Genomic DNA, 70,546 nt, shown 5'->3' on the forward strand with positions numbered 1-70,546 from the left:
ATTTTACACCTGACCATCCTTCCTGCAAATGTATTATCTGCAGACCTTCACAAACCTCTTGATGTCAAAGTCTGTGGTGGAGACTGAGCCAGGCCACTTCACAGGGGCACTGCAGTCCTAATCTTTGGAATTCCTCCTAAGCTCCAAAGTTCTGGTGAAGTTAATATCAAGAAATCTATTTCTATTCTTCTCACAACACAAAGACCCAGCTCCTGATTGTCCACATGCCACACACATGGAACCATGGCTGCAGCTCTTAGAGTTGACCACAAGTTGATCCAGAGGGTCTGGAGGACACTGTGCAGTGAATTCCCTCTGCAGAAACTTGAAGGATATAAAAAAATAGCTGCAGCCACGATCCCACAGGTCCATGGCAGCTCCTACTGAGCCAACAGGAGAAGACAGGACAGTGATGATGATGATGATGGTGCCTCAGATCCTTCCCACAGCCAGCCATACCCCCACAGAGAAGCAGCATTTCTGAGATACATCCCAGCATTTACAAATACATTCAGTCACTTTTGTGCTCTTTTCTTCAGGGCCAGGATGGACAGGGCTTGGAGCAACCTGGTCTAGTGGACCCCCACAGCAAAGGGTAGGAACCAGATGGTCTTTAAGGTCCCTTCCAACCTAAACTATTCCGGGATTCTGTGATTCAGTGCAAAAATCAAATCCAAAAGCCTCCTTTGTACATCATAAGGTGCCACCCCCACCCAGCTCTGCAGGATCAGTAGCAGCCAGACCAGACCAGGGACCCACCTGAGGCTCTTCCCACTGGTTTGACACCATGAGCCTCCAGCCTGCTCTGTCCAGCCAGGCTGTAAATCAGACTCAGGTTGTTGGGACTCCAGAGGAGCCCATTCTGGAGAGCAGAGTTTAAAAGACCCCTCACCCAAACAATGATCCTTTTGTGACACTGAAAATGGGCAACACCAGAATTTTATAGTTAATCATAGAATTACAGTTTCTGTGAGAACAGGAACACACATGGACAACTTTAAATCCAAACCAAAGGCTTCTGAGCTTCAAGGCATTGATAGTCAAAGGTCCAAATTTCTCTGACTGCATCCAAAAAAGCACCACCAAAGCCAGGCCCTTCCAAAGGGAGCAGACAGACACACAGGAGTATTGTCACACAGAGAACACAGCTCCTCTTTATTAACCAGATCATAAAGCACACACTACATTCTGTCCAGGCTGTTCCCAGTTTTTAGATGTAATTATCAGTTCACTCACAATCAGCAGCTGTGTTGTATCCCTGCCACTGCACTGGGCTTTATTTCTCTCATTTCCTTTACCTCTCCATGATGAGAACTCAAGACAAAGCTCTGTTGCTGAAAGCCTTGATCAATAAACATCTCCCTCATGCTCTACAACTCTCCACTGAAAGTGCACAAGGGAGGAAGTAACAGGGCAATAGCAAGGGAACAGCCACTGCTTATTTTGTTTTGATTTTCTCCAACTACAAGTTGACATATTCTGTGTAATAAAAGGAAAAATTCTCCCCAGAGTAAGAAGGGAGGGTTGATTTTTATGGGAGGCATTGAATGCATAAAGCACACAGCACTTTGCTTCATGCTACAGCTCATGGAGTTTGAATTCGAGGAGAGTTGTTGGCAGAGGGACAGTTTTCACACTCTTATATTTAGAGAGACTCGCCTGAAAAACAGCCAAAGCTGTTGCTTATAAATCAGGTTGTTCTGACAGTGCCCAGAGCAAGTAGTAAAAGCAAATGGAGGGAAATGAAATTACATGTTGCAGAGAGAACTCTGTGAAATAATAAGCTTTTATTTTCTGTTTTTATATAACAATAACTAGAACTCTCTTGCCCCCCCCCCCCACCATTCTGTTCTTTCTCTTGTTTCCAAGCCAGCCCCTGCTGCCAGGCCCTGGGCCCCAACCTCTGCTTCCCATTCATTTGCCTTTGGACATGTGGCTCCCATATCCTTGGCTGGGCTACACAGGCCTGCAAGAACTGACTTCTCCACAGGCTGGGGTGGAGGAGAGTCCACACGTGGCCCACTGTGGACATGGGAACCAAGGAACACAACCCTCCCAGCAGCTGGTGGGCACACACACATTCCTGCAGCACAGTCACTCCACAGCACACCCAGTTCAGTGGAGACAGTCTGGAGATGGAGATCCTGGCACTGGGGACATGGTTTAAGTGGTGAACAGGGTGGTGATGGGTTCATGGTTGGACTTGATGATCTTTGAAGGTTTTTTCCCCAACCTTAATGATTCTATGATCTTCCACTGACATGGGATTTCTCATTTGAACTGAAGCATTTATTTTTCCTACAACCAAGCAGAAGTATGACACAGAAAACTCCTGAACTACATTGGGAAGACATCAGCAGCTGATGCCCCTTCTTCCCCACATCCTGGGGCAGCCAAGAAGCCCAACAGGCACTATTAGGCACATCTCAACACTGTGTTTTACAACCTTAGCTTAGCCTACATTTCTGCAGAATGCTCAGGATAGGAATTTCCTGCCTCCAAGGCTCCTGTCCAAGGGCTTTTCAACCTCTCAGCTTAAACAACGTGAAGAGAACAGAGAGCTACTCTGCCAGAAAGAAACTTCAGACCTTCCTTGTCCTCTGCAGCTCAACAGCAGTTTGCTGTCAGCTTCAGCAGGATTTTAATCTGACCCTCAGCAAGAAGCCAGAGAGAACAGCAATTGCAAAATCAACTGCTGGGAATGAAATAAAGCTGATGAAAGGATAAGAGCAACAAAAATCCCCTTTATTCATTCATCTGATTTTACTGTTTGAAGTTCTCCACGAGCTGCTTCCAACCCAAACTCCTCCCCATCCATGTGAATTGGAGGCTGTGATAAAGATGGAAAGAGATGGTCACAGGCTCTGAAAGGGCAGGAGGAGGAACAGATCAACAGAGGAGGCAGCAAGGCACGTTTGGGAAGTCAGAATCCCATGACAGATTCCAGGGAAGGTGAAAAACCTTGTCTAGGTGCTGGGGCCACAGTGAAAAGCCAGTAGGAGAAACAAGTAACTTGACAAGTGATTTATTTCTGTTTATTCCTGGATGGACTTGATCCAACATCAGGTGGAGTTGACAAGTGCCCATTCATTACCTTCACGGGGCTTTGGATCCACTGGAAATTGGACCACGGGGTAAACTATGATGGCCAATTAGCCAAGATCCTGTCCCAGGCCAAATACTTCCAAATGAGTGCTGAGGTAAGGAATGAATCCATGTGGATCCCCTCCTGAGAGATCAGGTTTTGTGGCAGAGAAAGGACACAGCCCAGTGAACAACCACAGGAACGCTGCTGGCACTTCTTAGTCCAACTGTGTTATTTGTAGACACAACATTAGCCCTTTTCTCACTTCTATTTTTTCTTGTTATAAAGGGGAAGAGAACACAGTTAAAAAAAAAAGAGAGAGAGAAGAGAGGAGGTGGACTCCAGGATAGGAATCTTTGGTGCTACACCCAAGACACTCCAGTGTGCACATGCAAACAGCAACCAAAATAGAAGGGGTGGTTTCTCAGCTGCTGCTGTTAATTTGACAGTCACTTAAACCAGGGGAACATCTGACCACAGAGCAGGATGGGTGATGCCCCAGCAAGAGCAGGAGATACTGGGCCAGGCTGGTGTAAACAGGGATGAAACACCACATCTGTGAGCAAGAGCTTGCCCCTGCTATCAGACAAACAGCACTGCCTTGAATTAAAAGCAGCTCAAGCTGCTCATTTCTCTCCAAGCCTGGCTTTAGTCTCTTTTCCTGGCAATCTCTGGCCTGTATCCCCCAGCTATGCCAGCATCTCTACACGTGCACCATCCTGATCAGGAGGTGGATGGCAGGGACAGCTTGTCCCTCCCATGGGTGTCACAGAGCAGGGGGAACACCAAACTGGGGGAGCAGCCAGAGCACAAAAATTCAGCAAAAAGTGCTTGTTTGTGTGAAAATACAAGGAGGCAAATAGTTGACATTAAGCTTTTGGGGAGGCTGTGGGACTGGGCAGCTCCTTTCAGCCCTCACACAAAGGCACCCTTTTTGTCTTGCTGTAAAATAGAAACGACATTGAAGGATCTGAGGAATTTCTGGGCATTTTTCCCCCCTGGGAGATGCAGTGCCCTGCAGTCCAATGCAGACAAAGTAGGATGCAAAGGACAAGATGTCCATATGTCCACATTCACCTCCTGCCCCACTGCTGCCACAGCCCCCCCAAACCCTTTACACCCCCAGAATCCCATCTCTGCTGGGAACAGATGGAGGGGCAGAGCCTGGAGTGCCCCCCTCAGGACCAGGACCCACAGCTGTGCCCACACCCAGAGACAGTGGAGGGAGCCATTGCTAAATCCATCCCTTTTTGGAGAGGGAACAGCAGCTCCACATCCCACCTGCTGAGCATCTCCAGTCTGGCAGCTCAGTCCAGTTGATACACCAGCTTTCAGGCCTCATCCTGGGAGCCAGGATAGGTTACCTCGGAATCCTCGGTCCACACAAGTCTCCAGACACCCCCAATGAAGAGCATCAAGCTCACACCACCTTCCAGACCTTCCCATCCATGCACAAGGATCTCAGCAAGGACCAGGATATGTCTGCAGCTCCATCAGTGCTGTTTCCAACAGGGCTGAGGATTCCTCTCTGTTTTCTTCACACAAGTGTTACATGACAGTCTTTCCCCCCAAAGTTTTCTGTCCCAGAGTGCCCACAGAGGGTTTGGACCAGCCCCGAAACAACCAGCTGTGGACAGGGCATCTATGGAACACAGTGGTGTTCTCACTCCACCTCAGCTTGGCAAAAGCACAGGGATTTCTCGGAGTTCATAAAGGCACATGGATGTACCTGCTACCTGACCTTCTGTGAACATCTGCCACCTCAAAGACTAAGAATGTGCCACACCCCCCACCACGCTGCTCATCCTGAACTCCTCACATCCCTGAGGCTCTTTCTGCCCATGTGTGACATCCCTGGCAGGCTCTGCCATGGGTGCTGCTGGAACAGAGATGAGAGCTGAGATCCATCAACAGCAAGACAGCAACACCTCTATGAAAGTGAAATGTTGGATAAACCCAACTCTGACACAGCAGCCACCATTTCATAGAATCACAGACTGGTTTGGGTTAGAAAGGACCTTAAAGATTCTCTCATTCCACCCCCTGCCGTGGGCAGGGACACCTTCCACCAGCCCAGGGTGCTCCAAGCCCCATCTAACCTGGCCTTGGACACTTCCAGGGATGGGGCAGCCACAGCTTCTCTGGGCACCCTGTGCCAGGGCCTGCCCACCCTCACAGGAAAGAATTTCTTCCTAAAGAAGTTTATAGGATGAAAGTCTCATTAACACCAGGGCACTGTACAACTCCTGCTGTTTACAGACATTCCCCACCTTACCCCCTGAGCAGCAGGGGGAGAAACAGTGTCCCAAGTTCATTTGGAGATCTGGCACATTTGCCCCTTCCTGCCCATGCCCAGCACACAGCCAAGGGCAATAAGGTCATTTCAGGACGGCTCCAGCACAAAGGCTGGTGACACAGAAAATAAAACTCCCATTCTCCTGCAGATTGACCTCTCCAGTGCCAGAAGAAGTGTGTCATCCCACTGAGCACGGGGAGGGAACAGCAGGGCATTGTGCCCACAGAACAGCCTGGCACGTGCTGGCCGGAGGGAGAATCGGCACCTCCTGTCAGGGGAGTGGCAGAGGAGTTGGCAGAGTAACAGTTTCCCAGTTCACTGTGAGACTCCAAGTGAGGAAAGGAGAAATACAGAGTGCACAACCACTTCTGATGGAGGCATTTTGGAGAATACCCAGTCCCAGCCATTCTGGGGCTGAGCATCAGCTCCCATTTCCCCGAGGAACTGGGAACAGCCTCTCCGTGCCCCCACCCACCCCCTGCACAGCATGTGCTTTACTTAAAATCATACAAAATCCAAGCTGGAAGTGTCTGAAAAAGGACCATCCCTGTCCAGGATATCCCAACAATCCCACCCTGTCCCTGAGAGTGTTGTCCAAACACTCCTGCAGCTCTGGCAGCCTTGGGGCTGTGCCCACTGCCCTGGGCAGCCTGCTCAGTGCCCACCACCCTCTGGGGGAAGAACCTTTTCCTGATATCCAAACCAAACCTCCCCTGACACAACTCCAGCCATTCCCTGGGTCCTGTCCCTGGTCACAGGGAGCAGAGATTGGTGCTGCCCGCCCTGAGGAGGTCACACACAGCTGTGAGGTCTCCCCTCAGTTTCCTCTTGTTCAGGCTCCTGGAACTTCTCCCAACTCACAAATATCCATTCACTTTTAACTCCTGATCCCCTCTGGAAAGGATCCCAGAAGTCAAGAACAGCCATCTCCTCTGAGAAGCAAGAGCAGCCCTTGCTGCTCCCCACATCTGGCCAGGGGCCATGTCCCCAGCTGGTTTCATGCCTCTGATCCCTCTGGAGCACCGTGAATACTCAGGGAGAACTTAACCTCCTTGTTGTCCACCAGGAACAAGCTCAAGATCGGGGTGGGGAGGAGGAAGCAGCACTGGGGTGGACAATGGGCACTTTGTGTGCCCGGGAAGGGAGACACAACAGCAGCAGCAAAAACAGGCTGGGCTGGTGGGACAGCAGGAGCAGATCTGCCTGTTCTTCCCTCGCTTCCTGGAGGCCCCTGCAAGAAATCCTGGCACTGCCACTGCAGGGCAGGGCTTTGCTTGAGGAAAACTTGTTTCAAAGCTCCGAGAGAGCTTTCTGCTGGTTGGAGCATTCTTAACTCCCAGTTTGAGTTTCCCTAATAAATCCCAGATTGCTCAACTTCCATAACACTGGGCTGGGAGCTCAGGCAGCAGTTAACCCTTTGCAGCCCCAAACAAGGGGGGAATAACCTCCTTCTCCTCTTTTATTTGCCTTCAGTGACTTTTTCAGGATAAGCTGCACATTAGGGAAGGGGCCAAACACTCATCCCCAACCCAAAATCCAGCACCCCTGCAATACAGCACACCCAGATTTCCTGCAAACTGGACAAAGCACAGAGCTAAAGGGGCTCCAAAAGGTCAGGAGAGGGACTTTGGACAAGAGCCTGGAGTGACAGGACAAAGGGGAATGGCTTCACACTGAAGAGGTTGTTTAGCCTGGAGAAGAGGAGGCTCAGAGGTGACCTCAGCAACAAGCCTGGGACACCCAATGCTGGTCCCAGGGGTCCTTCCTGCCTCCTTCCCTGGGAGCTGCCCACCCAGAGCATCCCTGTCCTGTGTAAAAATCCAGGACATTTTGGATATGAAGACAAACACTTTCTCCCATCTTTAATATGAATTTATCAACAGAGAGATGCTCATAAACTCAAATCCAGGCACAAATACAACTCATTTGAAGTCAGGTCTATCTATAACACAATAAAAATTAAACCCACTGACCAAGAGAAAGCCAAAGAGTGTTCTCTCCTTCCTCACAGCCTCCTTCCTATTGGGTTGTCCTCAAACACCCCAGTGAATGCCTGAACAATACAGGTTCCAGCACAACATGACTGGGCCCAGATCCTCACCCACCATAAATCAGCACCGTGTTAGCAGAGCCAGAGCTTCCTGACAGCAGCAGAGCTGGCTCCCACTCAGCCCACAAAACCAGCTGCCACCAGGCTAATGCAGCACAAATTAAGCATAAGATTTTCCAATCAAGCCTGACATCAAAATTAGAGCTATCTGATTTAAGTTACAGGCACAGCTTCGAGCTAATATTTGTTTTACCTTAATTAGTGGGCTATTAGCCTCTGCAGCAAACTGAGCTTGATGGCAAGATCCTGCTGGCAGCCAACATGAACTGCTGAAGAATCATTTCCACTGATGCTCCCTCAGTTATCCAATGCCACAACCACAGTTGGCTCCATCTGCCCAGTTGAATTCAGACCACTTTTCCTGTGAAAAGCTCCTGGCTGGGATCACATCTGTGGAGCCCAGCACAGAAGGACCCAGCACTGTCAAGGGGTTCACCCAGCTGTCAGATGGTGCCTGTTTGACATGTAAAACAGACACAGTGTCAGTTTGAGGATTGCTGGACTTGTGACTGTTCCTGCACCACACAGAAACAAGAAGGAAGCTCTGGGTTCCCACTTTTCCTCGCTCCCTATTTTGGGGTCTGTAATCCCCACAGAGTTTCACAGAGAGGAAGTTGGTTAGTCAGGGAAGCCACATATTTCTCCTTTATACTATAACATGACTCAGAAAACACAAGAGACAGAACACATGCAACAATCCAGAAAGGATGATGAAGACTCCCAAGGGTGGCTCAGACCCAGACTCCAAATTCAGTTTGATAACCCCAGCGGAGCTCCCTGTGCTCCTGGAGCACTCAGAACTTGCTGAGGAAAGCCCAGGTCATTCCCACTGTGTGGTTCATCAGCAACTCAAACATTGCTCTGGCAAGTCCCCACTCACTGGTCTTGAACAACTGGTGGAGAAACCCTCTCCAACATCCATTTCAAAGTAAATCCCATTTCTGACTGGGAATGGCTTCTCACTTGTAAGCTGAGCAGAGATCAGATCAAAAGTTCACACAGAAAGCACGTCCCTTCTCACCCAGCAGCCTGGCCTGAGAGCCAGGGTGGGACCTGCCCACTCCCAGAGGGGGCACCTTTCCCTCAAGGGAACACTCCTACCCATGTCAGTCAGTCCCAGCCCCTGGTCAGTGGTGGCTCTGCTGTCACAGTCAGGCACTGAAGGGGTCTGTGGTCCCACCACAGCTTGGAACCCCCCCAGCAGCTGAGCTGCAGCAAGTGACCTGCCTGCTGGTCAAGGCATTGGGATGCAAATACATCTCAAAGTAGAAGGAATCTCCTGTACCTGTGCAGTTTCCAGCAGGTGACAACTAAGGGATGCAGGCTACTTTTCCAAGGATTTCATGGAGGACTGAGACAGCCCTGAAAATCAGCTTCTCCACACCTCTGTGACTGGGATTAAGAGGCAAAGCTTTCAGCCAGGCTCTCTCCTCTCTTCCCTTCCAACCCAGCCTGGAAGGAATTTGGACAAGACCTTGCACTGAGCTGACAAACCCACCCCTGCAGCATGACACTCCACTTTTTCCAGACTGCTTTGGAAGGACCATGAAGGACCTGTGCTTGCAAACCACTCTCTCGAGCAGCAGCCAGAATGAATTTCACTGAGCAAGAGGTCAAGCCTCTGTGGTTTCCAACACTTCCCTTCCACAGGGCAGCCCCTAATCATAAACCTCATTGCCTCATGTGCAGTGGTTCACTCTGGAGATCATCTACTCCAACCTGCCTCCTCCCAGCAGGGCCAGCAACTGGTACCTCAGGACTGTCTGGGCAGATTTTTAATAATTAAGGATGAAGACTCTTCTGCTTTATGTTTTTTCTGCTTTAACTAAAATCCCAGTCTCTAATCATGGAAAAAAAGATTTTTGTGTGAAGGCATTCAGATCAGGAGACATCCAACCTCAGCAGAAATAATGAGTTGAGCTGCCTGAAAATGACTCGGGAGGAAAAAAGCTTCAGCCTGAAACTATTTTGCTGGAATAAATCTGCTTTTCAGAGCTGCTGACTTTTTGACAAGATGAAAAACTCCAACTGGAAAACATCCACTTCACATCAAAAACCTGCTCAGGCAAGAGAACAGAAGATTTTTGCCTTTCAGTGAAAATGCTCTCTCCAAATGGAAAATTTGCACTCTTGGTTTTCATTTTGTCATTAAATCCTCCTTAGCACAGGAAAACATTCCCAGACAGCTCCACTGATTAGCAACTGGGCTGCTCTGCCATCCTGAGAGGTGACACTGTGCTCCAAGCATGGCATTCCTGTCACAGGGCACTGCTGGCCCGATGTCCCTCTGCTGCTGGCTCAGGTTTCTCACAGGCCCAGAGTGCCTCCCACTGAGCAGTGCTCCCCTCCAGCTGGAGACCCACAGGACATGTCACTGCCCAAATATCTCCACAGCTCCAAGCCAGCAGCACCATTCTGTGTGCAAAAAATCCCTGCTCCAGGCATCTCCAAACCCTGCTTTTGGCTTTGCTGGACCCAGGGTTTCAAACCCCAGTCCTGCAGGATCAACCTGGCCCTATGGATTCATGGATTCATTTAGGTTGGAGGAGCCTTCTAAGATCACAGAGCCCAACCACTCCCCCAGCACCACTAAGCCATGAACCAAAGTGCCACAACTTTTAAATCCTGAGGGATGGTTATGGGGGTTAACTCAGCAGGTCTGTGGACCCCCTGATGGCAAAGGAAATTGTTGAAGAGATTGATAACAACAACCCTCTGCAGCGCTCCAGGCTGGGCACAGAGTGGCTGGAGAGCAGCCAGGCAGAGGGACCTGGGGGGACTGAGGGGCAGGAAGCTCAACAGGAGCCACCAGTGTGCCCAGGTGGCCAAGAAGGCCAATGGGATCCTGGCCTGGATCCAAACTAGCGTGGCCAGCAGGCCCAGGGCAGTGACCCTTCCCCTGGACTCTGCCTTGGGGAGGCCACACCTTGAGTGTTGTGTTCAGTTCTGGGCCCCTCAGTTGAGGCAAGAGATTGAGGGGCTGGAGTGGGGCCAGAGAAGAGCAACGAGGCTGGAGAAGGGACTGGAGCACAAGTGCTGTGGGGAGAGGCTGAGGGAGCTGGGGGTGTTCAGCCTGGAGAAGAGGAGGCTCAGAGGTGACCTCAGCACTGTCTGGAACTCCCTGAAGGGAAGTTCTGGCCAGGTGGGGGTTGGTCTCTTCTCCCAGGCACTCAGCAATAGGACAAGGGGGCACGATGGGCTCAAGCTCTGCCAGGGGAAATTGAAGTTGGAGATGAGAAAAAACTTCTTTGCAGAGAGAGTGCTCAGGGATTGGAATGGGCTGCCCAGAGAGGGGGTGGATTCCCCATCCCTGGAGGTTTTTCAGCTGAGCTTGGCCGTGGCACTGAGTGCCATGATCTGGTAAAGGGACTGGAGTTGGCCCAAGGGTTGGACTTGATGATCCCAATCAATGAACCCAATCAATTCTATGATTCTATATGGAGCAGTTCAAAGTGTATTCTTGAATGAAAGCAGTTTGCAGTGCACTCTTAAGAGGGAAAGAACCACTTGCAGAATGCAAGAGACCTTTTAGCAGGTAAGGTGTTTCCATGTATGCTTGGCTGATCTGACTGACCAATTATGAGATGACACAGTGCAGAAGAAAGTAGATAAAAGTGAAGCTGTAACTCAAAATAAACTCCTTTGTCTTCGGTGTAACCTTCTGATCATACTGAGCCTGAGCTTGTCTCTGCCTCCTCTGATGGCCATAAATGTAGCTTACCCTGACAGATGGTGACTCCACCACTGCCCTGGGCAGCCCCTTCATGCAGCAGGAGGGGATGGACAAGGTCACCTCCCCACCCAGCCAGTGACAACGTGCGTGTTCCGAGAGCCCAGCGCACATCCCGCCCCGCATTCCCGGGAGCTGCCGCCTCGCCGGGAGGAGCAGGGCGTGTGCCTTTCTGACACCACGAGCTGTTCTGGACAGCGCCTGCAACGTGAGCCAGGGCTGGAACAGCAGCTGTTTTTAGCAGGAAGATGCTGCAGGGCTGGGACACTCCCAGAAACGCGAGGCGGGAATGTTGGGTGTCCAGCCAAGGCAGACTCGAGCAGTGACATACCAGTTCGTACAATTAATCTTCCATGGGAAGGGAACATCCCCAGCCTGCCCTCATGAAACCCGGGATGACCCAAACGGGGCTCCCCAGTCCCTCACTCCTGAACAACAAGTGAGATAACAAAGGCATAAAAGGAAACCCACCACCAAATATAACCCAGGAAGGGGCAGGACTGTACGAGCAGCAAGACCTCTCCTTTATATGTTGCTTAGTTTATCCATGTGGATTGTCACATTTATTTACTCAAATGACTTTCAGAAGTGGTTTAACTACAGCAGATCCTCCCTTGTGGTTTTTTTACCCTCCTACACCCCAGCACAGCTTCCCCTCACCCCAAGGTCTCCAATGCTTCTGCTGGAGCAGCAGTAACTGCACATGAGATGAAGGTCTTACAGGTCCAGGAAAGAAATTCCTTCAAGTAGTTGTGGTTGCTGAGTTATGGTGGGGTTTGTGTGGGTTTGGGGACCCTCCTGGAATGACCTGAGTGATTGGGGTCTCCTGAAGCAGCTTCTTGATGACTTCATCTTCCTACTTGTTACCAAGTCCCTGATGGATGCTGCACACCACAGAACAATTTATCTTAAAAAGGGAAATTCAGGCCTGTATTCCATCAGGAATGTCACAGGAGCACAGCAGAAGGACCCTCCCAAGTGAATAGGGGTTTGAGCCTGAGCAGCCCTTCCTAACCAAACCTTTCCCCTACGATTCAGAGCTGAGAAATCTATTTTAAAAAGTGAAGCTGTGAACAGCTTTGTCAACAAGGAAATAGTCAAAGCACTCATGTCACCACTTGTGTGACCCTTCTGTATCTGCCATCTGCAGCAACACTCTGTCAACTACCAGTTTCACTCAGCACAGGAAATTCTCTCCATTTTCAGACCACAGCTCATCAGAGGGGAAAGCAGCTCTCCCAGAGTCCTGCAAACCAGCCACGGAAAGCCAAAACAAATGCTTTCTTAGGACACAGGGTGCTCCTGCTTCTTGCCTTTGGCTTGGTAAGTGCACACACAGCTACAGAATCTGATGAATTCCCACAGCAGACATTGCTGTTACCAGTGGGTGTCCTGCTCTCCTACAGGGACCAGTTCTGGCTTTGACCAAGACCCACTTGAAGCCCAGCTCTGAGCACCATCTGATCCTGGTGACCAAACCCAAAACACACTTAAAACTTTTTTTACAGCTAAAAGAGGGTCAATTTAGATGAGATATAAGGAAGAAGTGTTTTAAAGTGAGGGTGGGCAGGCCCTGGCACAGGTGCCCAGAGAAGCTGTGGCTGCCCCATCCCTAGAAGTGTCCAAGGCCAGGTTGGACAGGGCTTGGAGCAACCTGGACTGGTGGGAGGTGTCCCTGCCCATGGCAGGGGGTTAAAACTGGATGATCTTTAATGTCCCTTCCAACCCAAACCATGCTGTGATTTTATGATAGCACTGCCACATTTGAACTACCCCCAGATCAGCACAATCCCAGTCCCCTTTCCTTAGGATTAATGCAGGAATGTGAACCAGGACACACTGACTCAGTTCATGCCACCTCCACAGTTCTGTAGCTTCAGATCATCCTTTCTACGCCCTTTAGGGGGCAGCAACTTTCTGAAAGCTGTGGGGGGAACACTTGGATAAGGGAAAAAAAGATTTAAGCCTGGAGGTCAGACTTCAGTCTGGAGGCTCATCTGGGTGAGCAGGAGGTCAAGGATAGAGCCAAGTGTGCTCACACTCCCCAGGCACACACAGGATGCAGTGCTAGAGCTGGTCAGCAGTGCCAGATAAATGCAAGGAAAACATCCAAAATTATCTAAAGAGCTTTCTGGTGATTTCTACAGGAACTGTTAATCCTTTTGTACGTGAGTTGCTGTGTACAGGGCTGCTCTACCAGCAGGACTTTGCTCTGGAACCACCTGGGGCCACCAGGCAGCTGCCCAGCAGAGACAGAAGTCCCAGCAGGACACGTGAGCTCACATTGAAACCTTCAGAGCAGCCACCCACAGTTAAAAATGTGCACTGCTTTGCTATCAGGATCCCCAAGAGATTTGCTTGCAAGTTTCCTGCATCTCTCACACATTCCTACAAGGAAGCTTTTGATATCATTTCCAAGGGAAACCAATGCCAAAAAAGTCTGGACACCAATAACACAAGTTTCATAAGAAATACGAGTGTCCACCACTGAATTAATCACTTACAGCATTCTTCTTCCTCAGCTGTGCTCAGGGAAACATTTCTTTGAATTTCTGCTTAGCTGTCCCTGGAGAACAGCTCAGCCTTCCACCACCCTCTGCTTGCTCCTGCCCTTGTCTTCTTTGCATAGAACATGAAAGTGAAAATCAGAACACAATCTTCCCAAGGGTGCAAAGAGGGAGGGTAAAAGCCAAAAGCAGTAGAACAAGTGCCCCCCACAAACCTCCCTTTTCCCTGAGCTGGTTGGAAAGGGATGTCTCAGATTAACACTTCATAAAGCTGGTTGATTAAAAAAAAATTAATGAATAAAAAGAGACACCCTCAAATGAAAATACAGACCACTATGTCCAAAAGCATCCAGAGGTTTGTGTTGCCAACTGTGACACACCCTTGGCTGGAGTTACCTCGGGGAAATGTTAAGCCTCTCTGAGGTGCTGGACTTCCAGAGGCAAGTTCCTTCCAAACCATCAGCCACCTCCAGTCCATCACCTGTGAGATTCAACCCTACACAAGAGACACTGAACATCCCAAATCACCCACTGGATCTCAGATACTCCTTTTTCAGAGAAGCCAAATCAGGGCATTTGGATCCAATTAATTTTCCTAATCTGCTCTGAAAGTCAGCCAGGGTTGAAGCTGCTCCAGCTGCACACATGGCTTAGAGCAGGAAAGGCACAAGTCCCTCAAAACATCCTCTTCAGGATGTATTTCCCAATAGTGCTGTTCCTCACTCCAAAAGCAAGAAATCACTCCATGAAGTTTTCCTTCTTGGCAAAACTGCTCATGTAGCAAACCTTTGTCTCCTCTCTCCTACCATGAATTAACAAACCCCATGGCAAATTTGTGAGCAGAGCCTATGGGTGAGACAGAATAAAAATCCTTAATTGTTTGCTGGGGGGTTGGTGTTTGGTTTTTTGGGGAGTTTGGTTTGGCTTGGCTTGTTTTTTGGGGTTTTTTTTTTGTTTTGTTGTTAGTAGCAAAGAAACTCCATGCTGCAGAAAATCATCCAGCTCACACAGACACCTCCCTGTGCTGCAGCAAAGTGTTCCTTTGGCACATCCAAGCAGCATCCAGGGGCCAGAGCTGGGAGGAGTGTCACACCCACAGGGACAGACACAGGCAGCAGTGTTTGGGGCCAGCCTGGGACCATTGGTGCTCCACACCAGCACCAACCCAGATGAACTGTGCACACACCCAAGGTCCCTGAGCACTTGGAATCACAAGATCTCACATTTTGGGGAGGAAATGCTGCTCCTTGCCCTGAGGTCAGCAATGAAGGCAGCCCAGACCAGCTGCTCTCCCATTCTGGCACCTCACTGCTCACACCAGACCTGGCACAGCACACTTGGGATGCTCAGGGCACCAGCAAGAGCTGGCACTGCTGTCCTGTGGGCAAAGCAGCTCTTGCACACCATGGCAGCACTGCCAGCACACCCCAGAGGCTGCAAGGCCCTGTAAAGACTTTAATTAGGAGCCTCTTTCATGGTCCAGATACATCCCCTACTGTCAGTCCTGATGGTCTAGTGAGGAGGCATTAGGTGACACAGCAGAGGACAACACAAAGGAGAAGTGAGATAATTCCTGCTCCTTGGCTTGTGGAAGTCAGGAAAGTGTGTGGAGCCCAGCCGAGGATCTCACCCATTTGGGTCTTTCTTTGGGCTGAAGTTCAAAGGACTCTGAAGATTAAAGCCTCAGCTTTGGTCCAGCTCTGGGTAGATTAAGTAGGACCCAGGTAACCAAAGCTGGCCCCAAGTGGTGTCTAAGGAATGAGTAGGGATGGATCTGGATGGACAGAGGAGCACCCAACCCTCAGCTACCTCCAGCTGGCCTGTGGGTACCTCAGAGCAACCTCGAAGCTTCCTTAAAACTAAGGAAAACAGTCAGAGCATCTCAATTTCCTGGCCATGCTTAATTCCTATTTAACCTGACTTCTGGATCCATTTTTCCACTACAAACTCCAAGATGAGCAGACATTCTTTTCAGCAGAACCAGCCAGGGCTGCACTGAGCTCGCCTGAGCCCCTGCAGAGTCACTGACTCCAGCTCTGGCCAGCCCAGACCACAGAGGCACGGGAGGAAACGAAGGGCCAGGGCTTAGCCAGCAGGTCCCAATCCAACATCTGCTTCCCATGTTCCCCTGGGCAGGGCTCCAAGTGCATATAACACATACATCTGCCTGTCTGTCTGCGTGCAGCACATACCACTTGTCTTCTCCAACACTCCTGACCACTGATCCCAGCAAAACTTGGTGGAGCAGAGTACAAACACCTCCCCAAAAAAGACACCTCATCCCCTGGGACAAAGTGAGGCTACAGAATCAGAGCTGTGAGTGGAACAGCAGCAATCCCTGCCCAAGAAACGGGGCTGTAAAGCAGCTCAACTTCAACAAACAAAAGCCAGAACCACACAGGGCATCCATCCCCCCAGCAGGAAGGATTGGCACAACCCTTCCACCTGGCTGGCAAAAGAAACACCCACAGCTGGTGTATGGACAGGGCTGGAGGATCCAGAGGAAGTAAGGAGCCCACAGGGAGCCAGTCCCACCCACCTTGAGATGTCTGGAGCAGCCCTTACCTGTGCACAGGCTACTGAAGGTATCACTAGAAGGTTGTTCCATCCATGTCCAGTGGTCAGATTCATCCTGCTCTGACAGCTCCGGGACTTTCTTTAAAAAGCTACTCATTTGTCTCACTGAATCTATAGCAGGGGTACAAAATAAATAAATTAGAGTTTGGTGAAGTGGCCAGTTTTTCGTGCCCTTTTCTCCACCCAGGGACACGGGGGCAGGAGCAGACTGCAGGCTCTGCTGCCAACACAGCTCCTGTAGAGGTGTTTTGGTGCATCCAGCTTGGGAGTGCAGCTCCTGCTTGAAAGGCTTGGAATGTGGCTTTGGGGGTTGGAAAGTGCACAAATTGCTCACGGCTTCTGAATAGCACTGGGCAGGTGGCAGAGTCATGCATTTTAAAGAAAAAAAGAACACCTCAATGAGAGAAATTTCAGCCTCCTCCTCCAGTGCTGTGTGTTCCTTTACTTCACCACTCCCACAACCCCAAACTGTCAGTGCTGGGACAGAAGTCCTTTCAGAGCAGGAGGCTCCAGTGACCCAATGGGTGTCCCCCCCTTGACTCCCTGCACACCCCACACTCATCCAGTCAGTTCCCTAATCAACCCAGTCCCAGTTTTCCCACAGAAGAGTCATAGAATCTCACAATGGTTTGGGTTGGAAGGGACCTTATAAAGACCTTCTTCCATCCCCTGCCATGGGCAGGGACACCTTCCACCAGCCCAGGTTGCTCCAAGCCCTGTCCAATCTGACCTTGGACACTTCCAGGAATGAAGTAGCCACAGCCTCACTGGGCAGCCTGAGGTCCAGACATCTGGTTTCTTTAAGTCACTTAGTTGTGGTACAGCAATACAGTAATAGCTCGAGCTGTTGCCCCCAGGGAGGGACCCCAACCAATGGAATCCCCTGGCTCTTGTTCCCTCACGATCAATATACCCATTCCAGTGGTTATTTTTGTGTCTGGGGTCTTGCTGTTCCTCCCTGTCTTCTGCAGAATCTCAGGGTGACAGACCATGCCCCAGCTGGCACCACAGGTGCCTTGGTTAGGCAAAGGGTTGGTGCCAATCCCCAGTTCCTTGCCTGGGATTCCAGCCATTCCCCCACCCCAGGCACAACCTGCAGCACACACAAGTTGCTTGCTCTGGGTGTACTCCCCACCTCTAGTTACCCCATTACACACACTTTTCCACCTCTTCCCTGCCCAGGGCACTTGGCTTTGCACCACCAAAATCACAAGCATGTAAAGCATGGGACTGCTCTGCAAATGCCAGTCTCACCCCCTGCCAACACTGGGAACTGGGCAGAGGGTACAGGCAGGAGCTGCAGACAGTCCTTTGTTTCCCTTTTCAATACCCTCTCTCTGGGCTGCTGATCACCCAGACTCAGCTCACCATTCCCTTGTCTAAGTCACCTTCCCTTACTTTCTCCTTCCAGTCCCAACCTCACCCATTCCAATTTTTGTACTCTCAGCCCCCTGTACCTGGATGTAGGAGGCAAGCACAGAGCAGGGCAGCTTCTGCTGGAATTAGGCCCCAGAACACACAAAGGAACCCAACCATTGTTGGGTGTCTATGACTACATAAAGCTGCTTCGACAGCAGCACCTGCTGAAGTGAGAGGTAAAACTCAGCCCCGCTGCTGGAGGTGCTTTTATCCCCCAAAGCCAAGTCCTCAGTCAGTGCCATCAGCTGAGCCCTGCTCCAGCCACCACTGCACACCTTTAAAAGGGAATTTGAAACTTCACAGAGAGTTTCTCTGTCTGTGCTGGGTTTGAGCTGGATCAACCAGCTGGTATAAAGGCTACCAGGGCAGGGGCAGACACTCAGTGCATTGCTACAGAGCTCATTTCCTTAGGAAGTAACCCTAAAATCAGCCTGGAAGTCTCCAGTAGTTCCTGTTGTTCTGTGCCTGGAGCCTCAACTATCTCTCCAAATGTTTCTTTATCCCCTGGGTACCTCCCCACAAGGACATGCACTTTTCTGGGCAGCTGACAGAATCCTCTGTGCCCTCCTGTGGCAGTGTAGGTATCCCCATCCTCCTCCCACACTGACTATCCAGAAACTACATATCTTGGCTAGAAAATGTTCTTCTGGTCATTTCAGTGCTGCTCCCCCTGTGACTCTGCTCCTGCAGCCCACACTGCACACACAGCTCAACTGATACTGAAAGAGGGCAGGGTTAGGTGGAATATTGGGAAGAAACTCTCCCCTGTGAGGGTGGGCAGGCCCTGGCACAGGTTGCCCAGAGAAATTGTGGCTGGCCCATCCCTGGAAGTGTCCAAGGCCAGGTTGGACAGGGCTTGGAGCAACCTGGAATAGTGGAAGGTGTCCCTGCCCATGGCAGGAGGTTGCAATTGGATGACCTTTAAGGTCCCTTCCAACCCAAACCATTCCAGAGAAGAGCAACGAGACTGGTGAAGGGACTGGAGCACAAGTGCTGTGGGGAGAGGCTGAGGGAGCTGGGGTGTTTAGCCTGGAGAAGAGGAGGCTCAGGGGAGACCTCAGCACTGTCTGGAACTCCCTGAAAGGATGTTGTACACAAGTGGGGGTTGGTCTCTTCTCCCAGGCAACCAACAGTAGGACAAGAGGGCATGGGCCTAAGCTCTGCCGTGGGAGGTTTAGGTTGGATATCAGGAAGAAATTCTTTGCAGAGAGAGTGCTCAGGCATTGGTAATGGGCTGCCCAGAGAGGTGGTGGATTCTCCATCCTTGGAGGTTTTTAAGATGAGACTGGATGTGGCACTGAGTGCCATGGTCTGGTAATCAAAGTGGGGTTGGATTAAGGGTTGGACTTGATGATCTTGGAGGTCTCTTCCAACCCAGCTGATTCTCTGATTCTGTGATTCCATGGTACAAGGGTATGATTTCATCCTTCCTACACTGTGAGCAAAATACTCATATCCAGCCCTCTGAAAGGAAGACCAATTAAATGCCTAAAACACGCACTGGCCCATACACACTCTGGAGAAGGTCACCCATGGATATTGCCTCCCAGATAATGCAGATGAGTCTATCCAGTGGTTATCACATCTGTATGAGTGTCCAAAGGGTTGAAATTAACCCCAGACTCCATCCAGCACACACCTTATTTTGCTGGGAGATTGGGAAGTTTAATTAATAGCAGGAATGTTTGTTAAGCTGCTCTGCCAGATCAGGCTTGGTCCGTCAGAGATGATACAGAAATGCCTCTGAAATTTGAGGCAAGAAACCTTCAAAAAACCAAAATGTTCTCATGTTATGAACCCATGGCTGGGGACTGTTCATGCCAGGTGCTGTTCATCAGCTCATTCCTTTGGCTCACAGAAATCTGGGTTTCCCATTAAACCCAGTGTTAACCATAACCTGCTCATTAGACACTACGTAGGGTACAGGGAGGTGGAGGGAATACCCATCCAGAAGCTCCTACAGCCTCAAACCAGCTGACCCAGTTGGCCCAGTCTCCAGCAATGTTTTATACCTTTCTGCAGGCCAATTTGCACCAAAGTCAATCCCAAACATCTCAGCTTCCCCCTTCTAGATGCATTAATTACCTGAGCATCCAGGCAGCTCCTCCTGCAATGCCCATTGGGTGTCCTTATCCTGGGACAAACAACATTTCCTGTCAAAGACTGGGCAGAGGGAGACTTGGGGGGTGTGTGGGAAGGACACACAGAAAGACCTGACTGTCTTACATCTCCATCACAAGCTGGTGAAAACAAACCACTGTAACAAGAATATCCATGGAGAAGCAAAGCTGATACACACTTTGGGACAAGATGAATTCTACAGGCACAAGGAGCTGTTTCTGGGTCCTATAAAAGCTGGCTACTTGTTTTAACCATGAAATAACAGCCCAGCTGCTGCTTTTAGCATGTATTTTCATCCTCACAGAGTTGGAATGGGTGTGTGTGCCCATGCAGAGGGTGCAGAGCAGCACCACACACTGGCACAGCCACGGAGCATCGCCATGGATCAGAGTGTACATGGACCAGTGCTGGTTGTGCATCAACTCACAGAGTCTCAGGACTTCCAAAGATTCAGCTTTTACCTTCATGTGTTTTAAGACTATTCAGCCTGGCCCCAGGAGCAGCAGCCTGCTGGAACAGGAGATGGATTCATGGCAGATTCTGTCTTACACTGAAAAGCCAAAAAGGGAAAAGTTTTGCAATAACAGGAATGAGGTGACCTCATAGATACTTTCTACACAAAGCCTTGGGGAGCTTGTGATTCCTCTCAGAGCTTCTAGTTTGCTTCTTATGACAAATTGCAGAAGTGGAGTCTGTGGGAAGAGGCTGGGCAAGAGCCCCTTCACCAGGGAGTGACAGGGGTTTCATCCTGTCCCTGGTTCTCCTTCCCTGCTGCAGTGCAGGGATGTGTGTGCTCTGAACCAGACCTGCTGGGCTCCCCCTCTCCTGGTCCCTGTGTGGGACAAGGGGGGACAGGGGGCAACCACTTCCCCCTTCAGTCCCTCTCACTGTCTGTGATGTCCCACCACAAGTGCTTTTGGGCACAGAAATAGATGTTTTCTAATGGAAACACAGAGTTCTCATGGGAAGAGTTGACTTTCACCTGCAGCAGGTGGGTGAGGGCTCCCAGCAGAACACTGGGTGTAATTCCTCACCCAGTTGCACATGGATTAGGGATTTAGACACTCATGCTGTGTCTGGATTGAGTAATGTCTCTGGCAAGAAACAGCAAGTTTGGGAAGTGTGTAATGGTGCCTCTCGTGCCATGAGAGCCTCAAGGGATTCCTGCCTGCAGAGGGAGGAGAGGACAGACCACCCACACAGGCACTGCCGGGTCTCCTGCCCACCCTGGGGGTCTCCCATGGGGACATGTCAGAGCACATCCCTACCCAGACCTATGGATCTGCCTCCTCTCTGCCAGTCTCCTCTCTCGTGGGATCACCCCTGAGCAGCCAGAGGAAGCAGCAGAGTGCGACTCCTCCGTGTCCTCAAATGAGGGGTGAAGGCTGAGCCAGATGGGGAGGATGGAGAGCAAATTTTCATCTTATTTTTCAGCAGATTTTAAAAACACAGTCCTGAGCAGTGCAGTCAGATAGCGGGAGGGGGATGCCCATGGTGGGGGCAGAGGGTGGGAGCTGGGAGGGATTGAGGTGTGCCAAGATGGGGAGGAGGCTCCCAAAACACAGCAGGCAGAACCCAACAAATTCTACTGAGCCCAACAATTCCACCTGCAACAACCTCAGGAGAGGGGAACAGGGCTGGTCATCTCCCCAGAGCAGCCCCTCTCTGGACCAGGCAGTGCTTGGGGATTACATGAGCTGTCACCATCTCCATCCCCATCACCAGCAGCTGTGCCTGGATATGGTCTGGCAACTCCATCCCTCTTTCCAGGGAACCTGGGGGCTTCTGTGGTTGAGCTCCTTTGGTAGTGACAGTAACTGTTTTCATGGAGCATCGTAAATAAAGAGGCGTTGGGTGAACACCCACAGGCACAGCCCCGGCTGAAGAGCCAGGAGTTTCAGCGCTGAGGTCACTGCTGTCCCAGCCCCAGCGTGTCCCTGCCCTGTGCTGGGAGGAGCAGGGATGGAGGCAAGGAGGGAGAGCACCCAGCTCAGCTCCCCCCAGCCCAGGGAAGAAAGGGAAGGGGACAAAAAGGGTTCAGAGCTGAGGGCAATGCTGTTCCATCTGAAAAAGCCACGAGTCACCTGCACTGTGGATGCTGATTGCTCATCCCAGAGAAGTGATAGCAGAGGGATGGCTGAAAGGAACAGCTCTCCAAGGAAGCCATGGAGAGAAGCTGTGATGCCAAAAAACAAGCAGGTCTCCATCCTGCAAGGCTGTATTAGTGAAAGTAGGAGGGTGCAGGTTCAGAATAAGCTAAAAGAGGGGGTTTTTTTAGTGTGTAGTTATACTGAGATAGGCAGTTAAATGACTCCCTGACATCCGATCCCGTCAGATCTAGGAAGCTCAGCAGGGTCAGCCCCGGATTAGTACTTGGATGGGAGACCTCCTGGGCAATGCCGGGGGCTGTAGGTTCTAGTCCTGAGGACTTCACTGGCACTGTCCAAGCTCGCTCGGCCGTGGCAGATGAACCTCAGGACTGAAACGGTGGGGCCAGTTCTGTGCACGCTGAGCCTCACCTAAAATCCACTGCGCAGGCTGGAAGGGCACGTGGGGACAGCCCTGCCCAAATCTTCGTTCCCGAAGCCGAGACACACACACACACACACACACACACACACACACACATATACTGAGATGCATCCTGTGGATGCTGAGCTTGTGCTGATGTAAGAGCAAGCAGAGAACTTCGGGGAAGAGGTTTTCATTGAGTTGATTTATCTACACTCCTGGAAACTGCCCCTAGTTTGAGCAGTCCCTGCCCTGGGAGAGCCCATCCCTGTGGAGGAGGTGTTGACAGCTCTGCAGCCACCCACTTGTGGCCACTTTGGGACAGTGACTTAGCCCTGTGCTATTCCAGGGATCAGCCCAGCCTGGAGCTGCCCAGGCAGCCTGGCTGGCACTAACTAGACAGTGATGCCAAAGGGTTCTCTAGTCCCAAAGGACACACAAGTCCAGTGCTGAGGAAACACATTGACATCAGCACTAAGGAGGCTTCCAGGAGCTCTCTCTGGTTCTCACATTCCTGGAAATGAATAATTGCTTCCTCTGGGAGCCCCCTGCCCAGGGAAGAGGCACTTGCTATGGAAAAAGTGGCATAAGGACAATCTGAGCCATCAGAGCTCCAGGCTGGGCTCTGTCAGGGCAGGGAGCCAAAGCCACTCCTGGTGTGACACAGATCTGGCCTATTCTGGCCAAACTGGGCCACATCACTTCCACTGACGTCCTGTCCCTGCAGAGTCGGATCCATCACACAGACATGCAGCACTGACCTACACCATCCTCCTTCCCTGGGCTGTGGCCCTTTCCAGATGCTTTTGTAATGTGCAAGAGAGATGTCACCATTTCCAGGATTTACTGTTTATAGCCAGAGGTGCTAATTCTGTGCACAGAGAGAGGGATTCAACAGGGAAATAAATACCCATAGAACCACCTCTGAGTCATTCCTCCCCCAGGCTGGGTCCTGTGCAGGGTCACATCCAAGAGGTCTCACTGGAGAGGAGGTGGGTGTGGTGGGATGCTGGTGTGATCCAGATCTACTGGTGACATGTGTGACATTCTGTCCAGCACAACATTGTCCTTGTGTGTCCTCTGCTCATGTGAGGTAAATACACTGGTAGCTCTGTTTGGGGAAACTGAGGCAGGGAGCCAAGGCAGCCCAGTTCCTCCAACAGGGTTAATACTGAAGCTGTGGACAAAGCCTGGAGATCTTCTCATGGTCAGAGAAAGTTGCAAGTCAGGGGAGTCCAGCTTAGGAGATTCACAGCCCCACAAAATCCCTTTAGATCCTGCAGCACCCACATTCCTCCTCATCAATCTGGTTAAAAGATCCTCAGGGCTGGGCTGATAGAAAGAAGGTCTACAGTCACAAGGAAGGGCTGGAATCCCACATATGAGGGTGTCCCCAGCAACAGGAAGGTGCACTCACAGTGTCAGAGGCACCAAAGCTGCTCCTGGGTGGTAACACTGCCATGTCAAGATGATATTTTGGGTGTGTTTGGGCTTTTTTCCCTAAATGTGGCCATTTTGCTCATTTTCCACACACCTTGACCTCCCTGGCTGGAGCTTGTCTCCAAATATGGAGCAACACAGAGGATGATCTCCTGATGTCCTTGTGACTGGTGAAAAACCATCCCACCTCCTCAGGCAAAAGCAAAGTGACCAGAGGAGAGGGAGACCATGGCAGAGCTCCAGGTGGCAGGGAATGTCAGCAAGGAACTGGAGAGCCCAAATGTCACACTGGTCACATTACAGGGAGGAAAGAAAAGAACTGGCCACAGATTTAAAAAAAAAAAAAAATAAAGAAGCCATGAAGAAGCATGCAAAATTCTGGCCAGTGCCCCAAATCCTGACACAAGCTCTCCTGTCAGCCCAGGGCCCTCCCCATATTCCTTGGTTAACACAGAGAGCAAACCCCACATCCAAGAAAATGAGAAAATAACAAAGGTAATAATATGATGATAATAGTCTTGGGTATCTGCTTTGATCCCCTGGCAAAGCCAGGTTGGACAGGGCTCGGAGCAACCTGGTCTAGTGGAAGCTGTCCCTGTCCATGGCAGAGGGTTGGAACAGGATGGTCTTTAAGATCCTGAGATGAGCTCAGTTGGTTAAAACTTGGTTGTAACAATGCCAAGGTCATGGGTTCAATCCCCTGTGTGGGCCATTGACTTAAGAGTTGGACTCGATGATCCTTGTGGGTCCCTTCCAACTCAGCACAGTCTGTGATTCTGTGATATAAGATCCAAACTCCATGATTCTATGACATTGCATTTCTGATCCTGGCATTGATTTCCACAGTGCAACAGAAAGTGATGCCAAAGAGGTCCATGTCATGGCACACTCCTGTAAGTGCCCTGTAGCTTTCAGAGGGGTTTCCAAGGACTGGGCAGGATTATTTGGCCATGCCCAACTCAGTGTGATGTTTCCTTGCTTGGAGAAGCTGAGCTGGGAATGCAGACCTGCCCCAACCTCTGAGCCCACTCCAAAGAGCAGCCTGGGGTGGGATGTGCCACATCCCCCCAGCCCTCCGCAGGAGCTGCCAAGATTTCCCACCTCTGTGTGTGTGTGGGAGCCCCAGAGCCAGGAAAGCCCAGTAGGCTGTGAAAGGGCAGAGGGCAGCCTTTGCAGGGGCTGCTGTTCCAGCCTTGCTGCTGGGCAGGGCGAGATAAGAGCACGGCCAGGAAATCTGAGTCAGCCCGGCCGGTAGGCGGGGTGGGAGCGAGGGGAACACGCGTCTCTCAATGAATGATTCGGACAGTCCCAGCGCCTCTCCCGACACATCAAAACAACTTCTCGGATTGCCAGGGGAGGGGGGAAGGCAAGGACCATTTTTGCTGTCTGTGAGCAGTGTGAGTAGTGGTAAACAAGTGGCCTCTCCAGCGTGATTTCCTCCCCTCCTTGTGCTGCCTCATGTATTCTCTGTAGGAAGCATTCCAAGGCAGGTCAGCCCACCTCCCTCTCCTCATTCATGGCTTGGGCTTTTTCTTGGGGGAGGAAAATGCCAGTTTGGGACTCACCACCTCATCTTGGCAGTGCCATCTCCTGCAGAGGATGGAGATTCAGGAGAAGCTTTGGGAGGCTTAAAGAAGGACCCACTTGCACAGGTGGGGAGCTTTGTCACCTGTGATTCCTGGCGTGGTTTTAGTGCATCCACGATGGTCACATCAGCCTCTTGAATCAATTCAGTGTGTCCTTTTGCCCCATGTTTTAGCAGCATCCAGGATAAAATGCTCCTGCTCCACAGCTTTGGCATTGGTCCAGCACAGTAAACCCACCATGACATGACCTTCAACACAGCAAGCCCACAATGACCTTCCTCACCATGGAATTATGCAACCAGCCAGGTCTTCCCCCAAAGGTCCCATCCCAGCAAGCAGAGGCAGAACCTTTCCTGGAAAGATGGGATATATCCTGTTTTACTGGCACATCCCCAGTGTGTGTTTGCACTGGTGGGAAGAAAAGGTGCAGCCAGGAGGTGCACAGCTCTGTCTTGAGTAGTTCAATATTGAAGGTAATATTCTAGTCCATTGTAACTGGGGGGAAAAAGGCTCTTTGGGGAGTGGGTTGTCACATCTGGAGCTGGACACCTCAAACACATCTGGGGCACTGCAACTCATTGGGTATGGGTGGTTGCCCTGAGAGATGATGTCCATGGGGTCAAAATTAGGTGGATTTGACTTCACCTGTATGGGCTTGGTTTAAACCAAGTGACTAAAATGTAAATCAGTGAATTTTAACCTTCTGCTCTGGTTGCTAATGATTGATACTGTTCAACTATATGTTCAAATATGTGTCATGAACTGCAATAAATTGCACATCTTCAAGTGTCCATCAGCACTTCCATATGGATATGGATAGATATATCCGTATCCATGCTTTAAATTCTCTCCAGACAGTGAAATTGTTTCCATTTCCCCTTGCAGCTGCTGAGTCCTGCACACTTTCAGGGTTTCAGCCTTTCAGTTGTGCTCAGTTGGTTTGCCCCTTCCTTGCAGGACTGTGGCACACCCCACACATCCCCTACCATGTGCCCACAGGACCAGGGGCTGATGGGTGGGCACCCTTGGGTGTTGCTTCATCATGTTGAAAGAAAACAGCTCCCAGTGTCCCCACACGGGGACTCAGCATCTCCCAGGGCTGTGAGCACCAATATTTGGCTTTCTATTCCAAATGACACAGGACAAATGGAATGTCTCACCTCTGACCTCAGGAAGGGTCACACAGATGGCTTCCAGGCCCAGCAAAGCTTTAGGACATGGGATAATTCCCATGCACATGAGCTGTGCTGCTTCCTCTTGTGTAACTACAAGATATTTGCAGCTGCAAGTCAGAGGTCCTGCGTGCTCAAAGCACAAGAGCAGAGCCGAGAGCTTTGCCAGGAGGGGCCTGAGCTGGAATTTCCTTCCAATGCATATTTAGACTAGGAGAGACCTGAGCTGTGGAGTTCACATCTGGGGCTGTCGGTGCTCCCAGCCAGGAGGAGGATGCTCAGGAGGGCTGGGCCTGTTCACTGTAGTTATCCACCAAGGGAATTGCAAAGCTCCTGGTGCTTCCACTCCTTTAGGTGTTGTTGAGCCCAAGTTAAGCAGTTGCTGAAGTTCAAAAATCAATGAAGTCCATCCCAAACCCATGAAAGCTGCACAGGGCCATGAAACCCCCCAGTTCAGAGGCTGAGCAGGTGAGGAACAGAGGGAAGGGGGTTTCAAGCTGAAAATATGAGAACAGCAACCACATCCACTTGGCTTCCAGGGCTCTGAAAAAGTGCAGACTCCCTCAGCCTGAGCTTATCCCAGGGAGCTGGAGGCTGTCAGACCTCCCTGAGGATCCACTGACAGCCCAGAGCTCAGACCCTGCCTTTGGGTCAGCCATGCACAGCAGCCACAGCAGAGCAAGAAAATAACCGTGGAGAACATGTGTGTGTGTGTGTGTGTGTGTGTGTGCACATGTGTCTGTGCACACAGGTGTGAGCACACCCTGGGGCAGGGAGGATGGGGGGTGAACACCCTGCAGGGATCCACACTGTGAGGTTTTCAGCACCCAGTTGTGCCTCTGCATCCATTCATGTCCCTACACACCAGGTGTCTGGGTGGTGGACAGCTGTGTGGACTCCTGTGACATCTCCATGGGCTTCCCTGTCCTGGTGTGTTGGGGATGTTCATGGAATCATGGGATGCTTTGGATTGGAAGGGATCTTTAGATCACCTCACTCCAACTCTCTGCCATGGGCAGGGACACCTTCCACTACACCAGGTTGCTCCAAGCCCCATCCAGCCTGGCCTTGGACACTTTCAGGGATGGGGAATTTGCTGTGTTCCTGCAGGTATTACAGTTGTCCCAAAATCCACAAGGAGTTAAATAAAGTGCTTTTTATCAAGTGCTGCAGTGGGGACAGTACTTCAAAGGCCTGTTCTGTGGCATCCCCTCTGCCTGGCTCTCCCAGACCCAGATGGGCACATAATCCCATGGATAATGTGCACCCACCTTCCAAACTTCATCATCCAAGACAAACACATGGACCTATTCCCAAACTATCTATGCCTGGGAGCAATCCTGAGTGTGTTCACAGGGAGGGCAGTGAGGGAATCCCAGTCCCTCAACACCCTCCTGCAGAGAATATTCAGAAAAAGGAATTTTTCCTGCTCGCAGCAGCCTCAGGATTATGTTTCATAAGGGATTTTTCAAAAGGCAGGTTTGGTGTTTCAGAAGCAAAGGACACCCTCCATTGGCAGTTCCAGTGCCTTTCACAGTCCCCAGCACAGCACAAAGCCTGGGAGCCCCAGCACTGCTGCACACCCTCCACTTGAAGCTTGGCAAAGGGCCGTCAGAAAACAGGGAAATTTGTATATTCCAAAGAAATCTGCCTTCCCTCAGCCAGATTTGCATAGGTCAAGGTGGAGCCAGGCACTCACAGCCAAACTCCTTGTGGCTCGTGGGTGGATCAGCCCATGGATCAGCCCATTCCTGCCTCTCCCATTAGTCATTCCCAGCCTGGACTTTTTATTTTTTTTAAAAATACTTGGAAGATGACAACTCTTCCTACAAATGCCCATATTTCTTGCAGACTTGGATGCAGATGTAAAATCCTCCGTTAGTCATTTGGACTCTCATTTTTAATGGACTTTTCGACCTGAGGAGATGCATTTGAAGCTGTTCTTAATACAAGTTATTAAGCAAGGAGGGGGTGATTTATAGAATCATAGAATCATAGAATGGATTGGGTTGGAAAAGACTTCCGAGATCAGCAAGTCCAACCCTTGATCCAACTCCACTGTGATCACCAGCCCAGGGCACTCCGTGCCCTGGGCTGGTGATCACAGTAGGGTTGGATCAAGACATGGTGGATTCTCACTCAGTGCCACATCCACAGAATCACAGAATCCTAGAATGGATTGGGTTGGAAAAGACCTCCGAGATCATCAAGTCCAACCCTTGGGCCAACTCCAGTCCCTTTACCAGATCATGGCACTCAGTGCCACGGCCAAGCTCAGCTGAAAAACCTCCAGGGATGGGGAATCCACCCCCTCTCTGGGCAGCCCATTCCAATCCCTGAGAACTCTCTCTGCAAAGAATTTCTTTCTCATCTCCAACTTCAATTTCCCCTGGCAGAGCTTGAGCCCATCGTGCCCCCTTGTCCTATTGCTGAGTGCCTGGGAGGAGAGACCAACCCCCACCTGGCCAGAACTTCCCTTCAGGCAGTTCCAGACAGTGCTGAGGTCACCTCTGAGCCTCCTCTTCTCCAGGCTGAACACCCCCAGCTCCCTCAGCCTCTCCCCACAGCACTTGTGCTCCAGTCCCTTCTCCAGCCTCGTTGCTCTTCTCAGTTGGATTGGAAGAGACCTCTGAGATTATCAAGACCAACCCTTGATCCAACCCCACTGTGATCACCAGCCCAGGGCACAGAGTGCCCTGGGCTGGTGATCACAGTGGGGTTGGATCAAGACATGGTGGATTCTGTGTCCCTGGAGGTGTTTCAGAGGACACTCAGTGCCACATCCAGTCCCTTCTCCAGCCTCGTTGCTCTTCTCTGGCCCCGCTCCAGCCCCTCAATCTCTTTCCTCAACTGAGGGGCCCAGAACTGAACACAACACTCAAGGTGTGGCCTCCCCAAGGCAGAGTCCAGGGGAAGGGTCACTGCCCTGGGCCTGCTGGCCACGCTAGTTTGGATCCAGGCCAGGATCCCATTGGCCTTCTTGGCCACCTGGGCACACTGTTGGCTCCTGTTGACCTTCCTGTCCCTCAGTCCCCCCAGGTCCCTCTGCCTGGCTGCTCTCCAGCCACTCTGTGCCCAGCCTGGAGCGCTGCAGGGGGTTTATAAGCAGGCTGAGCTTCCCTGAAAGCAGAGGCTTGATTTATAGTTCAGCTTGGTGAGTTTTGTGCTAAAGCCACTTTTAATTTCAAGGGCTCAGTGACATGGTGGATTTGGCTCAGGTGTGAGGCTCTGATTTTCCTGAGGGAAAGGATCTCAGTCAGTAGGAGGGTGAAAAGCAGGATAACAGGCCAGTGTGCTATTCCCTCCCCAGGAGTCAGGCTGTGAGCAGGGAATACCTGCTCCTGCTGCTGCTGCTGGTGTTTGGGGCAGGTGGGCAGGTGGGACAGGCCTGAGCTCTCTAGTTCCTTGTAAAGAACAAGCTCCCCTGATCCTTGTCAGGCCATGAAATCACCTAATTCCGAGAAGAATCATAGAATTGTTGAGGTTGGAAAAGCCCTCTGAGATCATCTAGTCCAGCTGTTCCTCCAGCACCACCACATGTTCCAGTGCCACATCCACATGTTTTTGGGATGGTGGTTGCACCACGTCCCAGGACAGCCTGTTCCTCTGCCTTGCTAAACTTCCAGTGAAAATATCTTCCCTAATATCCCATCTAAACCTCCTCTGGCACTACTTGAGGCTGTTTCCTCTCATCCTGACACTTGGTAGATGAGCCCCACCCCACCTGGCTCCACCCTCCAGTGACGGAGTTGTCGAAGAACAACCCTGGGGAAAAGAGAATCTCAATTTTAATATAACACAAACCAATATTGCGAAAAGGAAGTCCTGTGAAATTCAGACCTTGCAGGGCTCCTTCCTCCTGCCCAAGCAATCACAACTCACTTTCTGCTCTGGCCACAAGCTTTCTTTACTTCCAGTGTCCATGCATCACACAGGGCTGGGCTGGTAGGAAAGCCCACACAGTGAGCACTGGAAATCCGGGCACAGGACATCCTTCCTCAGCTTTGAGAAAACAATGGATTTTCTTTCCTCTGTCAGGGTTGTCCTATCGCCCTGCAGGATGTGTCCACTGAGCTCCAGGACTCAGCCTGATCTGCAGGTCCCACCTCAATGCCTGCAGCAGCTGGAGCAGCTGTACTTTAGGGTCTGTTCCTGGTGGTCATGGTTCCAGTGGAGACACCACAGCAGGAATCCCACCACGGGGAAGATTTGGACAGAGAGAGTCCCAAACTCCTCTCCACCTCTGCCAGCAAGTGCATCAGCCCAGTTTGGAGATGGCAACTCCTTCCTTGCTCACCTCACATCCCCTGGGTGGCTCTGGACCCTTACCCAAGGCTCCACATAACATCAGTGCAGCCACCCCAAATCCCCAATGCTCAGAAAGGGCAACAAACAATGGGAAGGGCAGCAAACTGCCTGGGCACAGACATAAAGGAAATCCTAAAAAGTCCTTGGCATCTGATGTAGTTTCCTTCCTGCTAAAAATAGAGACCTTACATTTGTGAATGAAGAGCAAGAATTCAGGGTTCTCCCTGTGGTGGTAAGAGGAGGGCAGGGTGTGCTGTTCCATCAGTGCCATCCATGGGCAGTGAAGGCAACAGGTCACAGGGGAGAGGAAATCAATTCTTGCTAATATTAATAAAAATATATAGTCCCAAGCCCTGCTGAGGCCAACTCCTGTGTGACCACATGTGACCCCATGCCTGGAGAGGGACCTGAGTGAGCAGAAACCACGAGACACACATGGTCATGGTGTTTGTGGTGCTGGTGGAGGATGAGGATGGTGATGAAGGTGCTGCAGGACTTGGCATGGATGGGGATGGCAGCTGGGTGAGGCTCTGGTGTGCAAAGTGTGGTCCCACCTTGTGAATAGGAAATCCAAGGCCTGGATTGTTCTGTGGATGCTGTAAAATCATGTAAGAGCACCACAAGGTCTGGTGGGAGTGAGGGGAGGGGAAAGCAGCTAAATGTAATGACAAGTCTTGCTGATGGATCTGAAGGCAGAAACTTCAACATGGCCAAAAATTATACTGGGGATGTTTGTACTTGATGTTTCTGTGTGAGACCACCCGAGGAGAGGGGCTGAGCTGCTTGCTTGGAGCATGAGGGATAAGAATCAACTGTAAAACCATGATGGATTTGGGAGTTCATGGGTAGGAACTGACTGTGGCATAAGGATGTGCAGACCTGATGAGGGGAGGAATATCCCTGAGCAGCTATTCCTCACCCACCACCAAATCCAGCCAGACCCAATGCTGGGAGTGGGAGGCTTGGAAAGGACCTGAGGGAGCCCAGTCCTTCCCAAGGACCTTCTCAAGCACTTTGGAAAGGACCTGAGGGAGCCCAGTCCTTCCCAAGGACCTTCTCAAGCACTTTGGAAAGGACCTGAGGGAGCCCAGTCCTTCCCAAGGACCTTCTCAAGCACTTTGGAAAGGACCTGAGGGAGCCCAGTCCTTCCCAAGGACCTTCTCAAGCACTTTGGAAAGGACCTGAGGAAGCCCAGTCCTTCCCAAGGACCTTCTCAAGCACTTTGGAAAGGACCTGAGGGAGCCCAGTCCTTCCCAAGGACCTTCTCAAGCACTTTGGAAAGGACCTGAGGGAGCCCAGTCCTTCCCAAGGACCTTCTCAAGCACTTTGGAAAGGACCTGAGGAAGCCCAGTCCTTCCCAAGGACCTTCCCAAGGGCTCTGGGGCTCTGGGCTCAGGGCTGTGCAGCTCCATGGTTGCCAGCTGAGGAAAGCCACTGAGCTGAGACAGATGGGCACTGTTGCACCCACAGCATCCCTGAACAGGGGCTGGCACATGGAATAGGCTTGGAGGGGTGAGAGATGCTGCCCTGGCTCTTCATGGATCATGGAATCACCTTCACCATCCCTGCCCATGCAAAGCAAAGCTGAATCCAACACAAAAAATAGACCAGGGTTGGTGTAGTTTGTGTTGCTGAGCCAGGTTGAGAGCACCAACATTGCTGCACCTTCCTTGCCCAGGGGCTGTGACCTGGCAGCCAACAGTGCCAGGTTGTCTTATCCCAAGTCCTCTCATCCCACAATGTCACCATTTGAATGGCAGGGAAAGCATTTAACTGTTACTTCATAGCACTGAGGGCAGGTGCTGGAGCCTGGAAACACTTGACATGACGTTTTGTGGTGTCCAACAATTAAACCTGCCAGCTGATGCTACAATCCCCTCCTGGTTTCTGGAAGCAAAACTAAGCGGAGACAGTTTAGTTTTGCCAATCTGGGCAGGTTCACTGGACACTGGGGGAGGTGGAGCAGCTCTGCTCAGCTTTAGAGGCCCCAGTTCAAACCCTTGCCAGGGTGCTTGCAAACAGGACAATCCCTGGGATCCAGAGCAGGAGCCTGTGCTCAGAGCTATGGAACCAGGAGCAAGGGCTGGCAGGCCAGGAGCTGGTCCATCCCTGCACCCCAACCCCAGTGCTGACCGTGCTGCTGCTCCAAGAACATCCAGCCCGTGTCCCAGGAGGGATGCTGGACCCACAGGGGTGCAGTGGGGTGTCATGTGTCCCCAGAAACATGGGAACTGGCTGCAGGGATGAGTCGCTTCCTCGGGAACATTTAGGTAAATCAGAGTTTACTCCCCAAAATCGGGACAGTCCCGAGGTCTGCTCGAGGAGACAGCCCCGCCAGCCGGTCCCACACACACAGAGCTGGCAGTAAATTCACTTTTTACTTGCTTTTTCCAGCTCCAGTGGTTGCTCACACCACCCTGTAACATCAGGGCGGTGAATCATGTTCCCGTTATATCCCGCTCTATCCCAGCGCGGCCCCAGAGCGCTCGGAGCGAGCGCTGAGGAAGGAGACGTGGCCTTGGTGACTGTTCCCCTCTTTGTCACCCCTCTGCGAGGCACAGGAGTAGCCAGGGGTGGCACCAGGGGAGGTGACACCCTTCCCACCACAGTCCCACATTCCCAGGGGATGTGCCAGACTGGCAGGTTGTTCCTGGAGCTTCTCACGCCACAGGATTGATCCTCGGAGGAGTTTCCAACAAACCCTCCCAGAAAACTTTCTTGGCTCTATTTTTAAATTATCATTTATTTAATTATTCGTTTTTAAAAAGCTGAAGAGCTCCCTCTGCCGGGTTTGGACGGGAGAGGGATGGGATGGGAGGGGATGGATTAGTCTGTGTCGCACAGAGGCTGGAGGAGGGACTGGAGGGCAGGGTCAGCCCAGCGGTGCTGCTCCAGATGTTTCTTGGTGCTGCCCTTAAACACCAGGGCCATGGGGGATGAGGAGGTTTAAAGTCCCTTAAAGGCTACCCAGGGGATGTTGTGCTCCCCATCCCACCACAAACAGAGAGAAAAATCCCACAAGGATGTTACAGATGCTGCGTTTTCGTCCTGTTGTGCTGAGGCTGCTCTCGGGAACAGCCGGATTTGGGGTGTCCCACTCGCAGCAGCTGCAGAATTGCTCTGGGGGTTCAGTCTGAGCGTGGTTTGCTATCCCTGAGGAAAGTCCCACACCCCGGGTGTCAGGGCCAGAGCCCCCACCCTGCATCCAGCCCTGGCTGCTCTCCTGCCCCAGCTCCTGGTTTGAGCACCACCAGGATCTGCTCCATGAGCCAGGGACAGAGCAGGATCCAAGCAAAGTCCCTGTCCCCTTCTCCATCCAGTGCAGATCCTGATTAAACCAAACTCCTGGGCAGGACCCCACTATTTAAAACATGAGAAATCAAGTGCTCACATACCCTGGAGCTGTGCAAAAGCAGAGGTAGCTTTTTCCTCATCCAAAGAGATTTTAAGTGATGTTTTGGCTCAGGACCTCTGCCTGCAGGTGTGTTTGGGCACCTCCAGTAGGTTCTCAGATGCTGGGAAGTGTGTGTGGGAGTTCCCAAGACCAGAGGTGACAGAAATTCCTTCTGCTGCAAGGTCCAGATGTGAGGAAGATCTTCAACAAGAGCAAAACATAATCAAATTACTAGTAAAAATAAATTTATACGGGGTTTTAAACCTTAGAGGAGAGGGGATGGATGACAAGCATGAAGGTCCCACAGGGGTAGAGGATCTCTCTAAGGGGGAAAAGTTACACAAACCATAAAAAAGGGCTGGACTCAAATTTACACTCAGTAGGAAACTGTGAGTAACTGTCTCCTTTAATCTGGAAACATAACAGCAGGCAGGAGCAAGGGAGTATGTCCTGTGGCAGAAAAGCTGAATGAGTCATGTACTCCTGTGGTTACTATGGAGTTGTTTACATGTTGCTTTGGGATTTAAAAAAAAAAAAAGAAAGAGGGGAATAGCTATAGAACTCACCCAAAATTAACTAAATAGTGGGATTTAAAAATAAATTAAAAAAAAGGAGGGGGAAAAAAGCTATAGAACTCACCCAAAATTAACTAAATAGCAGGAGGTTTGCACAAGCTGGTAACACGAAGAGGAATAACTCAACAGGCCAAGGAGGTTTCCAGGAGGAGTCCAGAGGGCTCAGGGATGAACTCACAGAGTAACTAATCCCCAAACAAACTGCCTCTCCCAGTGCCAGATGGGTGGAAGTTGGCAAGTGTGATATTGGTGCTTTTTTAAGGATTCTTGAAGGAATATGAAGAGCAACAGACCTGAAAATCCAACTCCCACGTTGAGCAAACTGGATTTCTACAGACCAGGATTCCCAGAGAGAAGAATCAGCTGAAGGGCATCAATGTGGCTTTTGCCAAGGGAAGTCCCACCTGGCAAATATTAAAGCTATTTGAGATGTGCAGCTGGGGGATGAAATGATCTGGCATTAACAGCCATTATTTGGGTAATTTACAAATTAATAGTTTTGGGGGGGAAATCTGTAACAAAGAATGGGAATGAAATAAAGGGATGGGAGTTTTTGTCCCTGGGGAAAGATCACCAAAGGGATTCCCTGGGAACATGTGGTTTCCATAGGAAATTAATTGCCAGAAAGGATTAGGCCAAATTAATGGCACCAAAATGCATCAGGTGACATTGAAGGAGCCCCAAACCTGTGGAGGTACAAAGGTGCTCCAGGCAGCATGGCTGGGATTGCCATTTCCACACAGCTTTGCAAGGCCCATGGAATTAGTAGAGGCTCCAGGCAAGCCTTGAGTTGGAGAGGTGCACTCTGACCCAGGAGCCATTCCTGCAGCTCCAGGACACAGCTGGGAGCAGGGAGAGGCTGTCCCACAGCAGCACCCATGGGTGATGCTTTCCCTGAGGAAGAGGAGAGGAGTTCCAGCCACTGAAAGCTGTGGCCGAGTGGTGGAAACCAGCACAGCGTGTGCCCAACATCAGGTGGCACCAGGGAGGAAAGGAAGGAACTGGAATGGCATCCAACACACCCAGTGGGATTGCAGCACACACGGGCCCACGTGGCCTCTGTGGCACAAAAACGCTGCTATGGGTACCACAGAAACAGCATTTCCTTTCTCTCTGCCCTGAGTGACTTATCAAGGCAGTGGGGAGGCCCTTGGCTTGCCGTGGCTTTGCAGTGTGGGAAGGGCTGTCTGATCCCAAACTGGGGCTGTTTCTCAGAAAGGCAGGTGGGAAGCAAGAAATTCCTTCCTGCAAGGAGCCCTGGAAGCGGGGCTGGGTCCTGGCCAACATCCACCCTCCTCATGGGCAGCTCCTGTGCTCTCCCCAAAGGTCACACTCCCTTTGCTCTCCCCACAGGTCACACTCCACAGTCACTGCAGCTTTTTTGTTTAGGAAATACCAGCTGGGATGTCCTGTCCCTGAGCAAGACTGAGTGTGGTCTTGCCAAGCTACCACAATAGACCCTTCCCTGCAGCCCTCCAGCCCCAGCAAGTCTCCAAGAAATCTGTGGAGGAAAAGGAGGCTCCAAGTGCCCTGGGCTGCCTGGCACACTCAGCATCCTCCTGTACCCTTCCCTGTGCGAGGGACTGCACAGAGGGGAGGGGAGATGGTAAAAACTTCCTTGAAATCTTTTGTTTTAGAATATCCAGGTGTATCAAGGTAACATGTTAAAGTACAGGGCCAGAAAAACCACTGCTTGTGATCCTAAAATCCAGCACCTTCCCAGGGGATCCAGCACCCAGCTGGCTGCACAGTGGGAAAGGGCACACCACAGGTCCCTGCTGTGATCAAACAGCCACAGAGCAGCTCAGCCCCAAGACACAAGGGAAGGATGATGAGATCTGTGCACCTCAAAGTGTCCCCAGGGCCCATTCTGTCCCCAAGCTCCTCACTGGCCCAAGGCACTGTGCTCCAAGGACTCAAAAATGTAAAATGAGGGTTATTCCAAGCACACCTTTCCCCTGTGCTTGCAACATCAGAGGTGTACTTTGCTATTTCAGAGCAGAGAGTATTTTATTATTATTATTTTTGGAGTATTTCTCCTCTCTAAACCCTAAAGGTTCAGCCCCTCCCAAGTAGGGAGGTCTGAGGTGGGGCCAGCATTACACAGCTAATGCTCAAGAAACTGGCTTGGTGTGGAGTCCTGAGGCTTGTGGAAAAAAGCACATTCAGAGAATTTCTCTGCTCTGTGGCAACTCCCACTTCCTGCTCCCCAGGAAACCCCAACACACAGCGAGCGAAAATCAAACGGGACTCACACCCAACTGCAGCAGCGATAAGAAATTTGGTTCTGATCCACACCAGGGAGAAATGCAATTAACTGCCAGTTTCTCAGAAGCCAAAAGACTGAACGTTTGCCAAGAGGCTAAAAATAAACCAAAGAGGGCTCTATTTAAAGGCACGTACTAAGAAATGCCTCTGTCCTTGATTAAATAAACTGCGACTTCCAGCAAAGCACAATTTTCCAGCAATTTGGGGGGAGCTTTGGCAGCTGGAGAATAAACATTAAGTCCAAAAGTTTTAACACTTTTTAAAAGAACGACCTCGTGGCTGGAGCTGTGCCAGTCCCTCTGACCAGCAGCAAACTGGGGCTCTCTGGGCTGCAGCAGGAAGGATCTCAGTTCCATCATGTCAGACCAGCGTCCCCGTGTGGCTGGAGAAGAGTCTTTACTTCAGAGTTTCACAGAATTTTGCTGACTTACATTCACTCTTTAGGAAATAAGTGACTTTCCACGTAAATAGAAAATACAAGTTCCTGTGATGGGGTTGCAGGAGCATTTACAGGGATCTGGGCAGGTGGCACCTCCAGGTGCCTTGAGAAGGAGCATCTGGATAGACTGGAGAGATGGGCTGATTCCAATGGGATGAAGTTGAATAAGCCCAAGTGCAGGTCCTGCCCTTTGGCCACAACAACTCCCTGCAGTGCTCCAGGCTGGGCACAGAGTGGCTGGAGAGCAGCCAGGCAGAGGGACCTGGGGGGACTGAGGGACAGGAAGCTCAACAGGAGCCACCAGTGTGCCCAGGTGGCCAAGAAGGCCAATGGGATCCTGGCCTGGATCCAAACTAGCGTGGCCAGCAGGCCCAGGGCAGTGACCCTTCCCCTGGACTCTGCCTTGGGGAGGCCACACCTTGAGTGTTGTGTTCAGTTCTGGGCCCCTCAGTTGAGGCAAGAGATTGAGGGGCTGGAGCGGGGCCAGAGAAGAGCAACGAGGCTGGAGAAGGGACTGGAGCACAAGTGCTGTGGGGAGAGGCTGAGGGAGCTGGGGGTGTTTAGCCTGGAGAAGAGGAGGCTCAGAGGTGACCTCAGCACTGTCTGGAACTGTCTGAAGGGAAGTTCTGGCCAGGTGGGGGTTGGTCTCTTCTCCCAGGCACTCAGCAATAGGACAAGGGGGCACGATGGGCTCAAGCTCTGCCAGGGGAAATTGAAGTTGGAGAGCAGAAAAAACTTCTTTGCAGAGAGAGTGCTCAGGCATTGCAATGGGCTGCCCAGAGAGGGGGTGGATTCCCCATCCCTGGAGGTTTTTAACCTGAGATTGGCCGTGGCACTGAGTGCCATGATCTGGTAAAGGGACTGGAGTTGGCCCAAGGGTTGGACTTGATGATCTTGGAGGTCTTTTCCAACCCAATCCATTCTATGATTCTGTGATCTCAGCCTCTCCAGCCAAGCATTAAGAGTGACAACGCCTTCAGCTCTGCATGGAAACATCTCCAGCAGGCTTGAGAATAGAGTGTTTGCACAGGGAAAACTTTCAAGTCCCCTGGGTGAAAGGAATTGTGCCAGAGCTCAAAAACACTTTAACTTGACAGCAAACCCCTCTTAGAGCTACATAAGAACACGGTGTAGAAACAGAGCTGAGCAATGAACCACAGAAAGGATGTCTGGGCTGGATAAACAAAGCATTATTTTAATTTCAAGATTTTATAAATATGTATTTACAATAGGAAGGTATCAATCCAAAGAGGTAAATGTACAGCTCCCAGGTGTTGCTAAAACACAGGGAGAGGAACCATGGTAATGCAATCCCACAATTTACAACACCCATTATTCAAAGAGAAACCAAGTTCTTCATTTAAAATACCTCACCCAAAGTTTTCAACATCCACACAAACTCCTTGAACAGAATCACATATGAAGGAACAGCCCCTTTTTGAACAGATTTTTAACTCAGAACACACCACTCCCTGCCATCCCAGTGAACACTGCAAGCCAACATCTCATGATCCTAGAAAAAAAAGGCTTTTTTCCCAGCACATTGCATGGATTCCAGAAAGGTAAAACCCTGTCAGTCACATTTCCTGATGATCCCATCTCCCTACACCCTCCTGGCCTGAGGAAAAGCCCCATGGCCCCAAGAGGACACCCAATGGCCTCACTGTCAGTCAGACAAGGGCTGCTCTCACCTCCTCCTGCTGAACTGTGTGCAGCCTTCCTTGGAAACTGCTACACTCTCCATACAGGCACAGCCTGCAGGGAAAACAGGAATTCCCAGAAATCCAGGGGGTTTGGATCTTACTGTGATCTGTGAATGCTTCATAGAAACCAGAGCCTGGAGCTGCTCAGAGTTCACTTTCTGCAGCTTCCATGAGATTTCAGTGATCTTCCCACTAAACCAACAGCTCCACTTCTCTGATGTCCTTCACTGCAACCCCTCAGTGCCATTCCAATCACAGAATGAGGAATTCAGGGCCAAATGGTCACTACCTAAAACTGTAAAAGAAGCAGCAACACCCTCCAAGAGCAAGACACAGCAATGTCCACCACAAACTGAGGCACCAGCTGCTGGAGGAGTTGAGGAGTTCCCAGGTGACAGAAGGCTCAGCTTGTGCACGGCTTTTCTGAAGAATCTCCAACAATTATCTCTTAATTCATCCAGTAGTTCTAAACCTACAGGAAACCCACCTAGGATATTTTTGATTTAAAGTCTAAGTGAATTAATTCTCATTAATCAAACTAAAGAAAGGACTTAAACACAAACTGCTATTGGAAAATGGAATATAAGTTGCCAGGAGTGTTAACCTCAAGTCTTTCATCATTTATTTACTTCTTTTGATTCACACCTCGTGTGCAGCTCCCAAACCTCATGGTCTGAGCAACATTCTCTGTTGGTCACTGCTGTGAATCCAGCCTGGCTTGAGGCTTCCACCCAACTCAGGATGCTGTTTGGTCCTCTGTAGCCACAGTCTGCAGAAAGCAAAATAAAAGAAGAAAAGGACAGGAGAACTGTGAGTCACTGCTGTGATTTTGGGGCAAGAACTTCATTTCTTGCCAGAGACGGAGAACAGGGTTGGGCCTCTGGGTAAGCACTGCCATGGTAAAAGAAGCAAATCAAAATCTTCATAAGCAAATCAAGCTACAGAAGAGGATGATTCCAGCACAGAGTGGCAAGAAAAGTCTATCAGTGTTTGAGCTTCTGACCATGCTGATGGCAATAATTCCAGCAAATATTTGGGAACTTGGGGCAGCCAAACTCCCCCGCCCCAGAGTCATCTAACACAGACAGAAAAAGCAGTAAATGACAGCACAGAAGTGGGACAGGGATGGCTGTGCCTGCTGCTGCAGGGACCCAGGGAAGGATGAAAACCCAGTGCTGGGCCAGAAAAGCAGCTGTTGAGAAAGAACATAAAGGGCAGTGGCAGCCCTTTCAGCTTAGAACATAAGGATAAGTACACCAGCCATATCCCAGGAACTCTGTGCCACTTGTCCATGGCACCAGCAAATTACACAACACTGCAAATGGGACTCAATGACAATAATTAGCAAGAGACTCTGTGATTTAACTAAGAGGAAGTAACATGTGAAGGGTCCCACTGCAGAACTCTAAATAACAACTCTATCCTGTAGCCACAGCCTTATTTTTCTGCAGGGTTTCCAAAGCCCTGGGATCTCACCTGGCGCAGGAACTGCTTTCCAAGGTAGCTGGTTGCCATGCTGGTCAGGTTCTTTCTGCTGCCAACTTTACACCTGATGTAACCATACAGGTTGGCTCCCTGGAGCACCACCCCCATCACAACCACTGCCTGTGGCACAGGAAAATCCAGTCAGTCACAACACCTTCTTTGTACAGTGGCAGATCCGCTGTGGAGCTGAGGAGGGAACTCACCAGCCACTTGACTTTGAAAGAGAAGAGGGCACTGAAGGCAAAGATCACCCAGATCATAGGACAGGTAATCAGGCCTAACCAGAAAATTCGGGACTCTGCTTCAGATGAGGTTTTACTCCCTTGTGCTGATACCTGGAAACAGAAATGAAGATCACAGAATCAGGGAATATGCTGAGCTGGAAGGGACCCACAAGGATCATCAATTCCCACCCTTAGCCCTGCATGGGACCATCTCCAAGAGTCACACCCTGTGCCCCAGAGTATCAACAGGCTGCTCCTTTGTACAGATCTCATTGGCCTTAGAACAGTGCAGAATTCCCAGGTTTTGCCTCCACAAAACAGCATTGGGTGATTCCAAGATTAATTTCTGCATCACATAAAGACCTCTCAGCAACAGAAGGTGCTTCCATTTATGCCAATTTTCTATCAGAAAGAGTAGAGGCAGCTGCATCAAATCCTCTTGTAATGCCTGGGGTTAAAAGGTTAAGTTTGGGAAATATGATATTTACTGCATGGTTTGGTTACAAAGCTTAGAAACACCCAAAGGAATAATTTCCTACCTCAAAAAACACAGACAAGCAGAATTTCACTATTCCAAGCACTATTAGAAATAAATATTAATACTTTTAGGCATCCAAGAAGGGTAATTTTTAATTTAGAAGCACAGAGGTCTGGCTCACACCACACTATTGATTTTATAAAGTCTGTACAGGGCAGGAGACTCCAAGCAAACATCCCCTACAACAGCTAAAAAATCTGGACTGGATCACCATCTTACAGGCAAGTTTGAACCAACAGTTTACACCACCAGCAGTTCAGCTCACTTTGCCCCTTTCCCAGTGTATTTTAGTTGTTCTAAACCAGCACTGTTTTGAGAATGTGTCTGCAGTGAGTGCACAGACTGGGCTGGAGAAAGGTTTAGGTTCCAACCCCCCAGCAGGGCAGTGCTCCCAGAGGATACAGGAAATGATCTTCCCTGCACTCCACATCTGCACAACATCAGCTCCACTCAGAGACAGTCACAGATGGGTTGGGTTGGAAGGGACCTGAAAGCTCATCCCATTCCACCCCCTGCCATGGGCAGGGACACCTCCCACCAGCCCAGGTTGCTCCAAGCCCTGTCCAACCTGGCCTTGGACACTTCCAGGGATGGGGCAGCCACAGCTTCCCTGGGCACCTGTGCCAGGGCCTGCCCACCCTCCCAGCCAAGAATTTGTTCCATATATCCAAGCAAAAGCTAATCTTTCAGTCTGAAGTCATTCCCCCTTACCCTGTCACTAAGATAAGAGATAAGGATGTGACATGTTGGGAGTGTCTGACAGGTGGGACAGCAGAGAGGCAGCAGGAGCCCTCAGGAACACAAAGGCTGAGCAACAGCCAGGACCAATGCTGGGAATTTCTTCCCTCCTCCAAGAGTTTTTCTCAGGAAATAAAAGCTACTACATCAGTGTAATGGTCTGACCCATGGCTTCCTCAGTAACCACTGTATCTAAGGAAGTTCCAAGTATTCCACACGTGTCTTCCACATAGCAGGGGAGGGGTGTTTTATTTTTTTCTTCTTTTTCCTTGGCTGGGGAGTTGGTGGGAGCTCCTGGAGTCTGATCCCTCCAGGTTGTTGGCGGTTCTCCTGTCCTGGGTGAGATTGTTTCATGCTTGTTCCCCTTCCTTGAGGTTTTTAATTGTGTTTATCTGTTTTATTTGGGTTTTTGGGGTTTTGGTTTTGTTCCTTCCCAATTTCTGGTTAACCAGCCCCCTTTTCCCTTTTCCCTTTCCCCTGGGGGTGGGATCCTACATACTGTGTAGTTGTGAATGTTAGAAAATATAATTTCTTCTTTTTATTCAGTTTGGTTTCTTTTGAGATCGTTTCTTTTCAGTTTTTCTTCCTTCTGCTGGGAAGGTTTTGGTTGGGGGAAGGGGGCCAGTCCAGGGTTGGTAAAAAGCTGGGCCAATCTGTGACAATCAGCAACAGGACAAGGGGGCACGATGGGCTCAAGCTCTGCCAGGGGAAATTGAAGTTGGAGAGCAGAAACAAATTCTTTGCAGAGAGAGTGCTCAGGGATTGGAATGGGCTGCCCAGAGAGGGGGTGGATTCCCCATCCCTGGAGGTTTTTAACCTGAGATTGGCCGTGGCACTGAGTGCCATGATCTGGTAAAGGGACTGGAGTTGGCCCAAGGGTTGGACTCGATCTCGGAGGTCTTTTCCAACCCAATCCATTCTATGGATGTGGCACTGAGGGAGAATCCACCACATCTTGATCCAACCCCACTGTGATCACCAGCCCAGGGCACTCTGTGCCCTGGGCTGGTGATCACAGTGGGGTTGGATCAAGGGTTGGACTTGATGATCTCGGAGGTCTTTTCCAACCCAATCCATTCTATGATTCCATGATCAGCTGGTCCAAGCTCACATCAGAAAATCTGTAGGTTACTGATGTGATGTGGGAACCTTTACAGCATTTCATATGGAACTTTTAGGATACTTATGAGAATAATTTGTGAGACTTTTTAAGTAACTCAACAATCAAAAAGCTCATCCAGCAGCCCTTGTGAAAAAAGACCTGTGGCTGAAAGTAGAAGCACCTTGTGCAATCTACCCTCACAAACACAGCCATCTATTAATAGGAGCTTCATAAATAAGGAAACAATTAAAAGATTTTAAAAAATTGAATTTACCTTCCTGGCTTCAAACACCCAGTGACTTCTACCATCATCATCCACCTGGTTCCACCAGCGCAGACCAACCATCAGGCGCCCTGTGACATTCTGAAACCAGAAGAGCAATGAGAGCTTTGTGTCTCCTGCTGAAAGAAACCTTTTCCCAAAGTTCAGCTGCCTGGGTTGCTGTTTGTGCTTGTGTGTCCCACATTTGGGAAAACAAGATTAAAAGGTCCTTTTGTCCACAGCAATCTGTTTTCTAAGCTGTCCAGTCAAATGCCAAATTACTGTGAGGCCGATTTGTGCTGATGACACCAAGTTGGGAGGGAGTGTCCACCTGCTGGAAGGCAGGAGGGCTCTGCAGAGGGATCTGGAGAGACTGGAGAGATGGGCTGATTCCAATGGGATGGAGTTCAACAAGGCCAAGTGCAGGTCCTGCCCTTTGGCCACCCCAACCCCTGCAGCGCTCCAGGCTGGGCACAGAGTGGCTGGAGAGCAGCCAGGCAGAGGGACCTGGGGGGACTGAGGGACAGGAAGCTCAACAGGAGCCACCAGTGTGCCCAGGTGGCCAAGAAGGCCAATGGGATCCTGGCCTGGATCCAAACTAGCGTGGCCAGCAGGCCCAGGGCAGTGACCCTTCCCCTGGACTCTGCCTTGGGGAGGCCACACCTTGAGTGTTGTGTTCAGTTCTGGGCCCCTCAGTTGAGGCAAGAGATTGAGGGGCTGGAGCGGGGCCAGAGAAGAGCAACGAGGCTGGAGAAGGGACTGGAGCACAAGTGCTGTGGGGAGAGGCTGAGGGAGCTGGGGGTGTTCAGCCTGGAGAAGAGGAGGCTCAGAGGTGACCTCAGCACTGTCTGGAACTGCCTGAAGGGAAGTTCTGGCCAGGTGGGGGTTGGTCTCTTCTCCCAGGCACTCAGCAATAGGACAAGGGGGCACGATGGGCTCAAGCTCTGCCAGGGGAAATTGAAGTTGGAGAGCAGAAAAAAAATCTTTACAGAGAGAGTGCTCAGGGATTGGAATGGGCTGCCCAGAGAGGGGGTGGATTCCCCATTCCTGGAGGTTTTTAAACACAGATTGGCCATGGCACTGAGTGCCATGATCTGGTAAAGGGACTGGAGTTGGCCCAAGGGTTGGACTCAATGATCTTGGAGGTCTTTTCCAACCCAATCCATTCTATGATTCTATGATTCCAAAGGGATCTGATAACACAACTTGTGTTGTCTCTAAGGAATTGATTTGATTTTCAAAATGAAACCAGGTACACAGACTTGTCATATCATAACACTCAGCAATCCATAACAGAACTTAAGGGTATTTTTGGGTATCATTTTGCAGAAAAGGCACAAAGAAATTACTTTTTGGAGACATGAACATCACTGTCAATTATTTTTATCCAGTAAGGCAAAGATAACAAAAAAGCATAAGAGGAACTTACCTTGACAGCCCAAAAGTCACAGGACAAGAGGAGGATAATGGTGACCATGCAGGCAATAAAGCTGCTTGTTAAGAGCTCACAGAGGAGATAGACAACTATGGCACTGACTCGGAAGAATAAGTGGAAAAATGATGCCACTGGGTGCCTGGAATGAAGGACAGGACAGTCACAGCTCCTTCACACAAATGACACTGCCACGAGATCTCCCAGCAACTCCCAGGATAAGGATCAGCACCATGACATGAACCCAGTGTGCAAGGACTTCTGAAAATGTGGGAGAAAAACTGACTGGAAGCTCACCACGAGGGAGAGACATTCTGCATGCAGAGATATCACACATAGAATCATAGAATGGATTGGGTTGGAAAAGACCTCCAAGATCATCGAGTCCAACCCTTGGGCCAACTCCAGTCCCTTTACCAGATCATGGCACTCAGTGCCATGGCCAAGCTCAGCTGAAAAACCTCCAGGGATGGGGAATCCACCCCCTCTCTGGGCAGCCCATTCCAATCCCTGAGCACTCTCTCTGCAAAGAAGTTTTTTCTCATCTCCAACATCAATTTCCCCTGGCAGAGCTTGAGCCCATCGTGCCCCCTTGTCCTATTGCTGAGTGCCTGGGAGAAGAGACCAACCCCCACCTGGCCAGAACTTCCCTTCAGGCAGTTCCAGACAGTGCTGAGGTCACCTCTGAGCCTCCTCTTCTCCAGGCTAAACACCCCCAGCTCCCTCAGCCTCTCCCCACAGCACTTGTGCTCCAGTCCCTTCTCCAGCCTCGTTGCTCTTCTCTGGCCCCGCTCAAGCCCCTCAATCTCTTGCCTCAACTGAGGGGCCCAGAACTGAACACAACACTCAAGGTGTGGCCTCCCCAAGGCAGAGTCCAGGGGAAGGGTCACTGCCCTGGGCCTGCTGGCCACGCTAGTTTGGATCCAGGCCAGGATCCCATTGGCCTTCTTGGCCACCTGGGCACACTGGTGGCTCCTGTTGAGCTTCCTGTCCCTCAGTCCCCCCAGGTCCCTCTGCCTGGCTGCTCTCCAGCCACTCTGTGCCCAGCCTGGAGCGCTGCAGGGAGGCAGGACCTGGGGTGGGGGGGGACAGGGAGCTTTACCTGGTGTTCAACATAGGGCAGTTCTTATGGGATAAATTTAAGAGGTTCTGACAGAGAGAACTCCTCTGAAGGAAAGATCCCATTTCTCAACCCAGCAGACTCACCCTTCTTTCCTATTTCCTACAGAATCATGGAATGGTTTGGGTTGGAGAGAGCCCTCTGTGGCCACTGACCTTATTTTTGACTTTTTTGATCTCCTGGATAAATCATCATCTGCATCAAAGAGAGACACATCTTCAATGTCATCACTGTCCTGAAGTGGAGAACAGAGGAAAAGGGTTACAGGAGAAAAATTATCCAGTTTTCAACTTCAAGCAGGGTCTGTTTTGACCACCCAGAAAAGAGCTCAAAATTAGTTAGGGAAGAATATAAAGATTTAACAACATACAAAACCAAAAATTCACAGAATCACAGAATATCCTGAGGTGGAAGGGACTTAGAAAGACCACACAGTCCAACCCTCAGCCCTGCACAGGCCGGTCCCCAAAAGTCACCCCCTGTGCCCCAGAGCATCATCCAAACCCTCCTGCAGCTCTGGCAGCCTTGGGGCTGTGCCCACTGCCCTGGGGAGCCTGCTCAGTGCCCACCACCCTCTGGGGGAAGAGCCTTTCCCTGAGATCCAACCTGTCCCTGCCCTGGCACAGCTCCAGCCATTCCCTGGGTGCTGTCCCTGCCCTGGCACAGCTCCAGCCATTCCCTGGGTGCTGTCCCTGCCCTGGCACAGCTCCAACCATTCCCTGGGTGCTGTCCCTGCCCTGACACAGCTCCAGCCATTCCCTGGGTGCTGTCCCTGCCCTGGCACAGCTCCAGCCATTCCCTGGGTGCTGTCCCTGCCCTGGCACAGCTCCAGCCATTCCCCGGGTGCTGTCCCTGCCCTGGCACAGCTCCAGCCATTCCCTGGGTGCTGTCCCTGGTCACCACAGGGCAGAGCTCAGTGCCTGCCCCTCGGGAGGAATTACTGACTGTTTTCATCTGTGCTCTGTGAAACTGCCAAACTCAGACTGTGAGCCCAAGGACCCTTCCCACTCCCCCAGTTCCAGTTCCAGCCCAGCCCTGGCACTCCGGAGCTCATCCCAGACTGTTTCCAGGGTCTCACAGGTCCTTAACAAGCACCTGGTTTCCCACGAGCAGCCTCAGAGACTTGTTCTTCTCGCCTGAGTAACAACCCAGGTGGCCTCATTTCTTTGCTCCTGAACCTTCAGGGCGAGTTCCCGACCCGAACTGCGGCCAGGATGGAAAACTGCTATGGCTGAAGCCCGCCCTGCTGTGACCCGTACACAGCGGTCCGAAGTGACACCCTCGGGCTCTCGCTGTCCCCGGCAGGGATCGCGAGTGTCCCAAACAGCCACACACGGGCTGCTGGTCACGACAGGCGGGACATGTTGGCGACAACCGCGGCAGCAGGAGCTCCTCGGCGCCCCGGGACCCTGAGGCTGCTGTCCATATCCCGGTACAGCTGACGGGCCTGATCCCGATCCCGATCCCGATCCCAATCCCAATCCCGATCCCCGACACAGCTGCGCGGGGCCGGCCCCGGTTCCATGCACAGGGCCCGCTTCCCCCTACTGCCGATCTCGGTCCGATCCTGGTCGCGACTGCCCGATCCCTGTCCTGTGACAAATGCCCAGGGCCCTGCTCCCGTTCCCGATCCCGATCCCGATCCCGATCCCGATCCCGATCCCGATCCCGATCCCGATCCCGATCCTGCTCCCGATCCCGATCCCGGTACCATGGTCGGAGCCGCCACTTCCGCCCCACCGACAGCGTCACCCCCGCGGACCAATCGCGGTGCGCCCCGCCCCGTGACCCCGCCCACACCTCCCGTTCGTCACCTCCGAGGGCCAATCGCGACGCGTTCCCTCCCCGCGACCCCGCCCCTTCCAACCCGCGCGTGCGCGCTGGGGGGGGGCCGGGCGCGAGACGTGTCCGAGCGGCGCTCCCGCCAAAGGGCCTGAGGGGAACGGGGCGGGCACGGCCTGAGGGACAGCGCGGGGAGGGACAGCGGGACACGGACACGGACATGGACATGGGCAGGGACAGCGGGACACGGACACGGACATGGACATGGGCAGGGACAGCGGGACACGGACATGGGCACGGACATGGACATGGGCAGGGACAGCGAGACATGGACATGGGCACGGCCTGAGGGACACGGACATGGGCAGGGACAGCGGGACACGGACATGGGCACGGCCTGAGGGACAGCGCGGGGAGGGGCAGCGGGACACGGACACGGACACGGACATGGACATGGACATGGGCAGGGACAGCGGGACACGGACATGGGCACGGCCTGAGGGACAGCGCGGGGAGGGACAGCGGGACACGGACATGGGCACGGCCTGAGGGACGGCGGAGCACGGACATGGGCAGGGACAGCGGGACACGGACATGGGCACGGCCTGAGGGACACCGGGACACGGACATGGGCACGGCCTGAGGGACACCGGGACACGGACATGGGCAGGGACAGCGGGACACGGACATGGGCACGGCCTGAGGGACACCGGGACACGGACATGGGCACGGCCTGAGGGACAGAGCGGGACACGGACATGGGCAAGGCCTGAGGGACAGCGGGGCACGGACATGGGCACGGCCTGAGGGACACCGGGACACGGACATGGGCACGGCCTGAGGGACACCGGGACACGGACATGGGCAGGGACACTGAGACACGGACATGGGCACGGCCTGAGGGACAGCGCGGGGAGGGACACCGGGACACGGCCCGGACCGGGACACAGACACGACCGGGACCGGGACACAGCCCGGACCGGGACACAGACACGACCGGGACCGGGACACAGCCATAGCCACAGCCACGTGGCTGCCCCGTCCCTGGAAGTGTCCCAAGGCCAGGTTGGACAGGGCTTGGAGCCACCTTGGCTGGTGGGAGTTGCCCCTGCCCATGGCAGGGGGTGGGACTGGCCCCACCATTTCAGTCCTGAGGACCATTTGCCACGGCCGAGCAAGATTGGACAGTGACAGGGAAGTCCTCAGGACTGTCACAGTCCCCGGGGCTGACCCTGCTGAGCATCCGAGATCTGACGGGATCGGATGGCAGGGAGGGATTGAACTGCCGGGGGAGTGGTTCCATGAGACTCGACTCAGGTCCTTGGGATTCAGAGTCCAGAGTGCTCTTCTTTACACCACGGGACCACAAACCATTCTGTAATTCATGGGGAAAAAAACAAAACCAAAAAAACCTCCTCTCCTTCCTGTGCACCTCTGACACCCTCTCCCCACTCTGCATCCACCGTGCTGAGCTGAAGCCGCTCACACAAGAGCTCGGGCCGGCGCTGCCCAGGCAGGTGATCCCCTCCACCTGTGTGGGCTGGAGCATCTTCCAGGTATCTGAGCCCACACACCTGGAGGGAGGTGCAATTTCATCGCCTTCCAGTAGGAACACAACACTCACCCTCCTCACTTCAGCATGGCTAAAAAGGCATCGGCCTTTCCGTGATGTTTTTCCATCAGGCCCTTTGTAAGAGATGCTTTTTTTTTTTTTCCCCAAGGGAGTTGTGCCAAAGCGCCCCTGGCTGCAGCTGGGCTGGGCTTGCGCCTGATTTCTTGGGAGAAAGTGCCCTCCTGTGGCTGCCTCTGAAATCCTTGCTGCTTCCTGCCTGGAAACCAGTGCCAGGCAAAGCCCCCTCAGGCTGTGACAATCCTAATGCCATGGCACAGATGTTCTGACCCAGGTCAGCTGCCAGCCCTTTCTGTTGCTATTTTTCACTTTTGCAAGGTCTGGCTTAATCCCAGGGTTTGGAAGTTGGAGATAACATTAAAACAAACAATCTAAAATGAGCACAAGCCCTATGGGGAGAGGCTGAGGGAGCTGGGGGTGTTCAACCTGGAGAAGAGGAGGCTCAGAGGTGACCTCAGCACTGTCTGGAACTCCCTGGAGGGAAGTTCTGGCCAGGTGGGGGTTGGTCTCTTCTCCCAGGCACTCAGCAATAGGACAAGGGGGCACGATGGGCTCAAGCTCTGCCAGGGGAAATTGAAGTTGGAGAGCAGAAAAAAATTCTTTACAGAGAGAGTGCTCAGGGATTGGAATGGGCTGCCCAGAGAGGGGGTGGATTCCCCATCCCTGGAGGTTTTTCAGCTGAGCTTGGCCGTGGCACTGAGTGCCATGATCTGGTAAAGGGACTGGAGTTGGCCCAAGGGTTGGACTTGATGATCTCTGAGGTCTTTTCCAACCCAATCCATTCTATGATTCTATGACACCACTGTTTGTAGAGTTTCAGAGGCTGATTTCAAACAACTGCTGCTGAAAGGCCCCTTGATGTGACTGGGGGCAGGAGTGGCCTGTCCTAAGCCTCTAATTCAAGATGATAACAGAGATTTGTGATTTGCTGGCACAGAAACATTGGACAACTAGAGAGGTTTTTCCTGATTAAGCCAATTTAAGTCCTGAGCATAAGTGGAAATTACAGAATCATGGAAAGGTTTAGGTTGGAAGGGACATTAAAGATCATCCACTTCCAACCAACCTGCCATGGCAGGGAACCTTCCACATATATTTAGGCACTTATCCACAAAAATGGGGAAATAGAAACTCTTACCTTTATTTTATACTTAAGAGAAATTAAGTTTTAAGCTAATTTCCTGGTGCTTGGGGTTGTTGCTCCCCAGGGCAGCACTTGGAGTTTCCCCTTGCTGAGTTCCCCCAGGTCTCTCTCAGCCCTTGTCTCCAGCCTGTCCAGGTCCCTCTGGATGGCAGGACCTCTCTGGGACAGCAACCACTCCTCCCAGGTGACTCCTTGTTGGCCAGGGCATTAATTAATGAAGCTATTAAACAAATTCAGATCCAGTATCAACCCCTGGTCTACACCATTAGTTACTGGCCTCCCAACTAGACTTTGTGTCACTGGTTCCATGCCTTGGGCTTGGCTGCTCAGCCAGGTTTCAGTCCACACATCTTCAGCTTAGACACTATTTGATCCACAGGTTCTCTAACAAGATGCTTTTATTATTTTTGCACACAGCTGTGTTAGTGTCAAGCAGTGTCATGTCTGCAGGAACAGCAGGTGTAGCAAGTTAAATGCAGGACAGGACTGTTGCTTTGCTGCCTTGAGAAATGCCTGAATATCCCAATAATATTTCTTAGGAAAACTTGCACTGGGGTTGTCTTTGACACTTAGAAAGCACATGGCAGACTCAGCTGAACACCAAAATCTTCAGGCAGTGGTTGTTAGTTGGACTAAGGGGTTACCTCAGATAAATACATTATGCCCAAGTTCAGGAGCAGGTGTTTTCCTCTCCCCAGTAAAAGAATCCACAGGTAGGCCTTTCACTTTCCTTAACCAGGCCTTCTTCCTTGCTCTTTCCTGATCTTCTGTGGGCTCTGTCAGCTGTTCCTGACAGCGAGCTCTGGTAGCTGCCTCATGCCCCTGCTTTGCTGTCAGAAGTCTGAACCCACTGTCCCTCCAGAAAGGGTCTGCACTGTATGAACAAAAGGGCTCTGTCCTCCTGGAAACTTCATTTTTCATCTGCACAGCCATGCCACGTGTTGGGGTGACAAGCTCAGCAGAAGCTGCACAGAGATCAATGAACTGAACCCCATCTTTGGGGAGAGGAATAGCTTTGCCATGGCCACTGGGAAATTTCTTTTCTCCCTGCAAAACACAAGCCTTGGGACGTACAACACAGGGAGCAGGGATGGAGGACTTCACAGTGGGGCCATGCAAAGAATTTTTCAGCTTAAGCTGCAGCATTTTGGTTTCAAAGGGTGTAGAAACCTTTTTCATAGTCAGAGAATCACTGTGCAGTCTCACACGTTGGAGCTGGTCTGTCTGATCTTTGTTGTGTTGCAGAAGGGTTTGGGACATTGGTACCTTTTCAGGGCGGTGTTGCTGCTGTTCCTGGGGACATTCCTGTGCTTCCCTGGCTTTGGCAGAGTGCTCAGTGCTGGTGCTGACTCGGGCTGGCTTGCAGGTGTTCTGCAGTGTGCTGATGGTCAGGAGGAACTTGTTAAGGGACATTGAATAGCTCGAGTCTTGCCTCTGTTCACGCTGCAAAGTGGCCTCTGCCTCCTCAGGATGTGCAGGTGCAGGGAGGGAAGGGGCATGTTCAGGTTCACCATCTGTATCCAAAAATAAAGCAACACATTTGGAGTTGAGGATGATTTTTGTGGTAGTTGTTGGCATGTAGGGGTGACTATAAGTGCATCCCTTAAGGAAAGGAGTTTAGAGTTCTCCCTTAAAGAGAAAAGAGCTACCTGCAGTGTGTGGGGGGTCTTGCAGCCAATGAGATGCTTTGGTGCATGTGAGGTGAGTGGGCCAGCCAGTAATGTCATGACATGTTGGATGTGAGAGGATATAAAAGGTGTGGATGTTACTGAGAATAGAACTACTACTATTTACTACTACTACTACTACTATTACTATGAAGTACTACTGTGATCTATTAGCTATGAGGAAACTGTGAAACTTGAATAAACTCTTGTAAGCCTTCTGATCAAACCTTCTGATGCTGCTGTGCCTGAGCTCTTCTGACCGTCATTCACGCTGCCCCCTTGCTCGAGATCAGGGTGGCCCCAATAAATGGTGACCCCAAAATTGGCAGGGCAGTGCTTGAGTGAGACCAGGGATGGGGACTGGCTTGGCAGATGTGGACAGTCCAGGTCTATCTGTGGAAAGCTGCAAGCCAATGGTGCCACTGCTGTTTGCTCATCCTTGGCCTCACTGTGACACTGCCAAAAGAGGTAATTCTACCTTGGATAGCTGAGAATTGTCTCTTGCCATGAACTAGAGCCATTCTGTAACAGACATTGTGTTTGTGTGTGGAATAATCAAAGATTTCTACCAGCAAGTGACTTGTCTTGGAGCCTTTTCCCAAAGCACAAACTGTAGGACAAGAAAGGGGAGCATTGGGAGAGGTGGTGGAGAACCTGATGGCTTTTAGAAATAAGGTGGACACCTTTGGGAAAAGGCTCCAAGACAAGCCATTTGCTGGTAGAAATCTTTGATTATTCCATCTGGGAATCACTTGGAACCATCACCACTCAGAGCTGCACTTGGAAATCACAAGACATCCCATAGTCTGGCTCTGCCGCTCAGGGGCTGGAGAGTGACCTGTGCTGTGTGACACACACCAGGATGGACTGTGTGTCGTGTCCTTGGCTGAGAACTGGATGTGGATAATGACACAGGACTCTCAGTCCTATGTCTTTGCCACAGGGATTCATTTGTCATTTGGCTCCCCAGTGTCACACTGTTCATGCAGCATTTCTTCACAATACAACTCTGTTCCTCCAGGCTGGTTACCTGAAACTTCTGCCCTCTAGAAACAAATTTCAGAGAACATTTACAGTGCAGAAAGGCAAAATACAGCAAAAAAACTAATGAAAATTCTGCTTGTTTCTCTAAATAACAGAATTTAGAGCTATTTCATCTGCACACAACCCTGTGTTACCAACCCCAGGAGTTTGGGGCTGGAGACCTTTAGTTGGTACAGCTCTTCTGAAGGAAGAGTAGGCCTGAAAGTTTAAGATCCCAACAGATTCTGACTCTAACACCTGAGAAAAACTAAAGGAGACAAAGCCATATGGCCACAGACAATATTATGATCTCAGTTCTATCTCATTTTCCAGTTTCAGGTTGGCATTTCTTTGCTGGCTGACAGAATTTACACATTTTTTAAACAATTTTGAGTTGCTGCTATAGGTTAAATACCAACTACTTGAATAATTTGTGCTGGATACTCGTTTACCTGATAAAAGAAACAAATAGGACACCATGAAAACCTGGATAGCAGAGCTTGAGCTGAGCACCCATCCTGTGTGTTTGATTGATCTGAAGCAGCTCCTGGAGCCACTCCAGGCTCTGCAGGATCAGCTTTACCACTGCAGACCTGTTATCCAGAATGGGCCTGGCTTCTAGAGGTGCTTTATCTTTCTATTAATCCATTCATTTCTCCCAGGTGAGCTTGTCTGAGGAGTTACTGTCCTACCTGGCTGCTGGCAAGATGCTGAACAGAAGAATAAAACCATCTCTAAATATTGCTGGTGTTAATTTTTTCTTTATTACATAAACTCTCCACAACTGATGGGATTTCAGGTCTTTGTTAGTGTTTTGCTCTTATCACAGCTTCTAAATGTATTAGAAATAATCCAAAGATACTTGGTTACTAGAAAACCTTACAGAATTCAAAGACAGCAGAAAATGTTGATTTTTAAAAATATTATCTATACACAACCCATAGTTTTTTGCAATTAAAGTTAAAATATAGTGCACTCCCTGTTTGTTTCTACAGGTGTAGGTCACAGAATCAAAGAACCACAGAATATCCTGAGTTGTGTTGCCAAAGGGGGTTTTGTTCTGATTTTCACATTTTGTAGATTTTAGGAACACAGTAATTGTAGATTTTAGAGGGTTAATATTTCTAACAGTTTAACTTTAATGCCTTTCTATCACTACCCCTGTCCCAGAACAGGGAGCTCAAATTCCTTTAGTTAATTAATCTTTCCAAGGTAAAGAGCTGAAGGATATCAGAAGGGCTACAGAAAGAAACATAAACACAGGTCAGAGTGACCCAAAAGCCAGAACTGGATGAACTCCAAGAGACCTTTGTGTGCCTGAAGAAGAAGAGTTGATGAAGACAGAGGGTCTTGACGACCCCAGACCCAATTCCAGGGGTTGGACCAGGGCTGGACTGAGAAATGTGTAAAGCAATGATTGGAGGGATCTTATTATAAAAGCCATGGAAACAAGAACTGAGAGACACATGCATGTCATCCTGTGTTCCTGTGGGCTGTAGGCCTGTGATATTAAAAGACCTTTACTTTTTATCTTACCCTACACTAACGTGACTCAGAGTCCTGGTTTTGGGGGGAAGGGTCATTCACGGCATCAGTTGGAAGGGACTCACAAGGATCATCAAGCCCAACTCCTGGTCCTTCACAGGCCCATCCCCAAAAGTCACCCCCTGTGCCCCAGAGCATCATCCAAACCCTCCTGCAGCTCTGGCAGCCTTGGGGTGTACCCACTGCCCCAGGGAGCCTGCTCAGTGCCCACCACCCTCTGGGGGAAGAGCCTTTCCCTGAGATCCAACCTGACCCTGCCCTGACACAGCTGCCTGGGCAGTCTTAGTTGGGCAGTTATAAGCTGCCTGAACAGACTTAGTTCATTCCAACTTAGATGAATGTTAAAGCACTAATTTAAGTTTAAGGAATCTTTATCTTAACCTTAAAGATTCTGTCTGTGTTTGCAATTTTCTCATTTCCAATTTTAGAGAAGCCTCAACACCTGATACACCGAGACAGATTTGCAAAGTGAAACCAAAGCTTTCTGTGGTAGTCTCTGTGTTCTGAGTTTGCTCTGAGCTGCTCCAGCTTGTAGCATGTCTGTCTCAGCATAGCTCTGAGGCTGCTGAGAACTAAGACCAGTGTCATACTGGTGCACCACCCTCTGGGGGAAGAGCCTTTCCCTGAGATCCAACCTGACCCTGCCCTGGCACAGCTCCAGCCATTCCCTCAGGTCCTATCTTTTCCAAGTAGAGCTGGATCCAGCAAGTTGGCATCTGATGGCATTTTAAAAGCATGAGCACCTTCTTAGGCCATCAGGTTATTTGCAATATACAGTTTGACTGTGGAGCTGGAAGATTTGTGGTACACACTGTATTGAATAACTCTGATTTAAAAAAAATAACATCACTATGTTACAATTTAAAAGGTGTCTGTTCATATGCAGCTGCATTTCCCAGTGATGGCAGATCCTGAATGTAGGTGTTCTATAACTTTCTAGAGTATTTTTAATGAATAATTCAAGCCCTGAATCAGCAGTGTGTTTCCATGCCCACCAGCTGTGAGAGTATGAACACCACTGATGATTTCTCTTGAAAAATCAAAGAATCATAGAATGGATTGGGTTGGAAAAGACCTCCGAGATCATCAAGTCCAACCCTTGGGCCAACTCCAGTCCCTTTACCAGATCATGGCACTCAGTGCCACGGCCAAGCTCAGTTGAAAAACCTCCAGGGATGGGGAATCCACCCCCTCTCTGGGCAGCCCATTCCAATGCCTGAGCACTCTCTCTGCAAAGAAGTTTTTTCTTATCTCCAACTTCAATTTCCCCTGGCAGAGCTTGAGCCCATCGTGCCCCCTTGTCCTATTGCTGAGTGCCTGGGAGAAGAGACCAACCCCCACCTGGCCAGAACTTCCCTTCAGGCAGTTCCAGACAGTGCTGAGGTCACCTCTGAGCCTCCTCTTCTCCAGGCTAAACACCCCCAGCTCCCTCAGCCTCTCCCCACAGCACTTGTGCTCCAGTCCCTTCTCCAGCCTCGTTGCTCTTCTCTGGCCCCGCTCCAGCCCCTCAATCTCTTGCCTCAACTGAGGGGCCCAGAACTGAACACAACACTCAAGGTGTGGCCTCCCCAAGGCAGAGTCCAGGGGAAGGGTCACTGCCCTGGGCCTGCTGGCCACGCTAGTTTGGATCCAGGCCAGGATCCCATTGGCCTTCTTGGCCACCTGGGCACACTGGTGGCTCCTGTTGACCTTCCTGTCCCTCAGTCCCCCCAGGTCCCTCTGCCTGGCTGCTCTCCAGCCACTCTGTGCCCAGCCTGGAGCGCTGCAGGGGGTTGGGGTGGCCAAAGGGCAGGACCTGCATTTGGCCTTGTTGAACTTCATCCCATTGCAATCAGCCCATCTCTCAAGTCTCTCCAGATCCCTCTGCAGAGCCCTCCTGCCTTCCAGCAGGTCAACACTCCCTCCCAGCTTGGTGTCATCAGCAAATTTGCTGATGATGGACTCAATCCCCTCATCTAAATCATCAATAAAGAGGTTAAACAGGACAGTGCCTGCCTTGAAATATCTGTTGAATTTATACCAAACCCTTCTACAAAAGCAAAAACGTTTTACAGAAGCCTAAAAAGGACAGAACTATTGAAATGCAGCAGCACATCTACCAGATTGCTGTTGAAAACAGCAGCATCTGTGTTTTGGGATTGAAGGCAGTGGGGACTTGAAGTTATTTTTAACTCATTTTAGAAAAGCCAGAGGCTGAGTGTAATACTTTTAGATGTTCCATGGCTTTTTGGTGGCTGAGTCTTCGTTTTCTGGCGCTGAGGTGAGGATCTGCTCAACTTCCTTTTGGTCTTCTCCTTCTCCTTCACCTTTATCTCTCTGTCGGCAGCCAAGGAATAGTCCCAGGTGACATCCTTGAACTGGAACATCCACAGTCTGCTTGGTGAGTTGATCACCATCCTGGAGGAGGGAATGAAGAGCCATTAAAAGCACAGTCACCGTGGACATGGCAGTTCCTGCCTGAGGGACCCATTTATTTCTGGGCCTGAAACAGATCTGAGATAACCATCCCTTGTTGAAGGAAGCAGCACAATTACCCCCATTTTAACCTGTGCTCTGTATGAACTCTCTGGGGCTCTTCTTTTCATTCAGCTTTATGGAAAACAATTAGTTTTAAAATAATTAGGATGAAAATTGCCAACAGTGGACTGAGTTAGATCAGTGCAGTGCTGTAAGAAACTGGAAATTCCATATTATTAGGGGAATCAAAGGTAGATTGGAGGGGTATGATGGGTCTGGTTGGGATGGAGTGAGTTTTCTTCATAGCTGTCCATACATTACTGTGCTTTAGAGTTGTAGCCAAACCAGCACTGAAAACACACCAGTGTTTTACCTGTTGCTTCCACAAAAGCTGGGAACTGCCTTTCATTAATAGTGCAGGAACTTGGAAGGATTTTCCATTATTGGCTTTTATAAAGAGACTGTAGGTCAGGGAAAGGCTTTGTCAAGCCTTGACCTCATTCTCCAACCTCTTTAAAAAACTGGGTTCTGAATTCAGCTTTACAGTTGGGTCTGTATCTTAAGTTGTACAGAGACAGGAAATGGTACATTGCTGAATGAACTGAGAAAATATCTTTTCAGGCATTGTGAACAAAAACAGGTTACTGAAGCAGTCAGTAAGTAGTGGAGCCCTTTAAAAACTATTTCTGGGAAGGAAAAACACACAATTCCTTTAATTACAATGTAATCTACCTAATTTGGCTCAGAGACTGATGGCAGGTGGTGTCACCCACCTGTTTTCTGCCACATAGAGAGAAGATACAGGGTCCCCAGTGCTGTTGACCACCAACACTTTCAGGCAGGTTCCAGTCAAGAAGTTAAATACACGAATCTTTCCATCAGCACAGCCACTGATGACCCTGAGATAGAGGAACTCCACAGACAGAACGGCCCTGAAAACACAGCAGGGGAGAGCTGGCATATTCGTCATACTTTCACAAGGAGACAAGGTCAACTATCTCTTTTGTCCTGGAGGAGATGCAAAGATCTGGCTCCATCAACAGTCTAAATGAGGAGCTTATCAAAATACCCAAAAGCTGTAACAGAGAAGTCCTTCAGAATCACTCCACATCCAATTCAACCAGCCTGGTGCAACTGTGTTCAGTTCTGGGCCCCTCAGTTGAGGCAAGAGATTGAGGGGCTGGAGCGGGGCCAGAGAAGAGCAACGAGGCTGGAGAAGGGACTGGAGCACAAGTGCTGTGGGGAGAGGCTGAGGGAGCTGGGGGTGTTCAGCCTGGAGAAGAGGAGGCTCAGAGGTGACCTCAGCACTGTCTGGAACTCCCTGAAGGGAAGTTCTGGCCAGGTGGGGGTTGGTCTCTTCTCCCAGGCACTCAGCAATAGGACAAGGGGGCACGATGGGCTCAAGCTCTGCCAGGGGAAATTGAAGTTGGAGATCAGGAAGAAATTCTTTGCAGAGAGAGTGCTCAGGGATTGGAATGGGCTGCCCAGAGAGGGGATGGATTCCCCATCCCTGGAGGTTTTTCAACTGAGCTTGGCCGTGGCACTGAGTGCCATGATCTGGTAAAGGGACTGGAGTTGGACCAAGGGTTGGACTTGATGATCTCAGAGGTCTTTTCCAACCCAATCCATTCTATGATTCTGTGATCCTTCTACTGGAAGATGTCCCTGCCCATGGCAGGGTGTGGGAATGAGATGATCTTTAAGGTCTCTTCCAACCCAAACCATTGTGTGATTCTATCATAGAATCACGGAATCATAGAATGGATTTTGTTGGAAAAGACCTCCCAGATCATCAAGTCCAACCCTTGGGCCAACTCCAGTCCCTTTACCAGATCATGGCACTCAGTGCCATGGCCAAGCTCAGCTGAAAAACCTCCAGGGATGGGGAATCCACCCCCTCTCTGGGCAGCCCATTCCAATGCCTGAGCACTCTCTCTGCAAAGATTTTTCTTCTCATCTCCAACTTCAATTTCCCCTGGCAGAGCTTGAGCCCATCGTGCACCCTTGTCCTGTTGCTGAGTGCCTGGGAGGTACTACAGTCCCCATAGCAACCAGCCTGGTTGTGCCCATCTGCTGCCTTTTAAAATTCAGTTTTATGTAGGAAAGTCAAAAAAACAGTGTGATTCCACAATTTTCACTCTTCCATATACAATTAAAGTATCAGAGAATGGCAGAACATACAGTTGGTCAGGTTCAACATGGAACTGGGCCACCTCCAAGACAGCACAGTCTGTTCCTGACCAGGCAGTGTGATACATGTGGCATAGTTGGGATCCTTGAAATACTGGACTGTTTGTAAACAAGTGCTTGTGGATTTGCATTTCAGGTCATTGCAGGTCTGAACTGAGAAATGCTGGCTGTGATCATGTGGTGCCTGAGACAGCCTTTAAAACAAAAACTGTTGACAGTGAGAATATTCCAAATACTAAGACTGATAATTAAGGCATTTTCTTTTCCTATAAGGGATGCATTTTCTTTACAGGTTCAGTACACTGCTGAATACAACTTGAAACACATCAGATTCCTACTTGGGATGGAAGAAGGCTATTTGGTGTCTCCTGAGGTTTCCCAGCATGCTCCATCCCAGGACAAATCCATCACTGCTTCCTGTGACGAGGTGCCACTGATCAAAGGACAAGCAGTTCACTGGGCCTTGGTGCTTCTCTAACGTCTGCAAAGGAAAAGGAAAAGGTGCAACACTGTCAGCAATCTGGATGCAAATCTGCTGAGGTATCTTGTGGCATTCAGGGCACCAGCCCTATGCTCTGTATTGTTTTATTGGCTGTTACTGTACCAATCTTCTCCGGGGACACCCCCTTGTTGCGGAGGAGAAGGTTGCGTGCCCTCATGAGGTTGGGTGCTGTGCTGGAGGTGGTTTGTGCCGCCGGTAGGGTCTCCCATGCCAGACAGGTCTCAGCTGAAGGGTCAGACAAAGTGTGTCCACGGGCAGGATGGGCTCGCCAGCCGTCTGGCAACCATCCTAGGAGAAGGACAACTCCAACCCCAAACCCGGGCAGATGGAGCTCGTTTAGCCCTGTAAGGCCATCCATCTAAGAGAAGGATACTCTGACCAAACCCACGTCCTGAGGTATTCGCTGTCACCGTCCAAGCTCGCTCGGCCCTGGCAGATGAACCTCAGGAGTAAAGGGTGGGGCCAGTTCTGCACACGCTGTGCCTCACCTGAACAATCCATTGTGCAGCTTGAAGGGTTCACCCACATTGCCCGATATCGTACCAATGGAAGCCTATTCAGCCTAAGGTGACTGCAGGCCCACACCAAGCCCCTGAATCATCTTGTCCAGAGCTGCTTTTTGCTGACAGTGCCGCCCTCGTTGCTCACACAGCAGCAGCTCTGCAGCGCTTCACATCCTGCTTTGCAGAGGCTGCTGAGCTTTTTGGGCTGGAAGTCAGCCTGAAGAAGACGGAAGTTCTCTACCAACCTGCACCTCAAGGAGTCTTCCATCATCCTCACATCACCACAGGCAATTCAGAGCTTAAGTCAGTCCAGCAGTTCACCTGTCTGGGAAGTATCATTTCCTCAGACGGTAAGATTGACAAAGAGACAGACAACAGGTTGGCAAAGGCACACAGAGCCTTCAGAAAACTCCATAAAAGAGTCTGGTCCAATAAACACCTGAAGAAAAGTACAAAGATCAGTGTCTACAGAGCCATTGTACTGTCTGCTCTTTTAGATGGGTCTGAATCCTGGGTCATCTACCGCCACCACCTGCGGCTCCTCGAACGCTTCCATCAGCGCTGCCTCCGTTCAATCCTAAACATCCACTGGTCTGATTACATGACCAATGTGTCTGTTCTGAACAGGCAGGGTCAGCAGTATGGAGGCCATGCTGATGAGAACGCAGCTGTGCTGGGCAGGGCACGTCTCCAGGATGGAGGATCACCCACTGCCCAGGGCACGTCTCCAGGATGGAGGATCACCCACTGCCCAGGGCACGTCTCCAGGATGGAGGATCACCCACCGCCCAGGGCACGTCTCCAGGATGGAGGATCACCCACTGCCCAGGGCACGTCTCCAGGATGGAGGATCACCCACCGCCCAGGGCACGTCTCCAGGATGGAGGATCACCCACCGCCCAGGGCACGTCTCCAGGATGGAGGATCACCCACCGCCCAGGGCACGTCTCCAGGATGGAGGATCACCCACTGCCTTCCCAAGATTGTGCTCTGTGGGGAACTCGCCACCGGCTGCCGCAAGAGAGGAGCCCCGAAGAAGAGATACAAGGACTGCCTGAAACAACAGCTCAGCCTTGGCCATATTGACTGCCCCAATGGTCCACTCTGGCCTCCAATCGGGATTCATGGAGACACACCATTCACGACGCTGCTGCTTCCTTTGAGAATGCACAGAGAGTCAGTCTGGAGGAGAAAAGACAGCGCAGACAGAACCGTTCCTTGCCAATGTCACCCAGGGAGACGTTCCCCTGTGCCTTCTGTGACCGGACCTGCCTATCCCGTATCGGCCTTTTTAGCCACCAGCAGCTTGCAGCAAGTGTGGGTAGTGCCCTTCCCAAATCTTCGTTCGCCAAGCCTGGCCATGATACTGTACCAATGCACCCTGTGGATATAACTCTGTTAGTTTTATAGTCACTTAAAACAAATATTCTGGGCTTGTTGCTGCTGCTGAGCTACTAGCATGGAATTAACATCCATTTTCCATCTTTATCATGTGTGATAAACAGATGTTACTGTACCAAGACCTTCATGATCTCTGGAATCTTCACCCAGGAGGGAAGAGACTGGGCTGCCCTGGCTACAGGGGAAGGGCCAACTGCAAACTGAGCTCAGCTGGGATGGGATATCTGAGATTCCCTCAGTTTGCACCTCTCTTCTCCTTAGGTGAAGAACTTCACTCCTCTCACAGATATGGACTGATAATAATTTTGGATGCCTGACAGGATAATTCATGGACTCTGGCCTCAATGCTTACAGTGCTGAGCAGTTACCCAGATGCTTCAGCTTTAAAAACAGGCTCTGAGAGCAAGTTTCACATTTTGGGCCTCTAAATTTTGGTACCTCTCCAGTTTAATTACTCCAGCCACAAGTTTGTCAAGCCCTCCCACACTCTTCCCAGGTTCTGAATGTTTGTACCAGAGAAGAGATGAACATATCTCCAGAGAATGAATAATGATGGGTGTGAATCAACAGTTGTTTGCAAGTCAGTTCTTAAATTATGTTTTATTTCTTTTATTGGTTTAGGCTTCTGTCATGGTTCTTTTGGGGGTTTATTTTCTTTCTTAGAGAGTCTTTGTAAAAGCAAAAACCAATGATAAACCAGCACAGAATTTTGATCATTTAGCACAAAATTATCCACCTAAGAAGCAACTCACCTTGATCAGAGCCCCTGTATCAGCACCCCAGACCTTCACCAGCCCTTTCTCACACCCACTGACCACGTGGGCCCCGTCCATTTTCACTGCCCACACAGGACTGTTGTGCATCAGAGTGTTGAGACATTGCCCAGTCTTCAGGTTCCACACTGTTAGGGGCAAAGTGGAGAAATATTAAAAATACATCTGCCCAAATGATGAGTTTCGCTGAGTACAACATGAAATAAAAAATATGATTGGAATTACAGTCACACCTTGTACCTGCAGCTCTGTGTGGAGCTGAGTGTTCACTTAAAGGGTATAATTGCATGGCAAAAAAACTGAATGTAAAGTCCAGGAAATAGCACATCTTTTTCATCTTTATTCTACATGGAAACCTCTGGCAAAGCTGAAAGTTGATAGCACTTGCCCAAGAGCTGGTCTGGCATTATAGCCACATACCCATTAATAGTGAATAAAAGCAAAAATACTGAGAATTTAGTCAAAAAGACAACTAGAGACTGTGTGTGTGCATGTGTGTCCACAGCTTTGGCTCTTCTGGAAGCAAAGATATGGGACACTAAAATTCACCCTCTGACTTACACACTTCCTTCCACACTCACACAATGCCTGTGTCACACTCATTCTGACTCTGTGTGCCCTGCCCATTATCCTCTCCTGTTGGCCTTTGGCTCAAAGCTCCTGGCCTTGGCTCTCACCTTTCACCATCCCATCTCCAGCTCCTGACACAAACTGCTTGTTGTGCAAATCCAGGCAGGTGATTGTCCCATAGTGACCATTAAAGCTTTTCAGACAGGCACCACTGTGTATATTCCAGCATCTGCAAAGTATCAACCAAAGAGAGAATACGGTGATCAACTTAATTGATGGGTTACTCATTCATTAACAAGATGCTCAGAGAGGTTGTAGATTGCCCAGGGAGTTGGGAGATGCTCCATCTCTGAAGTGTTCCAGCCCAGGTTAGATGGAACTTGGAGCAACCTTGTCTAGTGGAAGGTGTCTCTGCCCATGGCAGGGGTGTTGGACTAGAAGGCCATTAAAGGTGCCTTCCAGCACAAACCATTCCATGATTCCAGGATTGTCTTGTGCTTAATGTACCCAACTCTTCTCTCACATACACAAGGTTAAAATCAGGAGTTGTTCCACTAAGGTTTCAGAGAATTTGGAATTATCAAGTTAGGCTTAGTATTAAAATGTACCCATATAGTTTTATTCTCCCTAGATTTGCCGAGGGACTGGTATCCCATGGCACAGCCCCAGCTCACCTGATGCTGAGATCAGAGCTTGCAGTGAGCAGGAGCCCTTTCTCCTCACTGAGGTAGAGAGCTCTGATGCTCCCAGCCTGGCCATAGAGCAGAGGAGGCACTTCCTTCACTCCTGGCACTCCAAGCAGCTTCACTCTTTTGTTGGCAGAGGCAACAGCTACCAAGTTCCCACCACTGTAATGGATTATTCTTCTTTTGTCTGATCTGGATAAGAAACAGTGACTGAGAAGAGCTTCAGCCAGCTGCAAGGAACAGCAGCTCTGAGGCTGTGACAGGCATTTCTCTGGTGCCCAGCTGAGCAACCTGATGGGCAGAAGTGGCTGAATCCTTTGCAGGGCACCACGACCACGGTCTTAGTTCTGCACACCCAACTTTGTATTGGGAGGGTGGGCTTAAAGAGGGGTGAGGGCTCCTCCCAGCCCCATAGCACCATGGATCCCTAACCCTTGGGCTTTTAAAATAGCTTCTCTTGGTATCTTTAAATAAAAATGGATTTGTCATGGAGATTCCTTAACGCTGATGCTGAGAGACCCTTCTCCAGCCATGCATTCTCATAGAAGGCTCACAGAAGTGGGACAGGTTTTCTGAAGCAGCTGTTTGGCCCCACAGCCAGGCAAGCTACTCACTGCTCCATGAGGACAAGGGTATGGTAGGAGCCACAGAAGACATTTCTCTCTTCCAGCTCGATATTGTCAGTTTTCAGGTTCTGATAGGCTGCATGCAGAGTGACTTCCTCTGTCTGATGGAAAGAAAAATAGGGAAAAGTAACTCAGGGAGGCAGAAATGCAGCATTATTCCATAGAATTAAACATACTGGTTCCCAAGGGATGGCCCAAGGGAGACACAAAGGGTTGCTAAGGAACAGCCAGAGCACAGGAAGTCCTTGGTTAGTCCAGGGTTGTTCCCATGCCACATTTCATGGCAAAAATTGAAGCCCTGAGAGCTGCCCCCTTTATTTAGTGGGAAGAAGGCCCAGCCCTGGCAGCACCCCTGGTCTCAGGGCTGTGTGTGCAGCTGGGGATGCACAGGATGAGGCAGGAGTTGGGGAGTGCCTCCCCATGTGAGAAGGTGCTGAGCAATCCCGGGTCCTTCTGAGTCACTCACAGTGGGGCAAGCCAGAAGCAGGAGTGGGAGAAGAGCAAAGCAGCTCCAAATTCACTGTCTTGTCTTCCAAGACTTGTCCTCCTTCCTCCCCAAATACTCAAATGCAGGATCCATGGAAGGCAAATGTCTTCCAACATACCTTTGATTTTTGTTTCTGGTTGGTGTCTTTGTCTTCAATGACATCACCCTCTTCATTTAACTGTGGAACTTGCACAGTGACTCTTTTAGCATAGTTTGAAATGGGTTTTCTAGGACACAACTCCTGGAATAAACCAGTTGAGACAACAATTACTGCAAAGCCCACACCACAAGGGAAGCTGCTCATGTGCTGATGCTTCAGCATCTCTGTAGGATGCTGAAGTTACACACTAAGTTTTCTGCAGATCACAGACTATTCTGAGTTGGAAGGACCCACAAGGATCATCGAGTCCAACTCTTAAGTCAACGGCCCACACAGGGGATTGAACCCATGACCTTGGCATTATTACAACCAAGTTTTAACTGAGCTAGCTGCCTTGTTGTTGTTTGAGACCTGCCTTGCATTTATGACTTTGTCTATCTAAGGTTTAACTTCTTGTGAAAAGTAATTACTTCCTCCCCCCCCAAACTCTAATCTTAAGCTTTTAATAAGCAGCAAGATCTTGAGCATCTCATCTTTGGTTGGGACTCAGCTGGTTCAGAACCGAAACCCACTGAGATGAGAGCCTCTCAAAACACCTTGGTCAACATTTAAGATTCATTTTTAGCATGTGAAACCTTCCATGAAGCCTTCATTGAAGGTTAGCTCAGAGATGACTGTCTGTGCTCACTTCACAAATCAAAGCATGCAAAGACTCCAAAGTGTCTCTTGGGGAATGTGCCTTTACATCTTGCTCAGTGTATGGCAGGTCCTGCTAATCAGGACAAGCCTTTCCTACTAGTTCTGCTTTCCTGTGTTCCAGCCACCACCTCCAGCTCCTCACAGACACTGCATTTCCATTGCCCTGTCTGGAGCAGAAAAAGCTCATTTCTGAGCTGCCTCAGGGAACTGTGGTAGCTCTGCCCAATTTTGCACTCTCTCAGAAGTTCAGTATTTTCAGTATGACCAAACTCTGCTTTATTGATGACAAGAATGTTTTGATCCATTTTTGGGTTACAGGCTCTCTAAAGGTCAGTAAAAGCTGTTATCTTGTGCTGACCTGAAACAGTGTGACCTGGTAATGTGCTTTTGCTCTGCAGATGGAGGAAGAAGGGACTGGCAGAGTTGGGAGGCAGCCTCTAGCACAATTATCACCAATGGCTTGGGCAGCAACAAAACACCTTCTTTTTAGAGTGCCTAATAATGGCAGGAGCCCAGGGGTCATACCTTCAAACACAGGAAATCCTTCTGCACTGTCATTCGACACTCGCGTTCCTTCTTGACTTCTCCGGCCAGAAAAGCCCAGTGACTGTTCACATCACAACATGCACTGAGGGAATTTTGATCCAAAAACCCTGAGAAATTAAAGGGACAGAATAGCTAACCCCTATCCACACTGGAGACCATTCCTTACCCTTAGGGGAGACCACCCCTGGAAAATCAGAGCAGCTTTACCCAGGATGTACATGGAGAGCTGAAGTGGCAGGCAGCGAGTGAAGTCCTGGGATTGGCTGACTTCAGAGCAGGAGTGGAGAGATGCAGGAACCATGGTAGCATCTTCATCAGATAAAAACATAGCTGAGTTGTCCTCTGCATCAGGACCCTGCAGAATTCAGTGTTTTGGGGCTGGGAGCATGTTGCTGGTAGGTGAGCACCAAACAGACAGAAATGTACAGTCCAGTGTCACACTTCAACACCCTGCAGTGCAGGGCAGACACCAGCTCATCCTCAGAGGATCCCTGGTCACTCTCCAGCTGAGCCAGGTCAAGGGGACTCCCTGTTTGTCCCGTATTTTTAAAGAGCTTAAATCGAGAACTTCTTTATGTACCACTTGGGACTTAAAGGGGGAATTAGGGGGAGATTTGGCTTCTTGGGAAGGACTTGGACACCTGGAAGAGAACAACAGCCCCTTCCCCAGGAAAGCAAGCCCAGAGCCTCCGGCTCTCAGGTGCACATGATGGGCCTCCCAGGGGACCCCAGAGGCAGCAACACGTTTCTGCACTGACACTTTTTGCCTGGGAGTAATCCTTGTCCATATATAACCCTAAATACAAACCATAACCCACACTCTAACCCTAACCCTGTGACTAATCATCCATATGTAACCCTAAACTTGAACCCTACCCCTAACCTGAACCCTAAGCCTAACCATACCTAACTCTAACCTTACCCAACCCATAACTGTACCGAGAACCAAATTCCCTAACCCAAACCCTCACTCTCTGCCAGAGCGTCCAGAGGGACCCCCCCAGGCCCTGAGCCACCCTGTCCCAGCTTGGTGCCGCTCACCTGCCCCTCTGTCCCGGCTCGGTGCTGCTCACCTGTCCCCCTGTCCCGGCTCGGTGCCGCTCACCTGCCCGCACTCTCCCAGCTCGGTTCCGCTCACCTGTCCCCCTGTCCCGGCTCATTGCTGCTCACCTGCCCCCCTGTCCCGGCTCATTGCCGCTCACCTGCCCCTCTGTCCCGGCTCGGTTCCGCTCACCTGCCCGCACTGGCCCGGCTCGGTTCCGCTCACCTGCCCGCACTGGCCCGGCTCGGTTCCGCTCACCTGCCCGCACTGGCCCGGCTCGGTTCCGCTCACCTGCCCGCACTGTCCCGGCTCGGTTCCGCTCACCTGCCCGCACTGGCCCGCCGCGCTGCCACTCACCCGTCCCCCTGTCCCGGCTCGGTTCCGCTCACCTGCCCGGCCGGTCCCGGCTCGGTGCCGCTCACCTGCCCCTCTGTCCCGGCTCGGTCCCGCTCACCTGCCCGGCCGGTCCCGCCGCGTCGGGGCTGCGCGGCGACCGTTACCGTAACTCTCCGACCGCCGGCCGCACTCCTGCTGAGAGCTGCGCAGCTCGCGGGCAGAACCCGCTGATCAAGGGGGTGACGGGAAATGCCGGAATGGCAGGAGGTGCCGAGGGGTGCCCGCGGATGTCGGGGTGACGGGGGATGCCGGAGTGACGGCAGCCCCTTTGGGATGGGTTCCCGCAAGCAAAGAAGGACAGGGCACTCCCGGATCCTTTTCCCCAGAAATCAAGCCCAGAGACTCGGGCTCTCAGGTGCACATAATGGGCCTCCCAGAGCACCCCGCAGACAGCAAGACCTTTCTGCACTGACGCTTTTTGTCTGGAAGTGATCTTTGTCTGTATGTAAGCCTAACCCTAAACCCAGCCCTAACCCTGGGTGTAATTTTAATCCGTAGATAACCCTAAACACCCATCTTAAGCCAAACCCTAAGCCTAACTGTACCTAACTATAAACCCTAACCTCTCCTTAACCCTGACCCTAACCTTTCCCAAAACCTGCACTAACCCTAACGACTGTAAGCATAACCCTAACACTACTGATCCTAACCCTGAGCCTAACAATAACCCTAACCCTTACCCTAATGAATGGAAACCTAACTCTAATGACCCTAACCCTAAACTCTAGCCCTGATTGTAACTCTAACCTTAACCCTAATGACCCTAAGCCTAACCCTGTTCTCTAACCCTGACGACCCTAACCCTAAACGCAGTGTCCCTAACTCTGACCTTAACCCTCTCACCCAAATGCCCCTAACCCTAACGAACCTAAGCCTAAACCTAACACTCAACCTACCCCTAATCATAATGACCCTAAACCTTAACCCCTAAGCCTAAACCAACACGCTAACCCATAACCCCAACCCTACTTTTTGGCGCGTGTGGCAATAATCAGTGCTCATTCTGCGTTTGTCAAAGTCAGGTTTGAGATGCTGTGCTGTTGTTTCCGCTGCAGGCGGCGGGATGTGTGTAACGTGCAGTTGGTGCGTTTGTTCGCTGGGTGACACTGTGGTGTGTAGGTGTTTAGTTGTCATTCCATAGTTTGTCCTGGAAGAGGCAGTGCGGGTGTTCCCGTGCCATTGGTGTGTTCGCTCCCTGAAGGGCAGTGCTCTTTGTGTGTGTGTGTGGCTCGGCTTCGCGAAGGAAGATTTGGGCAGGGCTGTCCCCACGTGGGTGTGCCCTTCCAGCCTGCGCAGTGGATTTCAGGTGAGGCTCAGCGTGCGCAGAACTGGCCCCACCGTTTAAGTCCGGAGGTTCATCTGCCACGGCCGAGCGAGCTTGGACAGTGCCAGTGAAGTCCTCAAGACTAGAACCTACAGCACCCGGCATTGCCCAGGAGGTCTCCCATCCAAGGACTAATCCGGGGCTGACCCTGCTGAGCTTCTGAGATCTGACGGGATCAGATGTCAGGGAGGTTTAACTGCCCAGTGCTCTTTGTAACGCTGTTTAATTGTGGTTTCATCCTTTGTGCTGTCCACAGAAATGGTTCATGACTTCACATTGTTAACATGCTACTCTTTTTGTGGCTCTGAGATCAGCTCAGTTGGTTAAAACTTGGTTGTAATAACACCAAAGTCATGGGTTCAATCCCCTGTGTGGGCCATTGACTTAAGAGTTGGACTCGATGATCTTTGTGGGTCCCTTCCAACTCAGAATAGTCTGTGAATATTATCTGTGAATTAGGTGCCCAGTGTGTGTATGGGATTTATAGCTGTGTGCAATTAGTTATTGATTAGTGACTCATTAGGGTATGTGAATGAATGACTGCTGTGAATAAGTGGGTGTCAGGTGGAGGTTCATGCTGAAATTGTGAGTCCACCTCCCAACACTGAATATGGATGAAGGCTCCTCCCAGACAAAAGGAGGGACAGAAGGGTCTTGCTGCCTGTGGAGTGCTTTGGGAAGCCCATCATCTGCACCTCAGACCCTGAGGCTCTGGGCTTGCTTTCCTGGGGGAAAGGTCTGATTGGTCATCTCACACATGCATGTGGAATCAGAGTAAGGGCTGGTTCATCCATCATTTGGGAGAAGGCAGGAAGATTAATCAGGTCCCTGGTCTCACCTGCCTTCAGCAGGGCACAGCTACCCCTACCCAGGACAGGCTCCCTGCTGTCCCCCTCCCCTTGTTTGCAGGGAGCTGCAAGCACCCCAGCAAGCCAACACCCACCAAAACGAGCTCCAAGACCCCTGTGGAACCCCAATTTTCCCCTCACCCTCCAGTTCCAGGCTTCACAGAGACCCCAAGCTCCACTGAAGGGAGAACACTGTGTGCAATAACCCTCAACCCCAGCCAGGGGGAACAGGAGGGCTGGGAGCACATCCCACCCTGCTGGCTCTCCTCAGACACCCCCAGAGTTACTCTACCAGCTGCACACGGAGCTGATCTGGCACCTGGGGGCATTTGCTAGAGATAAATATTGGTGTGGAGGACCTGAGAAGCACAGCCTGGTGCTGAGACAGCAATCTCAGTGTTTTTGAAAGGTGAGAGAATTAAGATGGTTCAGCCTGGAAGAGGCTCCAGGGAGACCTTAAAGG

The 70,546-nt window shown here is 50.8% G+C and overlaps 2 protein-coding genes across 3 annotated transcripts; both read right to left on the minus strand.

Moving 5' to 3' along the window:
- Positions 1 to 38,713: 38,713 nt before the first annotated feature.
- LOC139680849 (Golgi apparatus membrane protein TVP23 homolog B-like) lies at positions 38,714 to 47,906 on the minus strand. 2 transcript variants are annotated; one of them, XM_071573802.1, is made up of 7 exons: positions 47,854 to 47,906; positions 46,298 to 46,377; positions 45,020 to 45,164; positions 43,603 to 43,692; positions 40,930 to 41,061; positions 40,718 to 40,846; positions 38,714 to 40,010 (listed from the first exon to the last, which is right to left on the minus strand). In XM_071573802.1, the coding sequence occupies exons 1-7, from the start codon at positions 47,854 to 47,856 to the stop codon at positions 39,978 to 39,980; spliced, it is 612 nt and encodes a 203-aa protein (XP_071429903.1). In that variant the 5' UTR covers positions 47,857 to 47,906; the 3' UTR covers positions 38,714 to 39,977. The 2 variants fall into 2 exon arrangements, with proteins under 2 accessions (XP_071429903.1, XP_071429904.1); XM_071573803.1 differs by lacking the exons at positions 45,020 to 45,164; positions 47,854 to 47,906 and adding an exon at positions 47,238 to 47,740.
- A 3,437-nt stretch (positions 47,907 to 51,343) lies between these two features.
- On the minus strand, positions 51,344 to 66,774 carry LOC139680786 (F-box/WD repeat-containing protein 10-like). The gene is made up of 11 exons (XM_071573691.1): positions 66,681 to 66,774; positions 66,453 to 66,580; positions 65,247 to 65,369; positions 64,630 to 64,742; positions 64,004 to 64,207; positions 63,437 to 63,558; positions 62,739 to 62,887; positions 59,919 to 60,061; positions 58,164 to 58,322; positions 57,140 to 57,330; positions 51,344 to 52,212 (listed from the first exon to the last, which is right to left on the minus strand). Exons 1-11 carry the CDS (start codon positions 66,772 to 66,774, stop codon positions 51,344 to 51,346), a joined length of 2,295 nt encoding a protein of 764 aa, XP_071429792.1.
- Between the last annotated feature and the right edge of the window lie 3,772 nt (positions 66,775 to 70,546).

The sequence above is a fragment of the Pithys albifrons genome, chromosome 19, assembly GCF_047495875.1.
Source record: "Pithys albifrons albifrons isolate INPA30051 chromosome 19, PitAlb_v1, whole genome shotgun sequence".
NCBI classification, from domain to species: domain Eukaryota; kingdom Metazoa; phylum Chordata; class Aves; order Passeriformes; family Thamnophilidae; genus Pithys; species Pithys albifrons.

Excerpts from the sequence above, each read along its gene's own strand:
- LOC139680849 (XM_071573802.1), bottom strand. Across the intron at positions 43,693-45,019 it reads GTGACTTTTGGGCTGTCAAG|AATGTCACAGGGCGCCTGAT; the intron begins GTAAGTTCCTCT and ends TTCTGGTTTCAG. Across the intron at positions 40,011-40,717 it reads GAAAGCAGTTCCTGCGCCAG|ACTGTGGCTACAGAGGACCA; the intron begins GTGAGATCCCAG and ends TGCTTTCTGCAG.
- LOC139680786 (XM_071573691.1), bottom strand. The coding sequence starts at position 66,774 with ATGGTTCCTGCATCTCTCCACTCCTGCTCTGAAGTCAGCCAATCCCAG. Across the intron at positions 65,370-66,452 it reads AGGATTTCCTGTGTTTGAAG|GAGTTGTGTCCTAGAAAACC; the intron begins GTATGACCCCTG and ends GGTTTATTCCAG. Across the intron at positions 57,331-58,163 it reads CTCTATGTGGCAGAAAACAG|GATGGTGATCAACTCACCAA; the intron begins GTGGGTGACACC and ends TCCCTCCTCCAG.